Genomic DNA, 70621 nt, shown 5'->3' with positions numbered 1-70621 from the left:
AAACCCGCCCTCACCCCTTCGTTCGCCGGTACCTAAAGCTTCTTGACCCTATTGACGAATCCATCTCCGGCGGCCCTCTTCTTCCTCGCCGCCACTCGCTGGCTGGAGCACGGCTGATGACTCGCCGATATCCTCCTCCCCACTTCCATTGTCAACTCTCAGATTTCATACAAAGGGAAAGAAAAAAAAAAAAAAAAAAAACTCTTTTCAGATCAGAACAAGGCCCCCAAAATTCAGATTGTGAGATGATCCAACTCTGACTTTGGGGTTGAAATTGTAAGAGAGGAGGAGAGATAATGTCTCTTGGGAGCCAGCAAAGGGGAGAGAGGGGTTGGGTCTGTGGGAGAGAGAGGGAAAGAGCCAGAGTCAGAGTGTCGAGATCGAGATCGAGAGAGAGAGAGAGAGAGGAAACTGTAAAAATACCATATTACCCTTCTACAAAAGAATAATTACTAAAAGTTAACGATATTGTTGACGGCATACACTAAAATTGGGCCGAGATTTAAAAGTCATGTACCGTTTTGATTTTAACAAAACTTGATTCACGAAAGGTTAGAACAGGCGATACTTCATGTACTGTTCTTGAAATTTTCCCAATTGAACACGATCTGCTAGTTTCTAATCTTAGTAGTAAACAAGTAGGAAGTACTAAACTGCATGGTGCCTAAATTGAATGCATCTTACACATGTAGTGATACTAATTTGGGCTTGAATAGATAGAAAATTTTATTGAAGTCATTAGTGAGATTGATATGCCATTGTCTATATTTTGCAGTGTTAATGAATTGATGCCTCTTGATTCGAGTTTACAACTGGAAGTCTATGACTAACCTCATGACTGAAAGGAAGGAAACCTTAGGTAAAGAGCTTGTTATCTTCAGGAATTCATTGCCACCTTTGCACGTTGTTGATTTTTGTCACAACATTGAATCCATACCAAACTAGACTGGATTTCTTTTAGCTTATGTCTTTCTTATGAGCAGTGAATTTTAAATGTTCTATTGGCTTTGAAAACTAAAGGGTTTTTTTCTCTCCTAGTTTCAACAAGACAATGAAGATCAGTCTCTGCTTTCTGGGATTTCCTGTCTGATTTCTATGCATGCTTAATTTGCAGTTGGTTGCTTTTGACTACATGTTTGTTGGTGTTTTGGGCATTCTTTGTCAAGAAAGGCAAGAAGGGTGCCAGGTATGATTCCTTTAATTCCACCTCCATCAATGCTGAGCACTGTTACCATCTTTCTTTTTTCCAAGCTAGTCGGCATTATGTTAGTTCAGTTTGTGATATATAGATCCTAAATCAAGACTATGATGTTTGGTGAGTGCAACCTTTGCAAATGTGAGTTTTGAATATGAAAACCCACATCACTTGTGATGTTTATAATTTACTCGATCAATTGATAGTCGAAAACATGCTTGAAACTATGTCAATTTTGGTCAACAATTGCATGCTTTGGGAAGCCTTTGCTTGAGATATTTGACTTCTTTTTTCTTGCCATTATTGCTGGAATGTGCAAGTTCTGATTTTTAGGATGAATTTGATCCCCCAATAATAGAGGCCATAGTCTTTTCACGATGGAAATGTAGTATGCCTGGGAATTCTGGTTTATTTCTGGTCTAATACTTCTTAGACTTTTGGTCCCCTTGCTATGTTAGGTGCTTTAGGTGTTTCTTTCTTGTTCATTTTTTTTTTTAAGTAGCTAACTTGTTAAGTCATTTTGATAGCATTTTATTGGTGTCATAAGCTGCAACAATATCTTTTCTTAACCCTTTTTTTGTCCGATTTCAAACAATATCATGCAATTTCCTACTTGATAAAGTCACCAGATTTTGATTAATTTCTACATCATTGGGGCCTTGGACTGCCTATCACTAGAATAGCTATGCAATATTTTTTTTACAATCTGGTCTGTCATTTTAAGTTGGTCACACTCACAGGCCATTTAGTGATGATGTATAGATGGTGATTTGAATTCTGCAAGCTATATGGCATGATGCTTGAGCCTTATTTGCTGAAGATTTATCTGCAAGCAGGACTCTCTGCTTTGAAAACACCGTATCCATTTATTGATATTTATCTGATTTCTATACTGTCGTCCTCATATACATTTAATCAGAGGGATAGAATGCCTGCAGGATTATCCAATTAGAATGGTGAAACAGCAAATGCACTCTGAGCATTATCTGATTAGCAGGAGATTTTTTGCTCTCTCGAGCTTGTCTTGCACTTGCCTCTCTAAGAAACACAGAGATATATATATGCATTTATTATTATTAGTATATATTCTAAAATGAGAATGTCATATGAGGATATCTTACATGACTGGTATGAGTATTCGATTTGGTTGTGTCTAGACTTTAGATGTCTGATTTGTCTTATATATGCGATAGGGACATTTACACATTTTCCCATGCGCAGCAGCTATGCCTGACATCTGCCGAGGGAAGACACAACGCTAATAACAAAAAAAATTTCGACTGTTTCTATGTCATACAAGAAACAACACATTTTCTTTTCCAGTTAAATGCTGATAAAAGCCCTTTTCTTTATTGATTGTTTTCAGGGCAACCAAGGAATTGAAGATGGAGCATGAGAATTTAGATTTTCATGAGATGGAATTAGGGGGACGAAACACTTATTATTATTATTGTTGTTATATTTTTTTTAGAATATAAGATGAAACACTTCGGATTTATACAATTGAGGATATTTTTTTTGAAAGGAAAGACGACAAACTTTATTAGATATAAGCAACTAGAGCATACAATGTGAGGTTACAAAACCCCTAATATCTGTAGGAATACAACCATACCAAGAGATATTAACTTGACTAAAAAGAGCTAATCTAGCTAGCTTATTAGCAGCAGAATTGGTCTCTCGGAAAACATGGGAGAAAGAAGCACCCGGTAACTGACCCAAGAAGGAGACATAATCATCAATCAAACGACCCCAAGGAGACGTGTCCTCTTCCCCAACATTAATGGCTTGAATAACCTGCAAGCAGTCCCCTTCAAAACTGATCGGTGCAAGGTGAAATTGAGACTCCAAATCACAAGCTGCTCTGGCAGCGAAAGCTTTAATCTCAACAGGAGAAGAGATAGAAGCGACAAACTTGCAGACACCTCCAACTACCTCTCCATTAGAGTCTCTCACAATCACACCAATACTACCCTTTCCCAAAGTCCCATTGTAGGCTCCATCAAAGTTGTCTTTCAGCCAACCAGGTGAAGGAGGTTGCCAAGGAACCACAACTCTTCGTGACCTCAAAGAAGAAACAACAGCTCTAGATGCATGTTGAAAAAGACGAAGGTGATGAAAGGCTTGAAAGGCCAACTGATGCAGCCACACAGCCTTACCATTCCAAACCCTCCTATTCCGTTCCTTCCAGAACATCCATAATGAGAATAGAAGAAAAGCAAAGTCTTCTTTGACCAGACGCTCAGAGCAAATCATGAGCCAATCCGTTAGAGAATCTGGAGTAGAAATCAAATGCATAACCGGAGAAAAAACTTGGAAAGAACGCTACACCGATTGTACAAAATGACAATCCCTTTGCACATGTGTGATAGATTCCTCATCATCATTACAAAATATGTAGCCATCTTGCAGAAAGACCCGTCGAGAAAAAAGTTGAGAAACCGTAGGTAGAATTCCAGAACACGCTTTCCAAATGTGCACTTTAACTTTGCCTGGTATCTTGGCAAACCATATCTTCTTCCAAAAAGAAACATTAAGATCTGAGGTAGTAGTACCCAAAGTTAGGTCATGCACTGACTCATAGGCGATTTTGTACGCAATCTTGGTAGTAAACCTACCTTTTGCATCATAATGCCATATCAGCCTATCTTGCACTTGTCTGTTACTAAGTGGAATTGAGAGTATGAGTGCAGCATCATCAGGATCAAACTGAGCCACAATGAGATCTCTATCCCATGTGCCAGATGGTAGGATGAGCTTGTGTACCCATTCAGGAGCAGAAGGGTAGCGAAAAAAAGGTCGGAAGGAACAAGGTCGTGGTAACCAAGGAGTATCCCAAACATGAATCAACCTCCCATCACCAACCTGCCAGCGGAATCCCTTTTTCAAAATCTTTAAAGCCTCAAAAACCCCCCTCCAACATGCAGAAGGTGTGGAGGTCAATTCAGCGTCCCATAATACCTTATTAGGTACTTTGCTGTAAACAAACGAGCAATAAGAGAATTAGGTTTACGTAACAATCTCCACCCTTGTTGTGCCAACAAAGCTAGATTATGAGCATGCAAGTCGCGGAAACCCATCCCTCTATTCTCTTTAGGTTGGCAGAGCTTATCCCACGAAAGCCAATGTATCTTTCTCTGATCACCTTTACTACCCCACCAAAACTTATCACACTTTTGATGAAGAGTATCATAGAAAGTTTTAGGCAATAAAAAGCAACTCATAGCATATGAAGGTAATGCCTGGGCAACAACTCGAATTAGCAGATGCATCCCTGCACCACTAAGGAGTTTCCCCTGCCAACCTTCAAGCTTCTTACTGAGCCTTTTAGTGATGTATGCAAAAGTTTCTGTTTTCTGTCTTCCCACATAAGTCGAAAGCCCCAAGTACTTATCATGCTTAGCAACAACTTGAACACCCAAGAATTCTGCTAACACGGCCTAACTAGTTTCACCCACATTCTTACTAAACACGATACTACTCTTACATCGATTAGTTTTCTAACCGGAAGCACCTTCATAATCACTTAAAACATATTGAAGTTGAATACACTCTTCCAGAGAAGCATTCCCAAACAATAGACTATTGTCAGCAAAAAGTAAGTGATGAATACGAGGGGCACAAGAGCAAATAGAAATACCAGATAACTGACCTTGCTGAAACTTCCTATCCAGCAATGCTGAGAAGCCCTCAGGGCATAGAACAAATAAGTAAGGGGAGAGAGGGTCTCCCTGACGGAGTCCCCTAGTCGGTGTGACATAACCCCGGGGCTGCCCATTAACCAAGAAGGAATAACGAACTGTAGTAATGCACTGCATGATCATCTGCACCTAAGATTCCTCAAAACCCAACCTCAAAAGCACCTCTTTCAAAAAGCACCACTCCATTCAATCATAAGCGTTGCTTATATCCAACTTAAGGGACATGACTCCTTCCCCAGACTGGTGGTTATGGATGAAATGTGAAACTTCACTAGCCACTAAAGTGTTATCCGAGATCAGACGACCTGGAATAAAAGCACTCTGATAGGGCGATATTATCTCAGCCATAATACGCTTCAGCCTGTTTGTAATCACCTTAGCACCAATCTTATAGATCACATTGCAAAGAGCAATAGGCCTCATATCAACCACTTTATCAGGAGTTTTAACCTTAGGAATCAGACACATATGCATAAAATTTATCTCACCCAACATCTGACCTGACTCAAGGAAATTCTGCAGTGCTCTAACCAAATCAGCGCCAATAGTGTTCCAGTACTTCTGGAAAAAAAGCGGGGGCATTCCATCTGGCCCAGGAGCCTTAGTAGGATACATTTGGAACAAAGCCGAACAAATTTCATCAGCAGTGTAGGGGGCATTTAGTTCCAGATTCATATAAGATGTCACCCGGGGTTGAATGCAATCAACAACAGACAACATATGAGCATAATTCACATCACCAGAGGAAAACATATCTGTGAAATAGTCCACCACCACCTTCTCCATACCCGAGTCTGAAGTTTGCCAGACTCCATCCTCATCAAATAACCCCACCAGTCTGTTCTTAGCACGTCTATGTGAGGCCTTACGATGGAAGAATTTAGTATTCCGGTCACCTTGTGTGAAAGCCATAAAACCTTGGATCGTTGTTGCAGTAGCTATAATTCTCATTCAAAAGAACCTCTAACCTGTTAGACAACTGGACACTTTCCTGTTGTAAATCAGGAGTTAGAGGAAGCATTTGCAGTTCCTGCAGCCTACCACGTAGCATATCCATCTCTCTACCTCTATTTCCAAACGTAACCCTATGCCAATTAATAAAAGAGAGACAGGTATTACGAATCTTTTGCACAACTTAGAACATAGGTCTACTAGACGTAGCAAAGTTCCAACCATCACCAACAACACCCTCATAGGCCTCATGAGACACCCAAAAGCTTTCGAAACGAAACCTCGGACGCCTACGAGAGACAACAGGAGAAGAACAATTCACTTCCAACAAAATTGGAAGATGATCACCATGAATGGGTGCAAGATTGAAAACCCTAGAAGCGGGGAAAATATCAGACCAAGAGGTAGTAGCAGAGGCCCTATCTAGTCTACTCCTTACACCACAGCCCTTCCAGGTAAATAGAGAACCCAAAAACCCTAAATCGACCAATTCCAAGGACGACACCGCATCCCGAAACAGCTGCATCTACAACTCCCTCCGAGTTTCACCCCCAATTTCTCGCCGACATGTAACAACTCGTTGAAATCACCCAATACCACCCATGGCAGTGACGACTTAGCCCCTAACCGACAGGGGGGGTGTTAGAACGACTACATCTTCTCCTAAACTTCAGCCATCTGATTCTCCTACATTAACTACGGAGCAACAACCAAGTGATGTGTCGCAGAGCAGTGGTCGGATGCGCATAAAAACCAATAAGCCGCCAGTCCACCCTTGAACCATCAGTTGAACGAATCTCCACGTCAACATGATGCACTGACTTAGATCGAAAACGAACGTCCAAACCATCCTCCCAAAACAACGCAAGCCCCCCGGATTGTCCAGAGCTGAAAACCGCCTCACAATTGAGGTATCCAATCTGCAAACGTAGATCGCTCATATACTCCTTATCAGACACCTTCGTCTCAGAGAGAAAGATGAATGAAGGACGATGCTTCTGGATAAGCTTCCAAAGTGCCTGTACTGTGGTATTGTTGCAGATCCCGCGACAATTCCAAGCCAAAACTTTCATGATCGAATGCCAGAAGGGGTGCAGAGAACAAACCCTAGCAGAGCTTTCTCCCTTTTTTTATATTTTGGTATAAAAAAATATGTCATACAATTGAGGGTATGAGAAGGAATTATACAGATGAAACACATATTATTATATATATTTTATTGTTATTATTATTTTTTGAGAATATGAGTTGAAACACTTTGGATTTATATTGCTTTTGGAATTATGGAGCATGACAATTACCTCCATAGAAATTAAATGCTAAAAAAAATCTTCCTGCATTAGATTAACATATTCATAAGTAGCTTTGAATTCTTAAATTCAAATCCTCATGATTCAATCGTTACCCAAACGGATGAATTTGAAATCTTAATTAGGATTTCAGTTACTTAGATTTGAAATACATAAGATTTGAAATCAAAATCAAAATCCAAATTTCATTTCCAAACAGGACCTAAGTGATTATAGCGCTATTAGAAGTGGGAGACCTAATTCTTGTTTTTGCGTCTTCTAGGATCTATTAGTTGTGTCCAATAACACATTAGTGAAGCAGGACTTCGTTTACAAGGCAATATTGGTTTTGCCTTCTGGAGTTGAAAGTATGATGGAATGGAAAATTTGCCTCAAAGTCGTGAACTTTGAAAAGGCAACCTTCAAATCTCTTGTGAAAACAAATTCACATCCTACGTCCAAATATTTGACATCAACCTTCTAGCCTCAAAGACAATGGATACTGCTGCCATAGAAGGATAGAGAGTACTTTGTTTTTTCAATCATTATACCTACCCTCTCCATCCCATCCCACATATCTCATGATATTAGTGAGATTTCATCCCTTGATATTCACGGTATAGGTTATCTCTATAAAGAGAGACGTAGTCTTTAGTGTCAAAGACTTCATCAATTTTTGAAGTATCAAAACTCAGAACTATCCTCCCACACAAATAAAGTGAAACAGTAAAAATATTATGGTCAGGGTTATTATTGTAATTTGTTAATTTTGGGAAATATCATGAGTTGACGTCAAGATCAGATAAAAATGAAAATTGAAATTTTCTTTCAAGTAATACACATGTGAGTGTATGATTGGATAGAAGGAAACATGGTGAATATGCAGGTTCACTCAAGAGTTATCTTTTTTTTTTTCATTCACAGCTAGTCCTTCTTTTTCGTATATATTTATTGATTCTCAATGAAACACTTTACTTTACTGACTCCCGACAAACACTTAACTATTTTCTAAACAATTTAAATCTTTAATTGAGAAATTCAAAAATTCTCTAAATTTATTGAAATTTTTTTCTCGAAAACTGTACTTATTAAAATGGGAAGTTCTATTCATACTTCCTAAAATGGTATTTGGACCTCCAACAATTTTTAGAAGTTTTTAAATCCAACTTTGCCCTTCTAAAAAATGAACAAAAATTCCTTTCAAAAAAAAAAAAAATGAACAAAATGAAAGATAAAAAATAAAAAATAAAACCTGCACCTTCTCTTCTCTCCCTTTCCCCCTCCCTCATTCTCTTACAGTCATACATGAAGATTATTGGGCAACTTTGATTAAGGTAGAATGTTAAAGATTGCAAAATGGAATAAAGGACAAAAAATATAGAGAAGAACAATCGAGAAAATAATGATCGAAAGGCAATTTCTATTTCCTATTCTTTTTGTTTCTTTCTAGTTTGGCTTAATTGCTTCACTTCATGGAGTTGATCGTTAATTGTTATCTTGGTCTCTTTTTATGGTTTTTTTTTTTTTTTTTTTTTTTTTGCTAGAGTAGACTATGTTGCTAGCCTGATTTGGGTTTAGAAAATTGATTTTGATAATAGTTCTCCTGTGGTATTGTAAATTGCACGTTTTATTAAGAAATAGAAGGAGGTTCATAAGAGTATCCAAGCTTACAAGGTGAATGGTGTTAACTGTTAAGTCATAGCTATGAACTGAGTTTTAAGTGATGAAAAAAAAGATATTACTAGTAAATTTGTATTGGAAAAAATTGTGTGGATAAAAAAAAGGGCAAGATTGGAAGTTTTGTCTAAATTTGAGAAGGGGAGGTCTAAATACCAATTTAGGAGGTATGAATAGAAAGCTCCTTATTAAAAATTTCCTTTTACTAATATTGACATATCATCTAAAGAAAGAATTATAGTAAACTGTATAAAAACCTTAGACAACCTTCTGAAAGACTGAAATACTAAGAAGAGTATATTTAGCAACGCTAGCTATTTTTTAGTCAAATTTTAGCTAAAGTAGCTAAAAAGTTATATTAATTAGTTAGCAACTTTTAAAATATATCTGCATCAGAGCATCTTTAGCATTGCTATTCATTTTTTAGTCAAAATTTAGCCAAAATAGCTAAAAAGTCATTTTGGCTAGCCACTTTAGAAATATGTCTGCATCAGTGCTCTCTATTTTAGCTAGTTTTGAATTTATATTATTTTTTAAATGAAGATTAAATAGTTTAAATATATTTATAAATTACATAAAATAACTTAAAATTAATGTTTTAAACTATAGAGAGCTTCATCTCGCTTCTATGTTTCGGAGCTAGATAGCTAAAAGTTATAATAGAGAGTCACTTAGAAGTCTGGTGCAGCTGCTAAAATATATATAAAGCTAAATATGCTCTCCAAAATAGCTAATGAGCCAAAATAGAGAGTCTGCTAAAGATGTTCTCAATTCTCTCTATTTTAGCTAGTTATGAATTTATATTATTTTCTCAGTGAAGATTACATAGTTTTAATGTATTTATAAATTATATAAATAACTCAAAATGAATGTTTAAATTATAGAGAGTCTAGTCGATGAGTCGTGGCATGTTGGTTAGCTAGTCTAACTAACATTGTGGAGGTCATGGGTTCAAATCTCACTGACATCAGGGGTGGAGTGGAGAGTTACATTGTCGTCCAGAATCACAAAAAAAAAAAAAAAAAATTATAGAGAGTCTCATCTCATTCTCTATATTTAATAATGAGATAACTAAAATTTATAATGGAAAGCTAGTCCTAAGTCTGGTGCAACTGCTAAAATAGATAAAAAAAAATAACAATTATTTTCTAAAATACTTGTAATTGGTGAAAGCATTGCTACAATGCTCTAACTCTCCCTCAAAAATTATAGTCGGTGAAACCTTAACAAAACTTCTTAAAAGCCATAGCCTAAGTTCAATTCTGATGTGGATAATAACGACTATGGTTTTATAGTTTCACCGTTGTGGAATTTAGTTCCATTTTTTTACATTAGTCAAAGGAAAATCAAATCATTAATCCGTGAGTGGGTTCCCCATGGGTGCCGTGATGAAGAAACCCACCCCTTATTGCTCTGCACTAGTGTGATACAACTCCTGTTACAAGATGTTTTATGTCTCATTCCGTGACAGCATTCATCAGAAACCTGTGTTCATGATGCGACGGGTGTTTCTAATTTCTAGCGTACGAAAAAGAAAAAAAAGTTGGTAAAAGTCAGATTTGAGATAACGAAGGTATGTTAAGTAATATTGATGAATGCATGCGGTGAGTAGTGCGTGTTTTCTTCTTTACATATTGTATCCAATGAAAAGGATAGGTATCAGTGGAATATGTAATTAGTAGGTAGATTCAACGTTACCTAACTTATATGAAAAATTGAGAAAATCCAGAAGAATTAACCAACTTGATTGAATTATTAGCCAAGAACAGATTCATGAGCAGGCTCTCTTATAAATATCTTCACCCAAGTTTATATTACTATATAACGGAACAATTCCTGCAGGACAACATTTGTCTTAACCAAATGATGCAATCATCATAAAATATTATCAAGCAAGCACTTGAAAACAACCCACATCTCCATGTGTAGCAACTCAAACACAAAAGGATAAAAGAGCAAAACAAACTAGATATATAGGAAACAAATAAACAATGATTCCGATCCCAAGATGCAAGCCAGCTCAAAAGATTTCACACACTACTTGAAAGCCACAAAATAAATACTAAAAGAAAACACATTTCGCTTTCTGTTAATTAAACATCAATTGGCGACGATTTGCCATATCATGTGAGTAATTAACGATGGAAAAGTGATCCCTCTAAAGGATTGTGCGCTCGAATGATTCTAAATCTTATTATGAAAACCTCATAAATACGTAATTATATATGTCACACAAAACAATTGGAGCTTGGCCGGAGAGTAGCATTAGCAGCAACTGCTCTTGTATCGGCACTCAGAATCCGACTACTGTTGGGTGACTCGTATCTGCTGTTGCTGCTGCAACATCGGCAGGTTTACAAGAGAACATGCCCGAGCCACCTCGCCGGCTATCGGAATCACCGGGAGGTTGTCACAGTCGCATATTTCGATCATGAAGCCGTCCGGGTCATGGAAGAACAACTGATCGACGTGGATACCGCCTTCCTCCACCATCGACCGTTTATAGTTCAGCTCCATCTCCTTCAGCTTCTTCTCCACTGCTCCCATGCTCTCACACTGGCCATGCCACATGAAAATGAAGAAACATAATCATTAGCAACCAATTTGGATTTCTCATGTAATTTTGGTAATTTTCATGCATAAGGGTCATTTAGCATTACGTGTCAAAATTACTAACATTACGTGTTAGAGTAGAGAGCCTTATTGTCCTTATCTATCTCATTTAGTTGCCTTTTTTTTTTTTGAAATAACATTTAGTTGCCTTTTTAATACTGATTATATTCAGGAGAAAAGAGATTTACAATAAAAACGGACTTGGAGCAATGAATGCATAAGCTACAATAGATCTCGATCTCCACTCAAGAAAACCAATTGAAGTATCCAACAAATTACCAGAAGTTCAGTCCAAGAAGAATGACCATATATATTTACCTACCTGAAAAGAAATGTGATTATCTTTGGGATTAATCTCAGTCTTCTTGGGCATCTTTTCCGGCTCCTCAGATTGCAAAAGATGGATTCCGATTCCATACCCGAATAACCTAGAAGACAAAGAGGATTTAAACAGAGAAACAAAGAAGAGAAAATCCCCACTAATCTATGAATATTCAAAGTTTTTTTAGAAAATTCTATTACCATGCCCCATCAAAATCAAATGATCCAGGCCTTCTAATTGGGATAAACCCAAGAATATTTTGGTAAAAATCAATGGATTCTTCAACTGATCTGCAGATAAGTGAGATGTGGTTCAGAGATTTTAGATGAAGAGGGTTTCCCACAATTTCCTTCATTATGAGCAGAGAGAGAGAGAGAGAGAGAGAGAGAGAGGAGAGGGGGTGAGGGGAGGGGGAAAGGCAGACAAGCAAGAGATTCAGAAGGGGACGGAAATGTAGAGAAGAAATTAAACCAACTCTGGTTGAAGAATACTGAGCGCAAGCGAGGCTCTCTATATAGAGGGAATGATAGAGCTTCATGGCTGCCACGTGTCCCTTTGCATGCAACGTGTCAGATACTGGATTACTCTTACACGTAGATTCCACGTAGCTGATGACTTGGACTACTCTTACTGGAAAAAGCTGAGAGTACACGAATTCAGGAGGTCCTCCGTTCTAGTGCCTTCACTTCACTTTTATTTATTTATTTATTTTTTTGGTCTGAACCTTCACTTCACTTTGGAAATGAATTGTGAAACAGAAGAAGAACATGTCAAAATTGATCTTACTGGATCGATTGGTCTGCCACTACTGTGTTGCTTTTCAGTCTTCACTTAATGCCTTTTGCGGTTGTTGGATATGTTTAAATAAGAGTGTCGTTATGTAACCAAAAAAAAAAAAAAAAGTGTCGTTATGCTCATCACTACTCACGGATCACAACTAGGGCTATCACTCGGTCGGTTCGAATCAGTTACTGGTATTACCAACTTCAAAATCAAAGTTTTCGGTTTCAAACTTGAGTTACCAATTACCAACCAAAATTTTCGGTTTTTAATCATATCTACCAAATTCGGTATTTCGGTTTTCGGTATTACCAACTTTAGAACAAGTAATTTTTTGTAATATAAATTAGAATGAACAATACTAGATTTTTCAATTTTATAGTCGTAAACTCTGTATTCATCTAGTTATTATAGCTTTTCTTTTGTACATATGACATCAAGTTTTAAACATTTTTAATAAAACTAGGTTATTTAACCATTTTTGACCAAATCACTAAAAATACATGTACTATTAATGTAGCATATGTAGTAATGTTCATAAGTTTATGAAAATTTTTATGTTTATTTCTCAATATACATGTATGTGTATTGAAATCTATAGTATATAAAGCTAATATTTAGATAATCGGTAGATTGGTATTTACCAAAACCAAACTAACTTTTTCGGTAAGTCTCGATTTCGGTCTTATCAGTCTCGATTACCAAAAAGTCGGTTTATCAAACATAAAACATCGGTTGGTATTCAATCAGTTTGCTAATTATCAAACCAAGTGGCAGCCCTAGTCACAACCATTTACCAAGTTTGAAGAGAAAATTCAGAACTGGAAACTCAACCATACCTTGCGAGGGAACCTCAGTACTGATTAGAGGCCGGACTGCCACGAATAGTGGTGACCCATAATATTGTTATATGATCTTATACATGTTCATTGATGGAAATTCTTTTATGTTAGTTTTTTAATTATATGATGAGACCTATATTTCTCAAATCTGTTATTTATTGGATTTGGATAATGTGTTTTCGTTTTTAAGAAAATAGATAAATTCAATGATTATGCTTGATTACGATCATTAAGAATTGCCAACTCCACATCCGGAGGAATAAATTCAGATAATTTATTTCTCTTATTGTTTGTATTAAACACAATATCTCCCCTAAATCACCACAGGTGGTGGAGTTTGTAAGAGCTTTTAGGTGTGGAACCCCCACACCCGAGTTCGAATTCTATCGATGTTGATTGGAGTTAAATCTTAATTTGTTTTTTGTGGCCAAGGAAATGAAACGTTATAACATAATCCCCCTGCACGGATTAGTCTCTGAGCCTAGGAAGTTATTAAAAAACTGTGTGATCTGGATAAAAAAAACTAATAAAAAAAAACATTGTTTTAAATTCTTACTTAATGATGATATAATAAAGAAAACTTAGGTGCCCTAGGAAATTTGTACATTAAACTTTTGGAAACTTGAACCCTACCACTAAATTATTACGGGAATAATGATCATGTTTATGCATTGATCACTAGCCCCCACCTTGTTTACATTCGATTTCGATCAAAACCTAATTCCAATGTTCTTGAGATGCCTATAGGGTTAATGAATATTTTTTTATTATATTTTTTTTTGAAACGGAGGGTTCATGATTATGGACTACTTAAATCAAATATAATTTAAGTTTTTACTTTGCTTTAACATTTTAACCCATGTCCTTTAAATAAGAAAAAAAAAAAAATAAATAAAAAACATGAAGCACGTTGTTGAGCTAACTCTACCTATCACTCTTAACACGTATGTTCCACGTTGCTGATGACTTTTCCTTAGGTAGCATACAACAATCCGGGTCCCCAAACGCCGCAAGCTGCAGATTGTTCTTCTATTTTTACTCTGGTTTTTTGTGGAAATATTAACTTGCTGAGTTAATTACTTAATTTACTTTCCAGAACCCTAAACAGGACAAGCCTAGCTTAGAGGTCCTACTTGTTAAAGTTTCTAGGGCCTTCCCTTAATTGGGAATGAATGTGAAAGAAAGTTGAGACGAATTAGAGAAGGAAGAGGAAGAACGTACATGTCGAAATCGAGCTTACTGGGTCGATTGGTTTGTGTTGCTTTTTCACTTACTGGTAAGATATGATTAAATAAGAGTGACGTTATTGTTATTAATCACACTAGATTTTAAGATAAAGTCCTGTACCAGAAGTTTTGTCGTGATCTTTAGTCGGAACTGAGATTGTGCTGATCAGAGCTAGGCTGGAGCTCGTGGTGCCCATAGAGACTGGACCGCCGTGGTGGGTGCCAATTCTGTTATATGATGTGATCCACGTTGGTCGTATGAGGAGCATCACTTGTTTTTCTTGCGTTTTCTAAAGATTTTTTTTCTTCTTATTCTAATGACTTGAGACAACGGTTTCGGTACCTCTAGCCTCTTAAATTGTAATGGTTATATTGTTATAGCCTTACGGGTTTCGTTTACGATATCGATACATAAAGTAGATTAGTTCGGTTCAAGGGTCAACTACTTTCATAGATTGATGATTGATAGACTAATTTTAGATTTTATATTTCTGTATTGAACTAAATCTACTTATTAATGTATTGGTACCTTGATATGCTGTAGCATTTCAAAATAAAAAATATGAACAATAAATTCAGTATTTATTGGATACCTCCTGAAGTTTTTCTCTATAAGAAGGCAGAGACATTGGATACCATCAGGAAATCTGTGCGAAAATTATAGGAAAGTTTGGCACTAATTAACCAGCAGTTAATTTGTTTATCTGAACAATAATCGTGTTCATGCACAATTAGACGAATTCAATTGGTCTTTACTCATTTTAGTGCATAATTTCGATGACTACCCCCACCTTGTTCCCATTAGCTGCATGTAAAGGCCAAACGCTGTTGATGATTTATGCACCACTAATGTCATATAATTAACTTTTATTTAGAAATTATTTTATGCGTGCAAATGACCCAACAGTTATAAGATGATATCAACCTTTGATATTTATAATTGATATTTTTATTAATAACTTAAGAGTATATTTAATATAATCTAACCATCCATTTATGTCGGTGCAAGTACACATCGGTGTACTAAATCCTCCCGAACTTTTATTTTGCTTTAACATGCATCTTTAACCATGTCCTTCATAGCAAACAACAATGGGATATTGACTGTGGGAGTGGTCAACTTTTGCTGGGCTCGCAATTAAGGCGATTAACTCCGTAGTTAATATGGAGTTGAATTTCAGTCATGAATGCGGCGATTATTACGGCAATAAACACGCAATGATTACGATTATAAGTGCGCAATGAATGACAGTCGTAAATGGGCAATGAATGACCGTCGTAAGTACACAATGATTAACCGTTATTAGTGCAGCAATAATTGTCTGGAAATTATTCTATACACCGACGGTGCAAATGACCCAACACTTATAAGATAATTTCAACCCTTAATATTTATAATTAATATTTTTAATAATAACCTAAGAGTGTATTTAATATAATCTAACCATTCATTTATGTCGGTGCACTGAATCCTCCCCCATAATTGTCATCATAAGTGCATAAATAAATGCAGCCATAAAAGCAGAAATAATGGCGGCTTGTCCTCCAAGTAAGTCATCGTCTATATATATAAAGGTGGCCCAACGTCAAGGTAAACCATCTCATTCCAACTCTTTTTACTCCACTACTAAGAAACGTATTGACTTAGGCATCAGAGGGTTTTCTGCAAGTACCCCCCCTCCTCCTCGAGCCGACAGTCAAATTTTGGGTCAACGCTCAAAGGAAGCTTCTCGATTGTTCCCGGCCAGCTCCCGCTCCAGTCCGCATTCATTGGTGAGTCAAAATCCTCTACGGAATTTTTCGTCACCAACAAGTGGTGCCGTCTGTGGGAACCACTTTTCCCTAAAAAGTGATGGCGGGAGCTGCACCTCAAGAAATTTCATTTCTGTCACTAAGGACTGGGAGTGATGGAATATAAGCCCCAAAGAGACAAAGAGTCCGGATAACGTTGTCTACCATTCTTTCCTTTAGTAATCATTTTTCTAATTTTCGCTTCTTTTTGCATTCAAAGTATATTTGTGGTCGGTGTTATGGAAATGTATGTGTAAGGTTGGTGGCCAAAGTAAATAACCAAGGTCAGTGACCAAAAAGAATAAAACGTTGTTTATTAGATTCAAAGGTAAATGGGGGCAATTCCATGTCTCATGCTGAAAATGAATCTTCACCTCGAGGAAAGAATCGAGGCGGCCAGGGCCCGAGGAAAGATTTGGGGCAGCCAGGACAGCTAGGGCCCAAGGAAAGAATAGGGGCGACCATGGCTTGAGGAAATAATCGGGGCGGCCAGGGCCTGAGGAAATCATCGGGGCGGCCAGGGCCTGAGGAAATAATCGGGGCGGCCAGGGCTCGAGGAGAGATTCGGGATTGCCATGGCTCGAGGAAATATTCGAGGTAAGATTCTAAACAGCCAGAGAATGGAAATTTCCTCTTAGGACGAGTGTCCAAAGAGAAAATTTGGGGGCATTGTGGGAGTGGTCAACTTTTGTTGGGCCCGCAATTAAGGCGATTAACTCCGTAGTTAATATGGCGTTGAATTTCAGTCATGAATGCGGCGATTATTACGGCAATAAACACGCAATGATTACGATTATAAGTGCGCAATGAATGACAGTCGTAAATGCGCAATGAATGACCATCGTAAGTAGGCAATGATTAACCGTTATTAGTGCAGCAATGATTGTCATCATAAGTGCATAAATAAATGCAGCCATAAAAGCATAAATAATGGCGGCTTGTCCTCCAAGTAAGTCATCGCCTATATAAAGGCGGCCCAACGTCAAGGTAAACCATCTCATTCCAACTCTTTCTACTCCACTACTAAGAAACGTATTGACTTAGGTATCAGAGGGTTTTTTGCAGGTACCCCCCCCTCCTCCTCGACATTTCCATCTAAATTTTCATTTTTTGAACTATCGATATTTTAGTCCTTGGGTAGGATTCTGATCGGGTATGGACGACGAGGCGGGAGTTGTTGGTGGTGTCGGCGTCGAACCAGAGGACGGGGACTTGTGGCGGAGGTCGAGGAGGGCGATGCGGCCCTGGCAGTCGCCGGCGACTAGGAGGAGGTGGCAGTTGGAAGGTGTTAATGTCTAAGATTTAGCGGTAGCTAAACCTTGGTTAACACTGATCCAATGGGCGGACCGCTACTTGTGATGTAATCGATACCTCTGCTACCTGTCAAGTGGAATACAAAGGGCGTCAGAGGGAGACCGCGTTGGGCGGTCTTCTCTTCTCCGATGCCTAAGTTAGTCAATGTATTTGTGTTGACAGAATAACAATAGGTAAGTAGTAAATGCGTAATTAATGAGGAGAGAGGTTAGAACCTTTTATAGGTGGGGAAGAGGCTGACCTCTTCCATGTTTTCGATGTGGGACTGATGTGCTTCAGTTCCCAGCTTCTAGAGCTTCTGATGCTATCTTGGCGCGGCGTATGGCGGCGCGTCAGCGGTGATCTGGGGGTGAGCCGGGGCTCAGGCGGTAGCCTGCTTGGTTGTGTTTCCGTAGGTCACTCCGTTGGTGGGAGTTGGTACCGCTAGCCGTAGCATGAGCGTGGCTCATTATAGCTAATTATGCTTGGCAAATGCTCATGTAAGTACAGAAGGATTGGTAGAGAGGAAGTCTCGGCGGGGGGGGGTGGAAGGCTTTCATGGTTTGCTCCAATTTGGTGCCCAGAGCATTTCTCTGGGTGGCCAATTTTTTTTTTTGGTAAACTGTGAGCTCGAAGAATGGGGAAGGAAAAAAAAAAAAAGTGAACATATAAATTGATCAATTGTGCTTGTAGACTGTAGTGTATTCATTTTGGTTTTGGGAGTTTATGCATTTCACTGGAGGGCAATAATATGATTATTGGAGGGTAATAATATGATTATTGGGGGCAATAATATGATTATTATGAGGCAATAATATGATTATTGGGAGGCAATAAAAAGAGTATTGAGGGGCAATAATATGTTTATTGGAGGGCAATAATATGATTATTGGGTATTACTAGGGGGCAATAAAATCGGACGCCAGAATCCGGCCATCGGTCTGATGGCCGGATTCCAGTCACCAGTTGCCGGATTCCTGTCACAGGGGTCCGCGGCCGGCCGCCGGTCACCGGAGTCCGCGGCTAGCCGCTGGTCACAGGAGTCCGGCAAGGTCTCCGATGACTTCTCTCTCTAAGTGACAAAGAAGGAGAGGGCAAAATTGTCCTAAAAATAAATAAAAAGTAATAAAAAAAAATACTTAATTGGGTATTAGGGCAAAATATATATAAAATATTGTGTAAGTGGGCAATCTCTTAGAGTGTTTGGGTAAGTGCGGTTAATTAACCCCATAATTGGGTAAATGATCATTTTTCCAACAAATAATTGACATGAAAATGATGAAATACGTTATTGAGCGGTCATGATTGCCTACTGTCACCATCTCAGTACTGGAGCACATCATAGTCTTACTCATTAAATAGTATAAATACATTATTTGGATGATCTCTACTTTTTTTTTTTTGACTAAAAGAGGTCAGCCCATTATATATATTCAGCAAGCAGTACAAAAACGAAACACCCCTATGGGGTCGACAGAAAGAATCGTTCCTTAGGGAACCCTAAACCTATTCTGGAACAAGAATAAGACCCAGGAAACCCCTAATACACCCACCTTTTAGGAAATCCACGCACCATTATTTCAAACAAAAACCTAGAAACTCCGAAGCGAGTAAATTAAAATGATCCTCAGAGCAACTGGTTTTTGCGACCTAAAAAAATTTAAACAGCACTTTGGGCTATAGAGATCCAACCCATCCAACCCAACCCCCTAGCAAAGAGGTAGTCCAAGCCTTGCATAACCCCAGACCAAGCCCAAGGATGAGGTTCACCATCTAGTTTGAGGCCCAATTGGCCCAAATACTCCAAACCATCGACCGAGTAGGAAGCCTGAGAATCCCTAGCATCCCTGCAGTCCTCTGCGCCGCCGACCACCATGCCACCGTTACGAGCACAACCTCCGGTGTCGCCCCACGGAAGACGCCCTCAGCCAGCCCATTGTAGCTAGTCACACCTCTGCCAGCATCGCAACCAAGTGTCATATGAGATCCAAAATATCCACCAACACTTAAAGAAGAAAATTTGCTCCGACCACCGTCAAACCAGTCCGCCCAAAGTCGAGGCTTTACGAGCTCCTCCGACAGAGATCTAGCACCGCCCGCTATTGTACCCCCTTTCAATCCCCGTACCGAATCCGCCTCAAAAACCCGAGAAAGGGTCCAGTCGGCATCCCAAAAACCAAAACCACCAGTAGCCACCACCACTGGATCGGAGCCCATAGCCATAGCAGATCCGCATATCAACATAACCAGGAACAGAAGACTAAACCAGAGTTCGACAGGTTCAGAAGCACGTTGACGAAGAGGAACTCCGCCTCCATCCTTCCCAGGCTAACCGGAGAGAGCTGAGAAGCCATCTACCCAGGCCAGAAACTTGGCGCCGCCACAAGCAAGCCCTAGCGAACCCATCTGAATGTTCACTACGGCAATTATAATTATTATGTGATTGATGGATGATCTCCACTTTAGTTAACTTTAAATTTACATATTATATCAAGTTAAAAAATAAATAAAAAACTTGGGTCTCGTTTAGTTCATAGAATTAGAACCTTAATTGATAAATAAAACTTAATCTGTTCTTGTATTTGGAATACAAAACAAAAACAAAAAACAAAAAAATTCCTGATGTAAGGAAAAATATGAGGAATAGTGGTTCCTTCCTTACCTTTATGGAATTCATTTTTTCTCTTATTTCTTTGTATTTATTACTCATTTTTTATTATTTTATTGTATTAACTATAATTTTTGTAACAATTTTTTTGATAACTTTATTTATGTTATCAAATTCTGAAAATGAAAGTTCATGGAAATTTTCTCATCCTATGAGAAAGACAAAATAATTACTTTGTTTTCCGTTTTCCGCAAATCAAATTTATTTTCCGTTTTCCGCAAATCAAATGAAACCTTATTATAATTCACGATTATTAATGCAACTAAACACAAAAACTAAAAGAAACTATTGGAGTTGCTAATGTAAGCACGTACGTTTTTTGCCCGAGCATATGTTGATCGTCAACATCAACTTTGGACTTGTGCCAAATGCTTTCTACTAAAATTTAGAGTCAAAGCCAAAACTTTCACCCTCAAAGAAATTGAAGGGTTGTATTAGATCGATAGGAAGGCAAACCAAAACTCCTGCTGACTTGTAAACAACTCACGTTGGTTCTTAGATGTGACTGAAGTCGCGGACTGAACCACTCATTTAGATTCAAAAGTAAAGAATGAACACGAACCTAACTTTACTGCCCCTAACATGCGTAGCCGAGCATGTTTGTCAGTTTGACTAACAAAGTAGCTAGATGCTATTATGCTAAGAACCAACAATGCATGCATCCTATAAACCCAGCTGACAATAATTGACAGAGGATTCATGCATAACCATATTTGTCCAAAATAAAAGTAAGAATAATTAGTACGAATACATACACGTTAACATACATATACACGTACGTACTGATGTACATATATCTATTGTAGATATTTTCATCTGATGCATTATATACAATCGATGACCGGATCAGCGAGTATTTTTGTTTTAACACCTCATGTCATTTATCAACCCAACCTATTTAATATGTTAAACACCTTATGTTATATTATGCTTTAGTGTTTGAGAGAAGAAGCATTCATCGATCGCACACAGTTGTTTCAATTGAAACACACGGAAAACAAGAGGACTGAATGGCATGGTGGGGACTCGATGAAAATGATATATAAGAAGGACAATACTTGCACTACTAGAAATCTGTTCATAGACATCGCATGTTTTAAATCGGTCAGACTTGCACACGATGTAAAAACGTAATCTAACATCGTTTTACGAAAATACCGATTTAAATGTATATCATTAACATCGAGTCTTAAAATGACCGATGTTAAAAGTTTTGTTTGAAAATTTGCGGGAACCTATTTTTGCAAAAAGCGCTAAGTTTTTAAGTGAAATGAAGAAGCGGGGAAAACTTTCACACTTAGAAAAAAATTGCGCCCGACCCAAAAACTGAAACAGATCAAAAACCCTAATGTTACTCTCGCTCGACTCCTTCATTCTGAACTCACCCCAAACAGATCTCCTCCCAAACTCGACCTCCTCCTCCATTCTCTAGCTCAGACCCGGACCCAGCCTCCTCCGCCTTTCTCCGCATCCGCATCCGCCTCCGCCTCCGCCTCCGACCCCAACCCTAACCCCCTCCTCCTTTCTCCTTCTTCGTCTCAGAAACAATGAACGCGAAGAACACCCCCACAGAGACCACCGGCGAGTCTCGATTCCTGGGAACCATCTCCGCCTCATCGATTCGAAACCTCCACCCCAGATCTATCTCAACCAAGCACGGAAAATCCTTCTTCAGCCCCAAAATTGCCGCACCAAACGCCGAAAAAGCCCCTTTCACCTAACCCTTACATCCAAGCTGACCACGATTCAGCTTTCGCTACCAAGCCGCTACCAGTACCGTTCGATTTGCCCAAATCTATGACCTCTGCCGCTCAGAACATTCCGGTGAAGGTACTTAAGAAATGGAGTAGTTATTTACTACTTTATGTTCTGTAATTTGAAATTGGAGCGTGAATTTGGAAAGTTGAGTCTCGAAATTGTTTGATTTGCATAGTTTAACAGGTTGCATGAACTGATTTTTGAAATTTGATACAAATAGGTAGACCTGAGATTTTACTTAGGTGGTAGCCCTCAGTTGAGCTTATAGCTACTAATGTTTTTTTTTTCCTCAAATATGGTACTAATTTGTTTAGATGTTCTGATATTAATACCACTGGAATTGGAAATAGACCCGAGTATAAATCAGAGTTTGAACTTATTTGAATGAATTCCAATTGTGTTTTTGTTTTTGTGATTTAGGTTTGTTCCGTACTTCATTCAGCCTGGATGTTGATGTTGCATGATGAAGACTTGAAAGGATTACTAATTCAAAGAACACAGGTCTGCAATCCAGCTATTAGATTTCAATTGATGGGCAATTGTAGTTTCCGTTTAAAATTTGATTTGGGTATTGCTTAGCTTCATCTGGGATTGCTCGGTTTGCGATCGGAAGTGGTGTGGTGTTCTCCTGCAGTTTGTATTGTCTTGCATGTATGATTTGCTCATTGTTTTTTTCATTTTCTGCAGTCATAGGTTGTGGACTGTTTGGTACAGTTTTTCATGATTGATCTCTGTCGAGTTGTTGGGTTGTGCGAGTTGTTTGAAGGTAAATATTTTCCTTTCCTGTGATGGATTTTGGATGTGGGATCTCTGTCAATGCTTGAGTTTTTTCTGCTGATAAAGTGAATGTCTACTTGTGGGGGGTTTCAGGTACTTATGCATGCCCAGGTGGAAAGTTCTATTGTCGAAATGTGGGTCACGCTCCTCTCCAGCTATTTTCATCCAGAGTCAATGATGGTATTTGTGGTAAGTCTATGCTTTGAGCACCATCACAGACATGCTGCAATTTTGCATTTCATTTTGATTTTCCATTTTGCAAGGCGAGTAGGCAACCTTTAGTAGGTTTTCCTTGAGGCAGTTAATACTTGCAATGCCTGTTTCCAATTTAATGGGAAAGAGATGTGCATAGAGAAGGCGTCATGCATCTTCATTCATTGAATCTCAGAAAATGAGTTTTCAATTCCTTAGTATCTGAATATCATTATTCTGTAGTGAAATCCTTTATTCTTCCTGACCTGGTTAATTGATTTCCTCTGATATGCATGTTTACCTGTTTACAATATGCAGACTGCTGTGATGGGAGTGATGAATATGATGGTAAAGTAAATTGCCCAAATACATGTTGGGAGGCTGGGAAAGTGGCTAGAGATAAGCTGAAAAAGAAGATTGCTACTTACCAAGAGGGAGTTGCAATACGAAAACAGGAAGTTGAACAAGCAAAAGTAGCTATGGCTAAAGACGAGGCAGAACTATCAAAGCTGCAAAGTGACCAGAAAACACTAAAGCGACTTGTTGAACAGCTCAGAGGTATATTTCTTGTGGCTCTTATATATGACATCATTTCCCCACATTTCTAGGATTGTAGCTGATGTATTTGGGTGATCTGTTTCCTTAAATGTTTCTTGATTTGTTTACGTACCTAAAGTCAGCAGTATATTTTCATCATGATTATATGTTTCTGTTGAGGGAATCTAAGAGTTTGACAATATAGCAAGCATATGATAATGGATTTATACCCATTTGATTTTACGAGTTTTCTTTTTCCCTTCCCTCTCTACACATTCACCAAGTAACTTTACTGTCTTTCTGGTGCTGAGGTACATAAACATAGATAATTCAACATCTTTATAATTATCTGCTAATATTGTTAAACATCATAACTGTTCTTTTGGCTTGCCTGTTGTGTAGAGCGTAAAGAACAAATAGAAAAGGCTGAGGAGAGGGAACGGTTACAGAAAGAAAAAGAAGAGCAGGAGAAAAAAGAAGCAGAAGAGAAAGCTAAGCAGGAGAACAGTGGTGGTGAAGACCAGGAGAAAACTAAAGCTGAAGAGGAAGCTAAGAAGGAAAAGGGTGAGGATGTGGAGGATGGCAGTGCTGAAGACAAACCTATAGAAAGTCAACATGATGATAATGTTGGGAATTTGGACGATTCTCATTCATACCAGGTTGAACTAATTACTCAGATTACATATTTGTTTCTCTTCTCTTCTATTTGTTTAGCACCATTAAATTGTGCAAATAAATACGTACACTTTTGACTTCTTACATTTAAGGTGTACAGTTTTCCTTTGGCCACATTAAAATGTATTTATGCTGATTGAAGTCATGATATGCTGGTGTGTATGAGTTTTTTGTATTTGCTGAATCTAGTGGATGCAACTGGAAACAAGCATATATACAAGTTACTACACTATAATAGATGTTCTGTTACTTGAAATTAGTTTTTGACTTTAATCAATGTTTAATGACAATGCAAATAGTGGATTTTCTTCTAGTCTCACGTTGACGGCCTTGTCATAGGATACAGCAGAGAAACATGATGACTTAGGTACTAAAGATGGTAGTATTGATACTCCTGAACATATAGGGTCTCTGGTTGATGGTGTACAACAGGTAAACCAAGACTTTGAACTTGATATTTTGAGATAGAAAAATCTACTCTTTGGAGCTTTTACTGCTTATGTTACTTGTTAGATTACAACATGTCATCTTGACATAATTACTACCTTATTGTAGGAAGCTGTAAAGCAGAAGAAAGAGTCTGTTGCTACATCTGAACCTGACTTTGATGGCGGAAGCAAGGTGCCTCATGATGAGGTAATGACTATCAGATCACTTTATTTATAGATTCGGCCGCTGAAAGGTATAGCGTGATGGTCTGTAAGAACATTTTTTATAAGTACATACTGTGTAAGAAAACATTACCAGGATATGGCTAGAAAGAAAAATTTGGTCCAATTTTTAATTTCACCTCTTTTACATGAAGCTCTCTTTGGAAATATTGTTATTCTAGAGTAGGATTCTTTTGTTTAGCCAAAGTTCCTTATGGATATTTAGGGTGCTCCATCAGGTCCTAGACTGTTGAGGCTACAATACAAGTTGTGGCACGTATGAAGTGTAAGCATGTACTATCAGTGCTTAAATATTTAGGGTGTTCAGATGCTCATCAATAATATCTACATGTGTAGGATTTTGATGTATGCTGCAGATAAGTGACACATGACCTTGTTTCTGCAATTTGTATGCAGAACGTTAGAGTCAACTAGCTGTCAGTCTGCTGATCAGGTGGAAGCAACATTAGTTAACAAAGGAGCCAGAGTAATATCCGAAGAATCAACCTGTTGGTGTTGTGCTTATGCGGGCGGGGCTGGCCAGAGATAGCCAATACATGGGAACCCTTGGAGAATCTCCAATCTGTCTCTGATGTTATAGAAGCATTTGAAAAAAGGTATTATTTTGTTTCTGTTTCTGTTTTACGTTCCAGTTACTTCCAAGTCTTTATATTGCTAGTGTTGGCCTCTATAGATAGTCCATAGGGTTTCCACACTAATTATCTTCATTAGCTTGTTTACCCAATCACTGTGCCTTGTGTGTTGTTTATATATTTCTAGTGGGCGGTAAAGACGCGGAAATCATATAGCCAAAATCAAATTGACGAGGTGTGCATTGAAGTGGCTGATTATATACAGAGTTTGATGTAGGACTGTGACTGCCAAGATGTTTTTTGAGTAAGGCTAGCTAGTTTTGGCTTTGAAGCAAATCTTGGTGTGGAACTTTTGTACATTGTTGCTCATATGTTTCCAAGCTAGCTTTTGTAAGTTTAAGGGTTTATTTTCTGAATTATGTTGAATCATGAATTTGGAAAGAAAATTAATGGAAAGCCCCTAATTTTGGATGATGAGAAATGCAATTTTTTTCCCAGCAATAGCTAAATGCAAACTTTTCACATCATGCTTGTCAAAATGAAGTGAAGTATATTAAAGCATAATAAAACAGTAATGCCAAGGAAAACGAAGTTAGTTGAGAGATTAGAAATCAGTATCAAAAATGAAATCGATGTCCTATGATTATCAATATATCGAATTGTAACTCAAAACCGATGTAATCAAAACTACTGCACATCGATTTCTAATCACCAAACCGTAATCTATTATGAACATACAAATCACCTACCATGGAGCAAACCGATGTGTGGTCAAAAGGTGAACATCGGTTTTACGAACAAACAATACTCATGGGAACTGATGTCTACAAGTGTACTGGACATCGCTTCTGGAATAGAAATCGATGCAAATGTTCAAGTAGGTATTGTTCGACATATACTTTTTTAAGCATAAAATGTGAAAATATGAAGAATTAGACATACCTAACATACAAAAATATGATGATTATAACGATTATACATCGATTTGTTTTTTAGAATCGATGTTGGTTGTTGTCTGGGACATCGGTTGAAAACGCGCTTATACTGATGTCTATACTTTTCTCTACACCCACTAAGACATCGGTCGAAAATTAGTTTAACATCGGTCCAGAACCGATGTCTATGAACAAAATTCTAGTAGTGTTGGCTGACCAGCCATGGGCAGCCCGTCCTGACCAACGCCACTCAGGGTCCAACACGTGTTTTTTTTGGGCCCCTCTCTTTCTGTTCTCCTTCTTCCTCTCCTGTTCTCCTTCTCTCTTCTCCATTCCCTATCGGCTGCTCACCCCGACCAAGCTGACCATCCCCAAACCTCATTCCTCCTCCTCCTTAATCTTCAACCCCTTCTCCACTCCCCATCGCCGGTTTCCAGTCACCACCATCGCACCCACCCTCTCAATCAAAGTCTACACCGCGGATCGAGATATCTCCTTACTTGTCTCCGGTAACGGCACGTCTCCGGCAACGGCACGTCTCCGGTAACGGCAAGTCCTCCTCCGGGGTACTACCCTGCTTCGCAGCAGTACTATGCTTGCTTCCTCCACCTCCATTCCCGTCATGAAGCACAGCGCCACCGACGGGATCGAGCGCATGTAGAAGGCTTAATTGGCTTAGGGAGACACGTGTCTCCCACTTAGTGGTTAGGGTCAGCCAAAGCTGACCAGGTATGGTCAGCGAAGTATCTTCCATATAAGAACCAATTAGGTGAAACTGTTCCAATTATCTAACAAACTGGGTCACTTTCTCTTAAGATATATAAAATAAATTTGTTTTACAAAATGTCTCCAATACTCAATTTTCTCACTTCTTTCACCATTCTCCAACTACTTGTATGAAATTTTATTTATACAATAATTACATAGGAGATAAGTAAGAAAGAGTCAAAATCCAAGACCTAGTATAAGACTCTATAATTACAAAACTCTATAATTAATTCCAAAATGAATCTCTGGGTAAAGGATCTTCGTTAATCATAATATATATTCTGCAATTTTCTGATAGACAACCAACCCGTCCAACCGCCCTCGATCACTTTGGCCTTTGCTCTTCATATTTAACGTGCATATTCATGTGGCCTACTGGATATATATATATATATATATATATATAATCTTGCTCAGGTGCGGATATCCGCACCTAAGCAAAAACGTACGGATTTTGTGTTTTTCCCCACTTTCGATCACACATTCACATCTTAACCGTTCAGTTTTTAGGTCCTAATGTATAGATCACCTCTGCAAAATTTCAGCCAATTTGGTGATCGTTAAGACATTCAAAACTGCAATTTACACGAACGAACCAGAACCGTTCGTATATATTGTTGTAATTTGCAGTTTTGAATGCCTTAATGATCACCAAATTTTCTGAAATTTTGCAGAGGTGATCTATACATTAGGACCTAAAAACTGAACGGTTAAGATGTGAAAATGTGATCGAAAAGTGGATCAAAACTGGAAATCCGTACGGATTGAAAAACTACGGACGTCCGCAGTGGAGAACCGCTGTATATATATATATATATATATATATATATATATATATATATATATATATATATACGGAGGCGTTCCAAAGAGGACGTCCGCACTTTCGTTAAAGTGCGGACAGCGCTGCTGCAGCTCAGCTCGAGGCGCGACGGAGTGGCGGGGGTTGCCGGAAGGACGCCAGGGGTCGGGCGGAGAGGTCTGCAGTTGGTGGAGTCGCCGGCGACGTCGTTGCAGCGCTGCCTAGAAAACCTGCAGTTGCAGGTCGGGTTGCTGCCCAGAACCTGCAACTCGGACCTCCTCCGACCTCGAACGCTGCCCAGACCCGTCTGCCAAGCCTCCGGCCTCCGTCCGCCAAGCCCCGAGCCGCCGTCGCCGCCTGGAAAGCCTCCGCTGAGTCGCCGTCCGCACTTTAGCAAAGTGCGGACGTCCGCTTTGGAACGGGCCTGATATACGGAGGCGTTCCAAAGAGGACGTCCGCACTGTGTGTGTGTATATATATATATATATATATATATACTTCTCTTAAATACAGATAATATGAGCAATAGTATGCCACATTATTGTGTTGACACATATATTAACATGTGACCCAGATTGTCTAATTAATTAAACCTGAACTAAATTTTCTGAAGATCGACATCAAGATTATTCTATGTGTAGTTGATCATCAATTTCTTTATTCATGTTTTAATATTTGAGGCCTGGGTCCTTGCAATGACAATGTGGAGTTTAATATAATCTTTGGGTACGTAGAGATATATAACCATATCTATATATATGTAAAGTATGTTGAGTTTATCTACTCCACGCACATAAAGGGCGATCGAATTCCATGTCACTAGAAACTACTAGGGGACGGGGATGGATGTATGATGTAGAGTAATTAAAACAAGAAAAAACAACTATAATGTTTTAGTAATTGATCGAAGGTACTCATCTGAACTAAAAAAGATAATGACAAGTATTTTCTTCACTAAATCCCAAATAGCTTCAGCATGTTTTGGCATTATTCACAAAGAAAGTTGGGTTATATTTATAATGCGACTCATAGTATGCACTCACACAAACCAATGTGCAAACCAAAGTTAAACTAAAATAAGTAAGTTTCAATCTCTCTCATCAACAATGAATATTCCGTTGGAGATAAAAAATCTCACATTAGAAAAGTAAAAGGAAATAATATAACTTATAAGTGAGTGACTCACAGCCAATTGTACTGAAGTATTTTATGACTAAAATCCAACATCTAACTGGTAGTTAATTAAGTTGGAACAATATTGATATAATGGTGATCCATGGGCTACATTTGTCGTTGTTTAGGGTTCATCTCCAATAATGTTTCCAATACCGTGACAGTTTTTTAACATAGTATCAAATGTCTCCAACATAAACACTTAATGGGTGGTTAAGTTAGGACGGTATCGGTACAATAATGAGTTACGGGCCACGCTCGTCATTGTTTATTACATTCCTGATTGAACTAGGATTTTAGAGTATAATAACTCTCACCACCTAGGTTGCTTAAATTAGCAAGTAAAATGATAAGTCGTTGTGCTTAAAGTACATAACATAGCTGTTGAGTTCGAGATCGATCATAGCTCGGCAGAATATATCTCACCAGATCCAAGATTTATTAATTGTGCAACCACCTCGCCATTCACGTTTGGTATTTCGAATTAAAAGTATTAAATCACTATGACCACCAGTACTAATTAATACTGGACCCATGAATATTAATTTAGCTGCAGATCCAAAAGTACTCCAGTGCAGCTGGTGTGATATGTCGAACATAAGCCAACATTTATGGCCAGGCTGTGGTTTTCATTAATCAAGTCATCCAATCGTGCTCACAGCCGATCCACTTTCCGAGGTTATGGTCCATTACTTTTCAAGTTCCACCGATCATAGGTCGTTCATCTCGGAGGCATATATGATGCAGTTATGAGAACCACCGGGTGCAAATGACACTCAGTTCTCCGAATGTTCAAGGATTGTCGGTGTCTCACCAGGCACCATATGACGTGCGGTGCTCTTCCAATCACTGGACTCCATCTCTTCCTCGCCGTTATTTTGATGACTCATTTCGATCTAGCGAGTTTAGTTTCACTCGATCTGAAAAGTTAACAAAAATCTTTTTTTGCTTTTTCTTTGAAGTGACTGCTCAATGTACGTGGCCTAATATTTTCCTTTCTAATCCTTGTCAACCTGCACCGAACACTCGATCTGAACCAGATAGTAGTGATTTGATCGAGGATCAGATTAATCTACAATATATATAAGCATGCATGCGCATGCCGGTATAATTGCAAAAACATATATATGCTTCTTCTTTCTTTGGCTACTTTTCTAAAGTTGGAAAGCAGCTGCGACACATGGGGGTTCAAAATAGATAGAAAGAAAAAGAACGTACCAACGAAGAGGTATTATCCCGAGATGGTTGACAGTCTGGTTTTCACTATGAAAAAGTAGTAAAAGGCCTGTTCTTCTTTATAAGCAGGTTAAAAACATGCATGCATGCGTATTGTAACTGGGCAGGCCAAAGCCAAATTATACAAAAAGCTTCCAGTGCGTGCACGAGAACGAAGATCGATTGGGGGCCCTTGATCATAGCAACTTGAATTATATTATTATTGGAGATAAATTGTCCTACTAGGCGGACCAACTTCGAAAGAACTGGGACGTACGTCCATTTTTGTTAGTGGCATGAGAAAAAGCCGTATGCATTATGCACGATATCCTACTAAAGACTTTTTGTGGAGATAGGTATGTATAATTGGCTAGCTCCATGACTCCATCCTCTTTTTTCTTTTAGAAATTTGTGGCAGAAAAGGTTGTAGAAGCATGCATGGTTGTTCCTTCTAAAGCTCTCTATGATGCTTACGGTGAGTGATGAGAAGTGAAAAAACAAATTTTTAGTGGGGCTTCATCAACTCACAAAGTATATACACCGTCACCGATAATTACTGGATAACAAACACTCGCGTAGAAGCATGCCGAATTTGAGGTTTCTGGGCCTAAGAAAAACCTACTAAAATTTAAAGATCAAAGTATATGCCCCTTAACATCGAGAGCCAACCTCCTCTCTTCTGGGCTAACCTAAAGGACTTTCGGAACATACTATTTACTGTTTTGTCATTATTATATTAAAGTTCATGTGTTGATTAATTCAGTTTAGGATGAGCAAATCTTAAATTTTGCAATATATAAAACCTAATTTTTTTTCATACTCTTTATGGGAGGTTGTAGAGATGACCTTCTTAAACTTGAAATTTGAGGATGTTTATAATTTTAGCATGCATGTACTTTAATAATCTAAATTACTCATTCTTTAGTTACATGTATACATATGAATCATACAAAAAATTAGCCAAATCGGAAAATGTTCAACATTTGATTAGCACCATGTTTATTTTAATTTTATATCTAACATGTTATATTTGTTTGTGTTTAAGAAAAACAAAAGGATTAAATACTCATTACTCCTCATACTTTTCCCTTAAAAACAGTTTAGTCCCTCGCCTTTCAAATTAAACTGGATAGTCCTTATTCTTTCTAATTCTCACACAACAGGTCCAAAACAGGTCTAAAATGACTATTCTACCCCCAAGATCCTTTTTTTATTTTTTTCTCTCTTTTTCTAATTTTTTTCTCTATTTTTTTTATACTCTCTCTCCCCCCCACTCTCTCTCTCTATATATATATATATATATATATCTCTCTCTCTCTCTCTCTCTCTCTCTCTACCCCAAGCGGAGGCAATCCAATCCCTCTCCGCCATCCTCCTCTCCCTCATCTACGACCTCTGCCGCCGCTCGATCGACGCCGCCGTTTGCATCCCCGAGATCTTCCGATCTGAGCTGGCGCTCGCCCAGACGGAATTGGCTCCGGTACTGTTCGAGGAGCTCTTCCTCATCACCCTTTGTGAACCTTCCAGAAGAGATCAGAAATTCACCCCACACCACTTCGAAGGACCTCTTGATCACCTGACGTCGACTACCCAGGAACTGCCGGCAATCTTTCCCCCGACTCGCGTTCTGCTTCTGCGTTCAGACCGCCAGACCCTCCAGACCTACACCGCCGCACCGTACAAACCCTGACATCACCATCATCTTAGACCATGTCGGCAGCAACCCAGAGTGGATCATCATCAGAACTCGAAATCTGACCCAGATCGAGCTTAGAAAAACCTCGATTGCCTCGTCTCCCAACATTGACGACGACGTCACGACCAGAGCCGCCGGCTTCCATCTCAGCATTCGACGACGATGCTATCGCTCCACCTCGACCACAATTAGGATTCGATCTCAAGCCAGACGACCTGGTGTTCCGACCTTCTTCCACAGCCGGAACAAGGATTAGACGTTTCGATCAACGACACGTCGGTGGCTTTTCCGGCGGGGTTGAATTCGTTGTTGAAGATGAGTGGGAACCAGACGGCGGGGCTGAAGGAGATGGAGAGCAACTACGAGAGGGTTTTGGATGAGAATTGTAGGGTTTTCAGTGAGTATTTCAGGGAGATTTTGGAGAATAAAGATGGAGGAAGAGTGATTGATCCACCGGCCGTGGTGTAGGAATTGAGTGAAGGAAGTGATGAGTTCCGGTTTGATGATCGGAGCACCGGAGAAGATGAAGGGTGAGGAGAAGTGGCGCTGGAGCTTGCGGTGTACGTGTGGGGACCGGGATCGACGTATGGTCGTGATTGGCTCAGGTTTCGGTCTGGATTCGAATGGTGATGGTGGTGCTGTGAGATGGTGGCCGGAAGTGGTGGTCTTCGATGATGGCAGAGGAATAGAAGAAGAAGAGAGGTTGAGGGAGAGAGAGAGAAAAGCAGAAAAAAAAAAAGAGAGAAAAATTAGAAAAAGAGAGAAAAAAATAAAAAAAAGGATCTTGGGGGTAGAATAGTCATTTTAGACCTGTTTTGGACCTGTTGTGTGAGAATTAGAAAGAATAAGGACTATCCAGTTTAATTTGAAAGACGAGGGACTAAACTGTTTTTCAAGGAAAAGTTTGAGGAGTAACAAGTATTTAATCCAAAACAAAAATTGCAAGAGAATTGAGTCGTGCTTTCATTGATAATAGGGGTCTCTTTATATAGAGGATTACAAGACATAGAATCAGAGTTGTACAAGGAAATATAATCGTACAATTAATCGGATATCTATGAATATCTCCGACAATATCTCTAATTCGAAACCCTATTACAACTAGGTCAAGTAACCTAGAGTTTGGGCGAGACACATATTTTGGATTTACTTGAACACTCCCCCTTGTGTCGCCCAAACGTGGTGCTTCTCTCGTTGCCTCGGTAAAAACCTTACCGAGTAACAAAAACCATGTGGGACAAAAATAACCTCGGTCGAAGGGAAAAAAGAGCACAACACACCCTTCACGTTTTGAGACCATACATGTAGACATCTCCCCTTAATGTATACATCTCCGCTTAATGTATGCATCTCCCCCTGATGACAACGGTCATGGGAGTTCGGATAACTTCTGCAAATGATGCTACCGACATGGCGACATGTTTCTCGAAAGTGGAATTTAGGCAATGAATTAGTGAGCAAGTCTGTCACACTGTCCTCAGATCGAATCTAGTCCACTTTGATCTTGAGGAGAGTCTGTTGTTGCTGATTATGCTAGGTGTTGTCACTTTTGATGTAGCTTTAATTTGCTTCATGTGTTCAAAACAAGCAGCATTATCCTAAATGCTCGTAGGCTCATTTATGGTAGACTTCAAACCACAATTGTTCGAATATGCGTAATTATAGATCCAATCCATATACATTCACGAACCAGTTCGTGAAGAGCAATAATATCTGCATTGTTCGAAGATATAGCGACTAGGGTCTATTTTGTAGACCTCCAAGATATTGCGGTGTTACCCATGGTGAACACTTAACCAGTTTGGGAATGACCTTTGTGTGGGTCAGAGAGATACCCAACATCAGCAAAACCTTCCAAAACACTTATCGTTTTGGGATGATGATAGAGTATGCAGGCCAGTGTTGGCAGCATTCCCGGTGTGTGATGGGTCCGAATCCATTGTCTCTCTGTAGGGATAGAACAAGCCTATATCAATCATACATCTCAAGTACCGAAAGGGAGAAAGATATCTTTTACACCAATCCAATGGCGTCGCGTTGGCGCAAAGCCATATCTAGCTAACAAGTTCACTGCAAATGAGATGTCCGGTCTTGCGCATTGAGTTAAGTAAAATAATACGCCTATTGTACTCAAGTAATGCACTTCTACCTCTAGCACATCTTTGTCATCATCCTTCAGACGAAAAGGATCCTTTTCAGGATCAAGACTATGGACAATCATGGGAGTGCTTGAAGATTTGACCTTGTCAAAATGCCTAAGCATCTATCAACACGATGCTCAAGTTCCAAACTGAGACATAATCATGTTCTCCCAAAATCGTTCATCTCCAAAATCAGACTTCAAGTGTTCAGCGGTTTTCCTTAACTCTTTAAGGGCTTCCAATGAAGATCATGTCCAACATAAACAACGATAGAATCTGAAACTTGTTATGGAAACGCATGGGCATATCCTTTCCCAATCAAGTGGTCACTTTAGTGAGCGTTTTAACCTTATTATAAACGCGCTCTGTGGTCTAGACTACCAAGCGGATATAAGGAGATTGATGCACATTACCAATGTCCTGACTACCATCGTAGTAGTTTCCGTGAGACCATTTGGGTGTGTACATGAGAATATGATGTCCAACATTTGTCTCATTGCAATAACCATCGAAAGTCTTTGATGTAAACTCTCTAGCATTGTCAAGTCCAATTGACTTAATAGGATGATCAAGGGGAGTGAGCCCGTTGTCATATGATATGTGCTAGGAGTGTAGTATAAGCAGCATTTACAAGTGGATAATGGCACAACACGTGACCAGCGTGTTTGCTTGTCAACCAACATCATGAGATATTTAAACGTCCGCAAGTTGGTTGAATTAGTCCACAGAATCCCCACGAATTCTATGTAAGAACATAATGAGTATGTTAATTTCTTTTACATAGGACGGTCTCAGTCCAAATTTCCCTAAGGAACGGGCTTTGTAAATTGAGCGATAGGCCTTAGAAGCAACCAATGAGGATTGTGGTTGGGCCTAAGCGTCTGAAATACTATTTGAAGCAAAGTTGGTTATTGCAGCATCACCTGGGGCGCCATCACCATAATGGACGCCATCTATAGCTTCATGAATAGGGACTATGCAAGCCCTAGGCTGGTGGTGGACGGCGGCGGCGCCAGAGGCAGCAGTGGCGGTCACACTTAGTCCAGGAATCAACTTTTGATTCATGCTTCGTTTCGCTCGAAAGAATGAATGTCCGTGTGAAGTCTTTAGTAGACGGATCATCATGACTAGGATGACCTATCCTGTCGTGACAAAGCCATTATGTGTCTAAATCCAAGAGATCTTCTCTTATAACTTTATTGGATTTAATAGCTCGAATAGTGACATAGAGTTCACTAGAGAGACATATAAACTTCTCTAAGATGCGCCTTTGTTTTCAATCATTAGAGGTATTGCAAAGGAACTTATTTCTGTTCTCTACATGCGTTTTCGCATGGTATCCGTTGGCTATTCATAGGGTGCGATTTTCCCTAGAAGCGTAGAGAGTTTCTGTGACACTAATCAAGGTGCTATTTGGCAAGGGAAACTTAGGGTATTCCATGTCCTTGAATTAATACTGATGGCCCAACCATCGTCGTCACAAAGTAATATGCTCAGAATCAAAATGGAGTCATAATGAAAAGAACTCGAAATTTTATTCATAAGCCAACGGAGTACATCATTGTCTCTTAACCATTAGGAGAATCTAATCCAAATGTAAGTTAATGCAAAACAAAGGTAGTCGTTTGACTTCTTTCGGTAACTCCAAAATAAATATGACCAGGTGAGTAGAGAGATGTCTGTGGAGCAAAGCTCGCTTAAGTACCACTTATCTCAAAACCTTCCTAGACATCATACTCATTTTGGATGAGTCTATGTGAAGAAAAACTAAACCAATGACATTTGCTACAAAGTATATGGCAATTGCCTATTACATCTCTTGAAAAAATAAAGACTTAAACAGAATTGACGATCTATTGATCCCAACCAGATTTGTAGTCTTCAACCCTTCACTCTAGATCATCTTCTTGATCTTCTTGTTCCACATAGTAAGTTTCTCTTGCTTCACAATATGCTTTGTAGGCGGTGACAATTTCTTCACGAGCTTTACAAATGTGTGCCCAATGACCGGATACTTCACATCGAGAACATACATCTCTTTGCTTAGACTCCATTAATTGAGGCGCTTTGAAAGCGTCATTTAGATGACTCTTAGTGTTGGTGGCGCCACCAACATGGCCAGAGGCGTTGCCTCCCTCTCTCTTTTCACGTTGACCTCTTCGGTTTTGTGTGTGCCTATTTTAGCGGTTACCTTCTCAAGTAAAGCGATTATATGGACCAGAACGTTCAGAAGTATCCCTAAGATTACGGTTTCGCTCTTGGAGCCCTCTCTTAGGGGCGCGACTATAATTGGATTACGGAATATGCTCTGTTTCCACGGATCTCGAATTATAGTTCTTCACAAGGATGTTGTGATGCTTTTCGGCAACATTCATAGCTCCAATGAGCTCATGAAACCTTGTGATCCGTTCTGCAGTAGCATTGATTCGATAGTTCTTAGCAACAATTAATGCAGAGACGGGGAAGGTAGAGAGAGTCTTCTCAATCAACATCGCATCTGTGATCTCTTTACCACAGAATTCCATTAAGGATTTAATGCGAAGTGGTTCCGAGTTGTAGTTAAGAACTGACTTGAAATCACAGAAGCGAAGGCTATGCCATCTCACTTCTAAGTCAAGAAGCAGGGAGTCACGGACGTTGCCAAATCTTTCTTCGAGTGAGACCCATAGCCCTCTGGGGTCTTCTTCATTCATACACTTGTACTGGAGTGAATCATCCATATGACGAGTCATTAGGATAATGGCTTTCGCCTTATTTGCCTCTGAGGCTGCTTTATTTGCTTCCAAAGCTTGAGCTTACTCAACAGTTAGCATGTCCTGGCTAGGCTCGAGAATCGTATCCAGGATTCCATCGGCCTTGAGATGCTGGCGGACATCACGAACCCACCTGTGATATCCAGAGCCAGTTGTTCCCAATAGAGCAAAGTCCAATTTTTTCAGGTTACTCATCCTGAAAGAGAACAAGAAAAAAAGTTAGTTTCGGAGCGGAAAAAGCTACCACGAAAACATATAAAATTTATGAGTTTAATCGCTTCCAAGAAATTAGGAATTTCTGAGTGTAATCGCTTCCAAGAAATTCAATTCCAAGAGGTATTGGATTAGATCGAAACAATGACGTAATTGGTTGATCATGAATTCTCTACAAACTCTAAGTTTGGAGATCTCAACAAGCTCCAAGCTTGGAGTGAGCACGAACCTTCACAGTTCGGCTTAATTAGGTCTCTCCTATGATGAAGAAAGGGGGGTAGAAGAAGAGAGTTTGCAAGTCCCCGAGAAAAAGAAGAGAAAAACAATAAAAAACTTCAAAAAACGGGAACTAATAAAACCTTTAAAACATACCTTAAAAAGTGTAGAAAATTGCCAGAAAAATCGTCGGAATTTGGTTGCCAGAAGTCGTCGCCAGAGGTGGCCGAAGCTTGGTGGTGCTTGGCCGGAATTTTTTTGGCAGTGGGCTGCCCTTCTCCTCTCTTTTCCTCCTTTTTTTTTTCTTTTTCTTTTGCTTTGGCCCAGGCCTGTATTCCTTTTTTTTTTTCTTTTCTTGCTTCGGCCCAGGCCCATTAGGCTGCTCCCTTCCCTTTTTTTTTTTTCTCTTCTGCTGACTGGACCGTGGGGTCCTTCCTTCCTTTTGTTTTTTTTTTTCTTCTTCTTCTGCCCAGCATGTGGGCTGCTTCCTTTTTTTTTTTTTTTTTTTTTTTCTGGGCCCACTCTCTTTTCCTTCTCTTTCTTTCTTCTTCTGGGCCCGCTCCCTTTCTTTTCTTTTCATTCTCTTTTTTTCTGCTTCTGGGCCCGCTCCCTTTCTTTTCTTTTCCTTCTCTTTCTTTCTTCTTCTGGGCCCGCTCCCTTTCTTTTCTTTTCCTTCCCTTTTTTTCTGCTTCTGGGCCACGCCTTCTTTCTCTGGGCTGTTTTTTTTTTTCCTTTTCTTCTTTGGTTTTTTTTTCTTTCCCTAGCAGAGATGCTGCCGGTCCCGTCACGTTTTGGCCGGTTTCTGGAGATCTGGTCCCGGTTCCTGGAGCTTGGGGTCAAGTTAGCTATGGCGGCAAAGTCTGACCGTGAAAAGATGTCTGGAAGCTTGTGAACCGGGCAGGGATCTTCTTCTATGCTTGGAGGGCCGGTTCGGTACTTTTTCGTTCGGTTTTGGGGGTGGTGCCGCCGGTTCTGGGGTCTTGGGATTGAGGGCTTCAATATATGCGGCGGTGGTTGCTAGAGTTTGAAGGCTACGAAATTAGGGTTTCATGGTTAGAACTTCATGCTGATAACGTGTTTAAGGAAAACTAAAAATTGGGAGAGAATTGAGTTGTGCTTTCATTGATAATAGGGGTCTCTTTATATAAAGGATTACAAGACATAGAATCAAAGTTGTACAAGGAAAGATAATCGTACAATTAATCGGATATCTATGAATATCTCTGAGAATATCTCTAATTCGAAACCCTATTACAACTAGGTCAAGTAACCTAGAGTTTGGGCCAGACACATATCTTGGATTTACTTGAACAATTTGCACATTTTCAGTAGCTGAGTGATTAATTTGGTTGATTTTTTGTATACATAATTCTTGTATATGAATCTAAAAGATCAACGGTTGAAATCATTGAATTAGATCGCACACTATTAAAAAGTAGTAAAAATATTTAAAATTTTAAAAGTAAGAAGGTCTTCTCTAAAATGAGTCTCTGTGTGAGTGTGTGTGTGTGTGTATCTATACTATTATTAAGGGAAGAGGCTTTCTTAGTCAAAACAAAAAAAAATGTACCAGAATGACCCTGAATTATTAAAAAACTTTAAAACTCATAAAATAGATAGGGGTAAAATAGTCAATTTATAAAATAAATAGAAAATAGAAAATAGAAAAAAGACAAAAATTGGTGAAAGTGGGAAGCAGATAAGTACGTGAAAAACAAACTACAAACTTCCACGAAAAACTACCCATTCTCTGTTTTTTTTTTTTTAAATATCAATTTTCACACACATAGTGTGTGAGGCCCGTCTAGTATATATAAAACTAAGTTATAAAAGAGTATAAGAAAAGGGTATAGCAATTGGTTAGATGCCTAATAGTACTATATTTGATGGTGCAATCATCATTGGCTCCTTGCATATAACGAGGTTATTGGCTAGAAAGAATATTTACTAATTTGTTATAGGCCTATCATTCTTCATTTAAACATAAAGCCCGTCTTTCATTGGCCCATCTTATATAGGTGAAAAATCTGAGCCCATGTTTGATGCTATAAATTGAAGATGGTACATGCGAACTAATTGTGACGATTGACTAAAACACTGTTTTTTATTTTTATTTTTTGGGCCAGTGACATATAACATCATTTTTACTAACTTTATTATTCTCTAGGCCATTAAATTGAAGATAGTATATGTGTGAAGTGCGAATTAATCGAAACTGTTGGACAAAATATTATTTTTTATTTTTATCTTTTTTATTCTAAAATAATTGTTTATTGATAACACTACACCACAAAGTGAATCATACGGCACTTATCAAACTAAACATAACGTTTTGGAGTTGTCTGAGTTAGTCAGACGACAGTTTCTTTAAATTGATTGTATCCTTTTTTCTCAACTAACACATAGTAGTTGGATGAAATTTACAAAAATCCGGAAGACAGTTGCAATATATTTTGTTTTGTTCAAGTAAACCCTAATTTGTGTTTAGCCCAAACTCTAGGTTACTTGACCTAGTGGTAATAGGGTTACATTAGAAGGATCTAGATTCCTATTCAATGTACGATTACTTTCCTTGTATGATTTAGATTCTATACATCGTAATCCTCTATATAAAGAGGCCCCTATTATCAATGAGAATACACAGCGATTTCCTCTCAATTTCAGTTTCTCTACAACACGTTATCAGCACGAAGCCCTAACCCTAAAACAAATAGCCAAACCCTGATTCAAGAAGCTAAAAACCTTGAATCCGAATACAAAACCTTGAAGCCTTTTCTGCCTGCACCCCACACCTTGAAGAACTCGATTCCAGGAATCCAGTACCGGCGGCGGCACCCCAAGAACCGGCCGGAAACCTACCGAACCGGCCATCGGAAGTTCTATACAACTCGCAGCAAATATTCCACCAGTTCACCATCTTCCGGACCTCCAATTTCCACCAAATTTTGATAGCAGAAGCCCACTGATCTGAAGTTTCAGGAACCGGAAGAAAACGTTCAAAAACCGGCCTACAAATATGTGAACCGGCCATCTGAGCATCTACGTCTTGAACCGGCAGAAAAGAAGAAGAGAAGAAAAGAAAGAAAGAAAAAAGAAGCCCAAAAGCCCAAAAGCCCAAGAAGCCCAAGACCAAGCCCAAGGCAGAGGCCCACTGACGCAAGGCCCACCGCCACGTCAGCTTCCAGGACCCACTGCCATGTCAGCTTCCAGGACCCACTGGCATGTCAGCTTCAGACCCCACTGCCACGTCAGCACCCAGGGACCCACTGCCGCGTCAGCATCAGGACCCCACTGCAACGTCATCACGGACCCCACTGCCACGTCAGCTCGGTCAGCAGTCAACCGTCAACAGTCAACGACCGCCGACCAGATTTTCGGCAACTTTTCCGGCCACTTTCCGACGACTTTTTCCGACCACTTTCCGGTCAAATTTTCCGGCAACCTATTTCGAGGTATTTTTTACTAAACGTTCCCGTTTTTTTAATTCAATTTCTCTTCTTTTTCGCGGACTTGTAACCTCCCTTCTTCTACCCCCCTTTTCTTCTTCATAGGGGAGACCTAATTAAGCCGAACTGTGGGGGTTCGTGCTCACTCCAAGCTTGGAGCTTGTTGAGATCTCCAAACTTAGAGTTTGTAGAGAATTTATGATCGACCACTTGCATCATTGTTTCGATCTAATCCAATCCCTCTTGGAACGAATTTCTTGGAAGCGACTACGCTCGGAAATTCCTAATTTCTTGGAAGCGACTACGCTCAGAAATTTTATATGTTTTCGTGGTAGCTTTTTCCGCTCCGAAACTAACCCTTTTCTTGTTCTCTTTCAGGATGAGTAACCTGAACAAATTGGACTTTTCTCCATTGGGAACAACTGGCTCTGAATATCACATGTGGGTTCTTGATATCCGCCAGCATCTCAAGGCCGATGGAATCTTGAATATGATTCTCAAGCCTAGCCAGGACGTGTTAACTGTTGAGCAAGCTCAAGCTTTGGAAGCAAATAGAGCAGCCTTAGAGGCAAATAAGGCGAAAGCCATCATCCTAATGACTCGTCATATGGATGATTCGCTCCAGTACGAGTGTATGAATGAAGAAGACCCCAGAAGGCTGTGAGTTTCACTCGAAGAAAGATTTGGCAACGTCCGTGACTCCCTACTTCCTGACCTAGAAGTGAGATGGCATAGCCTCCGCTTCTGTGATTTCAAGTCAGTTCTTGACTACAACTTGGAAGCACTTCGCATTAAATCCTTAATGGAATTTTGTGGTAAAGAGATCAGAGATGCGATGTTGATTGAGAAGACTCTCTCTACCTTCCTCGTCTCTGCATTGATGGTTGCTAAGAACTATCGAATCGATGTTACTGCAGGACGGATCACAAGGTTTCATGAGCTCATTGGAGCTATGAATGTCGCTGAAAAGCATGACAACATCCTTGTGAAGAACTATAATTCGAGATCCGTGGAAATAGAGCATATTCCAGAATCCAATTATAGTCGCGCCCCTAAGAGAAGGCGCCAAGAGCGAAACCCTAACCTTAGGGATACTTCTGGACGTTCTGGTCCATATAATCGCTCTACTTGGGAAGGTAACCGCCAATATAGGCGAATACGGAACCGAAGAGGTTAACCTGGAAAGAGAGAGGGAGGCAACGCCTGTGGCCATGTTGGTGGCGCCACCAACACTAAGAGCCATCTAAATGACGCTTTCAAAACGCATCAATCAATGGAGTTTGAGCAAAGAGATGTATGTTCTCGATGTGGAGTGTCTGATCATTGGGCACACATTTGTAGAGCTCGTGAAGAAATTGTCACCGCCTACAAAGCATATTGTGAAGCAAGAGAAGCTCACTATGTGGAACAAGAAGATCAAAAAGATGATCTAGAGTGAAGGGTTCAAGACTACAAATCTGGCTGGGATCAATAGATCGCCAATTCTATTTAAGTCTTTATTTTCCAAGAGATGTAGGCAATTGCCATATCATTTTTGTAGTAGATGCCAATGCTTTTGTCTTTCTTCAAAGTAGGCGTACTCAACGTAAATGTGATGTCTAGGAAGGTTTTAAGATTAGTGGTACTTAAGCGAGCCTTGCTCCACCGACATCTCTCTACTCACCTGGTCACATTTATTTTGGAATTACCGAAATAAGTTAGACGATTACCATTGTTTTGCATTAGCTAGCATTTGGATTAGATTCTCCTAATGATTAAGAGACAATGATGTACTCCGTTGGCTTATGAATAAAATTTTGAGTTCTTTTCATTATGACTCCATTTTGATTCATGAGAATGTTACTTTGTGACTACGATGGCTGGGCCATCAAGAATAAATTCAAGGACATGGAATAGCCCAAGTTCCCCTTGCCAAATAGCACCTTGATTACTTTCACGGATACTCTCTATGCTCCTAGGGCAAATCGTACCTATGAATAGCCAACGGATTCCATGCAGAAACGCATGTAGAGAACGGAAATGAGTTCATTTGCAATACCTCTAATGATTGCGAACAACGGCGCATCTTAGAGAAGTTTATGTGTCTCTCTAGTGGACTCTATGTCACTATTCGAGCTATTAATCCAATAAAAGTTATGAGAGAATATCTCTTGGATTTAGACACATATTGGCTTTGTCATGACAGGATAGGTCATCCTAGTCATGATATGATGATCCGTCTATTAAACACTTCGTACGGATATCCATTCTTTAGAGTGAGAAGAAGCTAGAATCGAAAATTGATTCCAGGACTAAATTAGACAGCAGCCACCGCAACATCTGGTGCTGCAGCTGTCTTGGGACGCTATAGGGCCGCCCAAGTCCCTCGTGATGACGCCATAAGTGGCGCCAACCATGGGCATGACGCCATGGTTGTTCCTCCCAGTGGCCATGACGCCATACATGCTATTTCCATGGCCCCAACGCCATGATGGGAGATGTAGTCACATATTTTGCTTCTAATAGCGTTACAGACGCTTAGGCCCGACCAAAATCCTCATTGGTTGATTCTAAGGCCTCTCGCTCATTTTACAAAGCCTGTTCCTTAGGGAAATTAGGACTGAGACCGTCCTATGTAAAGGATATGACAATACTCATTATGTTCTTACATAGAATCCGTAGGGATTCTCTGGACTGATTCACCCAACTTGCGGACGTTTAAATTTCTCATGATGTTGGTTGACATGCAAACACGCTGGTCACGTGTTGTGCCATTGTCCACTTGTAATGCTGCTTATGAAACACTCCTAGCACACATCATATGACAACGGGCTCACTCCCCAAATCATCCTATTCAGTTAATTGGATTTGACTATACTAGTGAGTTTACATCGAAGACTTTCGATAGTTATTGCATTTGGGACTGATGTTGGACATCATATTCCCATGAGCACACCCAAATGGTCTCGCGGAAACGACTATGATGGTAGTCCGGACATTGGTAATGCGCACCAACCTCCTTATATCCGCTTGGGGTGATGCAATATCGCATGCAGCTATGCTAATTTGTCTACGACCCACTGCCACTCAATCTACGTCTGCGTTACAGCTAGTGACTGGGTACAAATATCGTACTACGCATATTTGAGTGTGCCATTTATGTGCCAATTGCGCCGCCACAGCGCTCTATAATGGGTCCTTACAGACGAATAAGCAACTCAGTTGGATTTGAGACTCTAACAATCGTCCGCCACTTAATGCCCTTGCATGGCGATCTCCTTACCGCTAGATTTGCGGATGTCACTTTGATGAGACAGTCTTCCCGTCGTTAGGGGGAGATAAGAACACAGATGTTCAGCAGGAACGACAGGAATTGTCGTGGCATGTCCCCACTATGTCTCATCTCGATCCCTACTAAAGTGACGAGATCAAACAAATATGCTGCAAACATGCCTGTAAGGATGGACGTCCCTACGAGAGGACGTAGTGCCACCCTACACAGAGGTAGGCATGGCGCCAATGCCAAATAGAGTGGCACTCTGGCGTTATAGGCCATGGCCCCAGCTAGAATGCGTGGGAGGCCCGTGAGTTCGAAGGATACTTTGGCACATTCCAATCCTTTGATCATCGACACTCAAAATCCGTCTCATGAGAATCTTCCGGGTTATGGTTATCGTTGGGGGACGCCTCAACGTTAGAACCCTATTCCTGAGAATATAGAGCTCTATGAAAGTTACACTAGTGTACATGAGACCTGGGATAGAAACTCCATCATAATTGATGATGTAGTTGCGCATTTCGTTGACATGAGTTTGTTGAGTCAGATGATATCGAACCACGCTCCGTTGATGAATGAATGCCAACGTAGAGAGATTTGGCCTAAATGGAAAGACGCGATCCAGGTTAAGTTGGATTCTCTAACGAAGAGGAAGGTTTTCGAGCCAGTAATGCAAACACCTCCTAACATAAAACCTATTGACTAATGGGTCTTCGTTAGAAAGCGTGATGAGAAAAAGAGATAGCAATCTCGACTTATGGCGCAAGGCTTCTCACAAAACGCTCTGGAATCGACTACGATGAGACATATTCTTTCGTAATGGATGTCATTGCACTCCACTACCCTGTCAGTTTGGTAGTTTCCAAATAACTGAACATGCAGCTCAATGCATGAAGGTTCATGGTGAACTTCATTATTATTGAACTTCAATTTCTAGATATGGAATATACATGAAGGTTCATGGTGAACTTCATTTACCAAAGTCAAGTGGCTCTAGACCTCGGAGCGCGTTTACAATGAGGTTGAAACGCTCGCTAAAGTGACTACTTGATTGGGAAGGGATATGCCCACGCGTTTCCATAACAAGTTTCCGATTTTATCGCGGTTCATGTTGGACATGATCTTCATTAGAAGCCCTTAAAGAGTTAAGGAAAACCGCTGAACACTAGAAATCCGAGTTTGAGATGAAGGATTTTGGGAGAACACGATTATGTCTCGGTTTGGAACTTGAGCATCGTGTTGATAGATGCTTAGGCATTTGACAAGGTCAAACCTTCAAGCACCCCCATGATCGTCCGTAGTCTTGATCCTGAAAAGGATCCTCTTCGTCTGAAGGATGATGACGAATATGTGCTAGAGGCGGAAGTGCCCTACATAAGTACAATAGGCACATTATTGTACTTAGCTCAATGCACAAGACCGGACATCTCATTTGCAGTGAGCTTGTTAGCTAAGGTATAGCTTTGCGCCAACGCGACGCCATTGGATTGGTGTAAAAGATATCTTTTGGTACTTGAGATGTACGATTGATATGGGCTTGTTCTATCCCTACAGAGAGATGATGGATTCAGACCCATCACACACCAGGATCGCCGCCAACATTGGCCTGCGTCCACTATCCCCATCCCAAAACGACATGTGTTTTGGAATGTTTTGCTGATATTGGGTATCTCTCTGACCCACACAAAGGTTATTCCCAAAATGGTTAAGTGTTCACCATGGGTAAAGACCGTGATATCTTGGAGGTCTATAGAACAGACCTTAGTCGCTATATCTTCGAACAATGCAGAGATCATTGCTCTTCACGAAGTAGTTCGTGAATGTATATGGATTGGATCCATAATTACGCATGTTCGAACAATTGTGGTTTGAAGTCTACCATAGATGAGCTTACGAGCATTTAGGATAATGCTGCTTGCTTTGAACAAATAAAGCAAAGGCTACATCAAAAGCGACAACGCCAAGCATAATCAGCAACAACAGACTCTCCTCAAGATCAAAGTGAACTAGGTTTAATCTGAGGACAGTGTGGCAGGCTTGCTCACTAAGTCATTGCCTAAATTCCACTTTCGAGAAACATGCATCGTTTGCTGAAATTATCTGAACTCCCATGATCGTAGTCATCAGGGGGAGATGCAGACATCAGGGGGAGATGTCTACATGTTCATCTCGAAACGTGAAGGGTGTGTTGTGCTCTTTTTCCCTTTCGACCGAGGTTATTTTTGTCCCACTGGGTTTTTGTTACTCAGCAAGGTTTTTAACGAGACAACGAGAGAAGCACCGCGTTTGGGCAACACAAGGGGGAGTGTTCAAGTAAACCCTAATTTGTGTTTAGCCCAAACTCTAGGTTACTTGACCTAGTGGTAATAGAGTTACATTAGAAGGATCTAGATTCCTATTTAATGTACGATTACTTTCTTTGTATGATTTGGATTCTATACATCGTAATCCTCTATATAAAGAGGTCCCTATTATCAATGAGAATACACAGCGATTTCCTCTCAATTTCAGTTTCTATACAACATGTTTGTTGTTGTCTAAAAAATAGACAAGCCCAAAAAAATAAATTTATATTACACAATTAGTGAATCCTGCTTTAGGGCTAAATAATAATAATAATAATTAGTTGTATCTTGTATGCGTATGCTTTGAGCAATTGTCCCTTGCCACTTTTGTACCCTTATCTTTTCGGGCCCAGCACGTTTAACAGTTTAAGCCCATATATATATCCGAAATCAATTTGAGAAATAAGAGAAGAGCAGCAGAAACAGTAAGTAGCAAAAAAGGGGATTTAGGGTTAGGGTTTTGAAGCTAAGCATTGATTCACTGCAATGGAGGCTGTGGGAGAGATTACCGAGGCTATGAACAACGTCACCATCAACAACTCAGATTCACACAAGAAGAACCGAATTCAGGTCTCGAACACCAAAAAGCCCCTCTTCTTCTACGTCAATCTTGCCAAGGTAAAAACCTCAATCTCAACCCTTTTCTTTCTTCTCTGCCTGTGGCTATGCTTTGTGGGTTGATTTGCTTCTGGGTTTTCTCTTATTTTTCTCTTTATCGCTTTGTTTCTGCTGAGTTTCGAGTTCACTAATTTGGGGATAATTGAGCTTTACCTGGATTTAAGGGGAAATTTTTGGTTGACATAAATGAAGTTGTAACTTTTGTTTCTTTAATTGTTTTGGAGTGATAGTTCATTGTTCTCAATCGATTGTTTCATTAATCATGTTTTTGTGAATCAACTGTTCGCAGAGGTATATGCAGCAGTACAATGAGGTGGAGCTATCTGCCTTAGGAATGGGTATTACATCACTCACTTGTTTCCATTTCATTAAGTTCTACCACTAATAACTGTGTTTGTAGATCTCTGTGTGGATTTGATTTAAGTTCTACTATTATTGATGTCTGTAAAATCGATGAGTTGGTGATGTGCTTATTTAGGTGTTGATAGGGTTCATCCTATGTTATTAGACAAGTTTAGCTTTGGGGGAACTTTACAAGTGTTCACAACTTAGTATTTGCTATCTATCGGTCATAGTTTGCTTAAGCTGGAATGTATAATTGTTGATGATAGTACATTTGGCAACCTTTGGAAGGAAGATTGATCATTTTTTGAGCCATTGTATTGTAACGACCTTCTAATTAGTAGTGGGTTATCTGAAAAAGAACGCTTTGGTCAGTCCTTCCAGTTTAGTGATTGCTTTAGCTGCCTAACTTATGTTCCACATTAAGCTGGAATCTACAATTGTTGATAATACATTTGGCAACCTTTGGAAGGAAGATTGATAATATGTTGAGCCAATGTATTTTAATGACCTTCTAACTAGTAGTGGGTTATCTGAAAAAGAACACTTTTGTCAGTCCTTCCAGTTTGGCGATTGCTTTAGCTGCCTTACTTATGTTCCACATGATGATTATTAAAACTTTAATGAAGGAAGTTAATGTACTCCACCTTAGGGGATCGCATGCTTTCTTAGTATGGCTGCGGTTACTTACTCAACTACTATAGGGATATACTATAGGGAGAGAGAGTTTAGACAACCTACTATTGTGAAATATACTCATAGAAAGATTACTGATGTTCAGCTGGAAAGCTAGATAAGGATTCTAGTAAAATCTTCTTTGTTGGAAGGGTTGAACAGACCAAGTGCTTAGGAGGGATAATCTGAAGTAAATTAATGAAAGTTAAACTAGAAGGGATACTTCAAGGTAGTATTTTTTGTGTGAGGAGATGCTAGGCATTCCATACATCCCCATGCCAGTGGTTGTTTGAAGCACATGAAATATAGCATTCTCATTCCAGTAGGAGACGTTGGATGGAGATTATTAAGACAGCAAAGAAAATTTTATATATTTAGAAGCATAAACATAAGTGTATTTTCTTATGCATTTATTATTATTAGGTATACATAAAACCCAGCAAGGGGGTTTTGGATATCCATAGGAATCCCCCTCTTTATTGCACTTTACAAACTTGGCAAAAGAATTTCATGCCTATAACGAAGTGTGAATTCCACATGATTCGAACAATACCTAAGAATATTGAAATAAGTCAATTATTTAGTTGTAGGCAGAATCGATGCAGTGAATATTTTCTTGATCATAGTTTATATTCCTTTGGTATCAATGCTCTATGCATGGATTAATTTCTTATTGTGCTGCTGCAGCTATTGCCACAGTTGTCACAATTGCAGAAATTCTCAAGAACAATGGGCTGGCTGTTGAGAAAAGTAAAGACTTCTACTTTTTTTTAATCTTTCAGCAAAACAATTAGCAAATTGTCAAACATATTTATTCTTTTGAATATTATGCAGAAATCATGACATCAACTGTTGACATAAAGGATGATTCTAGAGGGAGACCAGTCCAAAAAGCCAAGGTATGTGAATATGATATTCTATTAGGAAATTCCCTGTTAACTTGGAACTGAGATTGCGTTTATTTTGTCCTGTTGGTCTTGTTCAAAATTAAGTCACTCTATATGAAAACTATGGTGTTTTGAGTGGAAGAATCTTTTTGCATTGATCATTGACTTTTTGGGTTGGTCTTATCTGTCAACATAGTTTTACATTATGATATTGTTCGGACTTGAACGAACAAACTCTGTTTCATTCTTGCTCCATGCAAACCGCATGTATTTATGTTTCAGTGTACTCAGCGATTTGAGCTGTAAGGTTAGTCCATTTGGATGAACCTTCTTGACCTTCTAGTTAAAATAGGGTCTTTTCAAGTTTTATGTTGGAATCACCCTTGTCATGGTTTTACGCAGCTTTGGAATAGTAAATTGGAGCATCTCAACAGTTGAAGTCATATTGGAAGCTATTCTAACTCAAAAACTCTCAAAAAGTGATTTAGCTAGCCAACTTTATTAAGTGTCATCTAACAAACAAGCTGCTCGTTATTTGTTATAGCTTATTTATTGTTTAATAGTCTTTAGAAGCTGGACTAGGCCCGCCTATCAAGCTAAACTTTTGATTTATTTAGCTTTGAAGTATAACTCTTGCTTGAACCTCTATATATATCTGACTGGCTACTGTTCACAAAGCTATTTTAGCTTTTCATTTAGCTAGTCTGTTGGAGTAACCTTTATGATGTTTCAGTTAAAATCGCAAAGGAACCTAGAGTCTAAGGTTGCCCACTACAGCACATTACCCTCTCACATCCATGACCAGACTAGTTTCAATAGTACCTTTTGGAAATTTGAGTCTTATTCTGCCTGTATCTTGAATAAAAATAGAACCGTTAATTTCCATTTTGTTATTTATTGATTATTATTGTTTTTGGGTTGTAGATTGAGATCTTGCTTGGGAAGACAGCAAATTTCGATGACTTGATGGCTGCAGCTGCTGAGGAGAGGGAACTTGCAGCAGCAGCAGAGGCTGAGGAGCAAAGCTGAAAGAAGTTCCTTGTTTGAGGCTTCTTTTAAACCCTGTTTGGCTTGAATTATGTACTCTAACATTGGTTATTGAAATAAATTTTGCTCTAGTATATTTTTGAATTGTAGAATATGTATGAAGAAAGGCATTTGTTGTATGCATGTAACTTCTTTTTGCTCCATATTTGTGCTGCACCTAGTATGAGATTAAAGATGTGAACTGACTGTTCTTTCTCTTTTATATGGTTGGAGAGATGGGAGTCGTAGCAAATGGAATCCCTAATTGACCATAAAAGTTTTGGCCAAAATTTTTTTACCATAAAAGTGGCAGTAATTTGTTTGAGAGATGGACTCATTTATTTGAGGTTCAATCAGGCTAATCTGTTGTATTTGTGCCTTACACAAAAGGAATTAGGTTGTTTTAGCAAACAGAATTCAACTATCCCCAATCATTTTACATGTTCCCGCAAAGAAGTTTATTGGACCCATCAATAGATAGAAGCAAATGAAAATTGCAACCACACTCGGAACATTCAGAGAGGAAAAGAAGAAAGAACACAAGTCTAGACTAATAAAACAAAATTAGAAACGATCTAAACAATTTACAAGTGCTTGTAATAATTGGATGAATACAGACTTGTCTATGCTTGTTCTTTTAAGCAATGCAACAATTCATATTCACATACAGTTTGTAATGTTTGTCATATTGTTTATTAAGAAGCTAGCTATGCTACATTCAACATGGTATACTGGCTGTTTTTAGACTCACATAGAGGTAACTACCCTAATTGAATCCGTCTAGTTTATTTCTTTCTTTAACAATTAGTGAAATGGGTAGCTGATTTAATTCAATTGTTTTTTCTTTAACAACTCTCCTCGCTCATATAGCATAGCCTCCTACTTCTGGAAACTATTTAAAAAGATAATGTCTATTGGGTGTAATAGATCAAATATCTTATTGAATACGAACTTTAATCATGAAATAATTCTAATCAGTTGAGCCATTTCATTACAGTAAAAATGAGTTTTCTTAATTTTTGTATTTGTACTTGCTTCATCTTTTGGCATACTCCACTGTCCCGAAATTTTTGAAACTATTTGATTGAAAATATAAATTTCAAAATATAAGCCAAATCACAACAAACTTTCAAGAATCTAATAGTTTAATAAGCTCAATTAAAGGAATCCAAAAATATAAACCAAAATTTACTAACCAAATCTGTATCGTGAGAGCTTATAGAACAACCCAAAATTATTTCAACTTTCGACCACATCTAAAATCCGATCATCTGTTCTTTAAATTGATCGATAGTAGATACAGAGTATATGATAGAAAGAGCTAGATTTCATTTTGATTGAGCCTCACAGAGTCTATATTGTTAATGAAATAAGATCATCCTATATAGACTCTCTTCCTCACAAACTATTTACCCATCAACAGCACGTGATACCAAGATCACACAATGCAGACATGCAATCTTCATAATAATCATGAATTCATGATTATGTTGTTTTGTTAAGTTGCTTGCATGTTTTGTGATCTCTGTTTTCACTTGTTCATCTTCTGGTCTTGTCACCCAGTGACCCAGTCACTGTAAATATAATGGGACGTAAACGTAATGGTAACTCTTGAATCAGTTGAATGTACAAGCTGGGTCACTCTATATATTTGTGCATTTCTCGTTTTCTCTCGAACGTTTTAATCTTCTCAAAATGTCACTTAGATCTGTCACCCCTAAACCCAAAACCCTTCACTCTTTCTTCAACTCTCTTCTCCGACCCACCAAACCCAACACTCCCTTCCACCCTTTCTCATCTCTCACCCACCAAAACCCACCATCTCCACAATTACCTCACCTGGTTAACGAAATCTCACGCATTCTCAGCGACCACAGAAACCCTCACCACGACTTGGAGCTTTCCCTCAACTCTTGGTCCACCCAAATATCTCCAAACTTGGTTGAACAGGTTCTGAAACGCTGCAAAAATCTTGGGTTCTCAGCCCACAGATTCTTTCTCTGGGCAAAAACAATTCCGGGTTTTCAACACAGTGATGAAAGCCATCACATTTTGGTTGATATCTTGGGGAGTAGTGGTCAATTTGCTCTGTTGTGGGATTTTCTCATTGAAATGAGAGAGTCCAAGTGTTGTGAGATTAGCCCAGATTTATTCTGGGTTATTTTTAGAGTTTACAGTAGAGCTAATTTGCCTCGTGATGCAATTCGAGCTTTTAATAGAATGGTTGAGTTTGGAGTCAAGCCTAGTGTGCATGATCTTGATCAGCTTCTCTATACATTATGTAAAAGAAAGCATGTCAAGCATGCCCAGGAGTTTTTTGATAAAGTCAAGAGTGGGTTTGAGTTGGGTGCTAAAACTTATAGCATTTTGATGAGGGGTTGGGGAGACATTTGTGATTCGGATAATGCACGCAAGCTGTTCGATGAAATGACTGAGAGAGGGTGTTTGGTTGATGTGCCTGCATATAATAGTTATTTGGAGGCTTTGTGTAAAGGTGGGAATGTGGATGAGGCTTATAAGATATTTCGGGCGATGGGTTCAAAAGGAGTTGAGCCAGATGCTGGTACATACTCGATTTTCATTCGGGCATATTGCGAAGCGAATGATATTCATTCAGTTTTTAGTGTGCTTGATAGGATGAAGAGATATAATCTTTTGCCTAATGTGTATTCTTACAATTGTATCATCAAGAAGCTGTGTAAGAATGAAAAGGTGGAAGAGGCGTATGAACTTTTGGATGAAATGATTGAAATGGGAGTTAAGCCGGATGAATGGAGTTACAATGCAATCCAAGCTTATCATTGTGATCATTGTGAAGTTAATCAGGCTCTTAGGTTGTTATCTAGAATGGAAAAGGATAACTGCATGCCAGATCGACATACTTACAATATGGTACTAAAGTTGCTGATCAGGATCGGAAGATTTGATAGGGCAACTGAAGTGTGGGAGAGTATGGGGAAGAGAGGCTTTTATCCTTCTGTTTCAACATATTCTGTCATGATTCATGGTTTGTGCAAAAAGAAACACAAACTAGAGGAGGCATGTAAATACTTTGAGATAATGATTGATGAAGGTATACCACCATACTCTTCTACTGTGGAGATGTTGAGAAACCGGCTTTTGGGTTTGGGGCTACTTGATGACATTGAAATACTTGCTAGTAAGATGGAGCAAAGCACTTCTTGCTCAATACAAGAGTTCGCAAAAGTTCTGAGAGGGAACAAAGCTTCTGTAAGATCGAGAAGTGAGTACACTGACATTGAAAGTGACTGACAGGGTGCAACAATCCAAGACTGGCGGGTCTGCTTGAAGCAGTTAATTGAGTCTGAAGAGAGCTGTCTCGATCACAATATAGATATATTTCTCTTGCTTTTTATTGTAGACATGCTCAATGTACATTTTCATATAGACCATCGTATATACCTTTGTTATTGAGGATTTTATTCTGGAATTCATAATCAGGTGGTGTGAAACCAGCACTTGAAGAAGCAAATTATGGGTACAGATACCTCTGTTCGTAAGTAATTAGTTACCATTACTAGTTGTCTGCTGTGGGCAGTGCTGCTGTCAGTTTATAGCTTATGATGGTTTTTTGATTCCATCACAAAGGCATCGATTGTTATTGCTTATCCATGATATTTAGCTGCGTGGTTTTCCATCTGTAATTGTGTGTGATTCTAATTCCCTTGGACGGTGCTAAAATTAGATACTAGTGTTTTTATTTTTGTTGTTGAACCACATTACATACTTTGCACGATTACATGGCTCAGGTCACTGCACTAAGACGCTGGAAAGTTCTGTCATTAGCTTCCCGTTTCTGTTAGGTGTATCAGAAGGTGTTAGTAACTTGCTCCTATATTGTGTGAATTGAATTTTTGGAGTTTTTACTTGTGGAATAAGTTGTGGGAAAAGCTGATTTCTATTTACTATGTTCAGACTGAATACTTGCAGTATCATCTTGTCTATTGCCGACGTAAAGGATGAATTGGGAGGGATGCTAAACATGAATCTTGAGATTGCCACTTAGAATGTTATAGGCAATTTTGAAGGAGCACTGGTTGCTCAATTTGTCTCTGAACTAATGTAACACTTCATGTGGAATGGAATTGATGATGATAAGAAAAATTTTCACGATCCATGCTTCACCAAGTACACGGTTGTGGACACACTCCAGGAAATTTCCAACTTCTGATTCTCTGGCATTGAATTCTCTGATATAAGATTTCCATTTCGAAACTTGTACTTGGAAGTGTTTTCACAATTGTAGCTGTTAGTTGCTTGTGCAGCAGCAGTTGAGTTACCCGATAAAAAGTTTTCTATGTTGTTTACTGTTATATAGTCTTAGACATTCATTCTTGTCTGTAGTTTAGGTTAACTTGATTAACCCATGTGGTCAAGAATTGCTCTCGATTGGATTACTGTACATAATTTTTTCTTCCTTTTTTTTTTTTCTTAGGCGTGTTTGCCGAAATTTCACCATATGACAATGTCACGTGATAATTTGAGATTATAGAATAATCACAATCGTATACACAAAATTATTATATGCAGATAATACATAATGAAAAATTATTGTGTGGCCTTCAAAGAGTAATTTGTTTTCTATATCAAGGGAGAGAGATGTCTAACTAAAATTTTGTTGAAAAAAAAAATGTCATACTACAAAATCAAATGTTAGAGTAATTTAGCCGCACGAAAACAAAAATAATGCACCATCTAAAAAAGAACTTTTTACATAGATTTTGTGGAGAATCCCGGTTTTAATCTAGGATGTTCTCTCTATGCTTATTGTATTTTGGGGTTTAGGTCTCATATCCCCCCATGTATTCTGAGGTTTCATTAATGGTCAAGGCTTGAGGGCAGCCGTACTGACCCTATTTCAAAAAAAAAGAACTTTTTACAACTAGTATAAAGACTATGAGAGTCGAACTTGGGATCTTATAAAAGAGAAACTTATACTGTTGAACATTTAAACCAATTAATGGTGGGTATAATTAATTAGTTTTTTTTTCTTTTTCAGAAAATAAACGACTTAAACCGGAACTTTTAATTTATAAAAAAAAAAACCGGTCTGCAATGGGTCCGGTCCACGTTCCAGATCACCGTCTCTGCCTGCCTCGTATAGTTTAATATCCTGGATCTTAAAGATCCAACAGGGCGTTTCTTTCTTCTCCGCTCAAATTTGCGAGGCCGCTTAAACAAGATTGAGATCGAGATCGAGATCGAGATCGAGAGATGAAATGGCGGTGATTTCAGTGAAGCCCGTGTTCACCGTAGTGGTGGTCACTCTCTCTCTCATCCTCGCCGTCCTTGTCTTCTCCCCGACTTCGCCTTTCTACCAATCCCCTCTCTCTCTTGCTTCACCCCAGTATGGATTTCCAACCTCTTCTTCCTCTTTCCTTTTATTTCTTCAATTTTTTTTCAATTAGTTTCAGCAGCAAAGGAGTTAGATTCAAAACTGAGTAAAAGCACAGGTTTCTGATCTGATTGTGTTTATGAATGCAGAAGAAAATTGGATATATGGAGTGTTGGGAGGATCGTAGAGTGGAGACCTTGCAAGTGGTGGCTACAAGGACATCTCACCGGTAATTTCCAACTTACTTTGTTTTCATTCATGCTTTCCTTCGCCATAGGTTTATGTAAAAAAATGTCGAGAATGATTTTGTTGAGTTGACACAATAGGAAATAGAGTAAGCAATGCAATATCTATCTGCATGATGCAATTTGAAGGTTATCCCAGAACGATTTGTGGTTTCCGGAACTACTTAATTTAATTAAATGCATTTTAAATTTGTTTGTTATGTGAAAATGTGAATGCAAAGCAAAGGTTAAAACTGGAATAATTTTTGATATTCTGAGTCGAACTTAATTGACAATCATTGCAGACACTTGCGTTGGTTTTTTGTTGAAATGCTGCAGCTCTGCCATCAAAGAGTAATGGATTCATTCGAGTGGATTGCTATGGTGGCCTTAATCAGATGAGAAGAGATGTATCTCTCTGTTCTTCTTCTTCCTTTATTTTTAATTTTATAAAATTGCTTTGTTTTAAGTTGGCACTTTGCTAAGCATGTCAAATGAATTATGTGGAGTGCAGTTGTGTGATGGGGTCGGTATTGCCCGTCTTTTAAATGCAACCCTTGTTCTGCCAAAGTTTGAGGTGGCTGCTTATTGGAATGAATCAAGGTACTAGTTGTTTATATATCGTCTTGCCATTTGATTTCTGGAATCTCACCTTTCGTGATTCTTAAAACCTTGATTAACTAGGGTGTCTCTTTAAACGGTTTGATGAAAAGAAAATTTAGTACATTATCTGTCAAACATAGAGTTTCTTGCTATTCCTGAACATTCCCTTGATGGATCTGGTTTATATGACCTCATATGGAGACCAATAACTACACCACTCATTTGGACGAATGACAGTTTTTCTTTTTGTGTTCGTTCAAGCAATATCCTTCTGTAACACTTTGTTTTGACTTCAGTGGTTTTGCAGACGTCTTTGATGTTGACTACTTCATTCAACAATTGAATGGCTTTATCAGAGTTGTCAAAGAGTTACCACATGAGTTTGCATCAAAAGAACCCTTCCGTGTAGATTGCAGCAAACGTAAAGGCCAATTTGATTATATTGAAAATGTTCTTCCGTCTTTATTAGAACATCATTATATATCCATCACACCAGCAATGAGCCAAAGAAGGGATAGGTATTTCACGTACATTGTTTCCTTTTCTTCTTTCTGGTTGTTTTATGGAGGTCAATTATTGTGGCCATAGCTTCATCAACTTAAAAGTCAGATACAAATTATAGGTTAGTTTGTTAACTTAGGAAAGTTAGTTTTTGTTGTTTGATCTGTCATGTGGAGGATGCTTGCGGAGTTGAGATTGGATTTGAAAGTTATTCATTATGTGTTTCTTTTTGTATCAATACTTCTTTCTTTTTCTTTATTTTATTTTTATTTTATATAATTTTTTTTTGCATCACTCACCGTGTACAAATAAGGCTTTGAACTTCTGATAACAGACTGAGCTTTCTCATCTTACAATAGCAATCTCGTACTTATACCTTTTGGTCTTCTGCATTATATAGGTATCCTCAGTTTGCAAAAGCTGCCCTTTGTCAAGCATGTTACAGTGCATTACGCCTCACGAAAGCCCTGGAGAAGAAGGCTTCTGAGCTTCTTGAAGCCATACCTAAACCTTTTCTGTCACTTCACCTTCGTTTTGAGCCTGATATGGTAGCCTACAGTCAATGTGAATACCCATACCTTTCTCCTGCCTCCATTGAAGCTGTTAAGGCAGCACAAGGTGATAGAAAACCTTGGACTGGGGAGCTTGCCCAAATTTGGAGGAAACGAGGGAAATGTCCTCTTACACCTAATGAGACAGCATTCATACTCCAAGTGCTTTCCATCCCAACCAACACAAACATTTATCTTGCAGCTGGGGATGGCCTGATGGAAATTGAAGGATTAACATCTGTTTACACAAATGTAGTTACCAAGTCTAGCCTACTTAGTGGGGAGGATTTCAAAAGCATGCATGGGAACACCAAAGCTGCTTTGGATTATTATGTGTCTATTAACAGTGATTCATATATAGCAACATATTTTGGAAATATGGATAAGATGGTTGCAGCAATGCGAGCTTATAATGGCTTGTACAAGACTCTTTTCTTAAGCAGAAGAGCTTTTGCAGAGTACACGTCTCAAGGTTTGATAGGGAAGGAATTGATGCAAGCCCTATGGAAGACTCATAGAGATGATTTTGTCATGGGAAGAGGATCTGCTTTGCCTGATTGCTTCTGTGAGTTCAAATTGTGATTTCAGGTGTCAATTTGATACTTTTTTCCCCTTTCTGTTGTATTTTTATTTCAAATGCTTTTGGTGTAACTGCTGGTACTAATTTACCATCCAAGAAGTTCAATTCATCTGTCTTAGCATCTGTCTATACTCCCTAGGAATTTGGTAGGACTTGAATGTTCAATTAAGTACATTGTGTTACTGAGTTATCCCCTCGTGCTGACGTTATACATTTTTTTTTACCCTTTCTGTCCCTCTAAGTCAGCAAGTGGGCATTGAAATCATTATATCTGAAACCATTCTGTTTTGCAATCGTTTGGTTTTTATATATGTAGTTTAAATCAATTACTATTCTGTATACATAGCTTAGAAGATTGAAATTCAGAAAATCCTCCTTCAAACATAGAATGTAGAAAGGAAACTCATTGTTACACATCAAAGAAAGAGAAACCCCTTCCATCATGTGTAGGAAGGTACTTTATCATTACAGAACTAAGAAAGAAAAATAATAAAAGGCCCCTTTCATCATAGACGTAGGACTGTAGGAGTTGGTAGGTACTTTATCATTACACAACTATGAAAGAAAAATAATAAAATTCTACGCCCCTTCATGATAGATGTAGGAGTGATGCTTATTTGATTTTTTTTTCTATTTTTTTTTTGATGGCTGGAACCCAGTAGGAGGCTAGGCCATCACGCCTTTGCACTCTAAATAAAAATAAAAGACACTTATTATCCTTATAAACAAGATAAATCCCTCATCAAACAAATTAAAGGAAAAAATGGAAAGTAAATGTAAGCAGTTGTTTCCTTCCCGTCTCCCCTTTCAACCTCTTTTTGCTCTTTCACCATCATGCAGGATGCCATACATACTCGAGCCCTCCGTCCAGCTTCACTTTCCTGCAAGTCAATTATAGCCCTTTTAAAAAACCTCTAAGACTCATGGTTGAATGTGATATTACTTGAGGGGAGCAATGTTTTTTTTTTCTTTCCCAAGAATCTGACGAAAAGCCATCCTAAGCCATGGGCGAATACAAGAACCACGTAATTGAAAATGAACCAAATTGCTGTAACAACCTGTCTTGCAATTCCAGAAGCTCGGCAGCACTCCATCTTAAGAACTGTGTCCTGCAAATTCAGACAAGACTCTTAAGAAGATTCAAAATTGCAAAATATTAGAATTGTGGACATGGTACTGGCATCAAATTCCACTTCTTGCTTTTCCTCTTTTTTCTTGGAATGCGATATTTTAAAGTCTTTTAATACTCGGTTAAGTGCTTGTGGAGAAGTTAATGATTTGATAAAGGCTAATATTATATAAATAACAGATGGATTGAAATCCGTGTGATTGAAGTGACTTAAAGACATTAGACTTTTTGTTTTTTTTTTTGGAAGTGAAATATAGGGAGAGGCTCTGGTGAGGACTTAATGAGGAACTTTAAATTAATGGTTGGATCAGTGGTTTCAATTTTAGTTGAAATCTTAATTCTATAACACATATGTCATCCAACCGTTAATTTCAATGTCCTCATGAAGTCCTCAATCCTCATTTTAAACAACTGATTAGAGCCTCACCTGTGAAATATATGTGCATGGAATCATTTGCAAACCATATTGTGTTTTCTGGTGTCGTTTTCTTCTAGCTACTTCAAATCACTTCTCCCAACAAGGCATTCCAAAGAAAGTTAGTTTGCATGCATGGTTTTTCACCACATGGTTTGTTCACGGTATATCATCTATTGAACTACCAACTCGAACAACATAAATAAAAGGGAAAATTTCGCAAACAGTTCACCCAGTAAAGGCCACTAATAATTCTTATACATAAAGTTCCAAACCAAACATTTCGGTACACGAAATCTGAAACTCGACCCACTATCAGTACACGACGTCAATTTTTTACACCAAAATGTCTATTATGCCCTCAGTTCTTTTTTTTCAATAAATTTTTTTTCTGTTATTTTTTTTTCCTTCGTTTTTTCTGTTATTTTTTTTTGTTATTTATTTTCCTTCGTTTTTTCTGTTTTTTTTTTCCTTCGTTTTTATCTCTTTCTTCTTCCTTCTTCCGGGCTCACTCCCTCGCTTCCAACGCCGCCCTTGCCCTCCAATGGTCCTACAGCTTATATTTGTAACTCAGCCAATATTTAGTCATGTGAAAAGAAAGAAAGAGATAAAAACGAAGGAAAAAAAAAACGAAGGAAGAAAAAAAAATAACAGAAAAAACGAAGGAAAAAAAAATAACAGAAAAAACAAAATTTATTAAAAAAAAGAAAAAAAAGAAATGAGGGCATAATGGACATTTTAGTGTCAAAAATTGACGTCGTGTACTGATAAAGTACCTACCTACTCCTACAGTCCTACGTCATGTGTAGGAAGGTACTTTATCATTACATCATGTGTAGGAAGGTACTTTATCATTACATTACCGGGCTGAAAAGCTTATCCTGTTTGACTGAAGGGTTCTTAGGTGCCCTTTGCACCTTGTTTCCATGACCACTAGGGCCAACACCACCATCTCTGCTCCATACATTGGGAGGGCCTCCACGGCCCATACCACGACCCCCATGTCCCTTGCCACTTGGTGCGTTGTTGCCACGTGGGTAGAGATCAGCACGTCTAAACCCCTTTACATTGGAGTTCTTTCCACCTTTCATTTTTCCATAATTAGCCTCGGGAATTTTCTTTGTCTCAATGGGCCTGGTATTGTTGTTCAAGAGAACCTCATTATGCCTCTCAGCCACTTGCAGTAGGCTGATCAACTTATTGAAGGTTGTGATTCTTTTGTTGTCATACTCCAGCCTATACTGGTTCGCTAGTATAAGCGCTGAAGTAGGAAAGGTGGAAAGAGACTTGTAGATCATATCATCTTCTGTGATTTCCCTTCCACAGAAATGGAGACGTGCCTTTAAGCGCAACATGTCATTGTTGAAGTCATTGACCTTTTTATAGTCAAGAATGCGGATTCCATTCCACTGAACAGCCAGTTCTGGGAGCAAAGTGTCATGAATGTTCCTAAAACGTCCCTTAAGGGCATCCCACAGTTTTTTGGGTGTCTTCAACTGAAGGTACTCCCAGTGTACGCTAGGATCAATATGTCGCCTCAGAAACATTAAAGCATTTGCTTTCACCTTATTAGATAGTTCATCATCTTTGGCATCGGTAATGGTGGCAGTGTAGTCTTTTGCCACAAAAGCAATTTCTACATCGGAAACCCAACGATGGTACTGTCACGCCCCGAATTTTGAATAAGTAAATTCAAATCCGAAACGCGAGAACAAACACAAGAAAACACACATAGAAATTTTTTCATTTAAACTAAGCAACAAACAAACTAAACTCACAATGTCAATACCGACTCGTTCTTTAGAGTCACATATTACATTACAATAGTTTACAAATTAAACTGAATATCAATTCAACATGTAACCACTCTCACAAACTCACTACACGGCGGAAGACTACAAGTAAAAGCGCCATTCTGCACCACGTGACGGAAAGTCCACCTCAACTTCGATAACGATCACCCGATATTCTAACCTGCACAAGAAACCCTACACCATAGAATAGTGCACCGGGAATGTAAACAACAAACCCGGTAAGCTTTTCAGCCCGTATGAGTAATCACTCATGCTTATAATTTCTCAATTCGTGAGATAATTAAAGCAACAATACTTAATTCAACAAAACACAACCAAACATCAAGTTCATATCATATCATATCATCACAACGACAAATCACACTCACTTCCCTTCAACATAAAACATTTGTCAAAACGATGACCTCACAACTCATTTCCCAATCACTACAGATCACAACACACAACTGTACCCACAATAAGAATTAAGCAAAATCAGTAATCCCTGCATAGAAACTTAGTTCAGGAGATCACATGAAAACAAACAAAAGAAATCATATAAATCCCTGCATAGAGTTTAGTTCAGGAATTTACATTAAAACAAACAATACAAAAAGCGGTAATCCCTGCATATAACTTAGTTCAGGAGATTACATTAAAACAAACAATTCAAAAGACAGTAATCCCTGCATATAACTTAGTTCAGGAGATTACATAAAAACAAACAATACAAAAAGCGGTAATCCCTGCATATAACTTAGTTCAGGAGATTACATTTAAAGAAAACAATTGAATTCATAGAAATCCCAATCTCACGTAAACACAAACGAAAAACCCCAAAAACCTTCTCTGAACTACGACAGACTCAAGCTCAACTGAATCGTAACCTGTGACCTCTGCCGAGGTTCAACCTTACGACCAAACTTCAGACCCTTCGGTCCTCAGAATAGAAATCCAGGTTACCACTGTAACCTTCAAACTTCAGACCCACCGGTCCTCAGAATAGAAATCCAGGTTACCACTATAACCTTCAAACTTCAGACCTTTCGCTCCTCAGAATAGAAATCCAGGTTACCACTGTAACCTTCAAACTTCGGACCACTTGGCCCTCAGAATAGAAATCCAGGTTACCACTGTAACCTTCAAACTTTGGACCTTTTGGTCCTCAGAATAAACCCAGGTTTACCACTGAAACCTTCTGACTCACAATTGTCACATCACAACTCCAAATAACTCTTTCAACAATATAATCATCAAACATATACATATCCCAACTCCACACCATCCATATATATATTCCACGTAAATATATATATACGTAGTCATTCACGCAGGAATGACCACTAATACCAACTATAGTTTTATAAATTAACCACTCGAAAATCATTTTATATCAAAACCTCATTTTACTTACCTATGAACCGTTGACGATCAAGTTCATATAATTTTAAAACAAATATTTATTTCTGAAAACGATTTCACAACTAATGATTAAACCGAATAATAATGTAACTCGGTTCGTAAATGAACCATGTGAGATTTACTCACCTCTAATCCAGCTGCGTCTTCTATACAGCTCAAAATCACAATCACAACCGTCCGCCCAAACAAAACCGTCAATCACCTAAACAAATACGATTCTAACTTAGCAATTGATTCATAACACACTTAAACGATGATCCAACGGTCAGATCATCGCCCATGACCACACAAAGTCATTGGGACAGTCATACGATCAATAAATCAAACTACAAGTCGATCGGACGGCCAACTCCTCACGGATCAAAAACCAAAACGAATCGAAAACCCTAAAACTCTAACATGCATCAACTTTCTCCAAAATAACCTTATAATATATCAAAACGATCGTATCGATGCGTAGATGCATAAACTGAAAACAGAACACAAAAATAAGGCCAGACGCGCCACCACGCGCCGCCACAAGCGGTGGTTCAGATTGTGGTCAACCACGGCGGTCAACGCCGGATCAACCACCTCCGATGCCAAAGTCATCAACTACAGACTTGTTCAAAATGAAGGGAGAGCCACTTTCATACCTGGAGCTAAGTGAGATTCGGTCTAGATCGTCCTAGATCAAGCCTGGAAGTTAGATCACTCTCGTGCGTCTGATCAGATCCTAGATCGAATTAGGGACGTCGAAAACTTCAAACCTTGATCTACCACTCTACACTCAAAATCGTCCTACAAGGTAGGTATGAGGATGATCAGGAGGAAGAGACGATTCCAAAAATGTCAACCAATCGTTGAGGGGATGCCGGAAAAAAGGTTTTCCGGCCGGGTCCGATCGGCTCAACAGTGGTCTTCGATCTCAGTCTGGGGGCGACGGCGGGGCGAGCTGACACCGCAGAGAGGACAATCAGGCTGAGCCGAGTCGGTCTGGTCCGGGTCCGCGGCTGGAGGACGCGCGACGGAGCCGGAAAACATGGGTCGAGTCGATGGAGACCCGACGGTTCTGAGGAGGCGCGGAGGAGAGAAAAGAGAGAAAAGCCGGGGGCCAAAACGCAAAAACTGTAAATTTTGGGATTTTATGAAAAATCCGGAATTTTATGAAAAATCCGGAATTTTCGCTATTTATAGAAATTTCCCAAATTTCAATCGCTCATAACTTTCTCATACGAACTCCGATTCTCGCGTTCCACATGTCCACGAACTCGTATTGACGCGCTCTACAACTTTCGTGAAGGAAGTTTCCGCAGAAACCTAACTTATAAAAAGTCAACCTTTGTGAACCCCCTAAAACGTGCACTTCGAATAATTATTCGTCCGAAAATAATTCCACTCCACACTTGAACCACGAAATCGTACAAACGAACAACTTATTAATCCCAGGAAACATTTAGGATTAATAACAAATTTCCGAGGTCATACAGGTACTCAAGTCCTTCTGAGTCCAAGATGTCAAATTCAGGTCAAGTTGGATCAACCATCTACATAAACAAGAGGGAATATATAAATTACGCAGTTATAAAGACATCCACATGAATTATTTTCCAAACATATGAATTAGATTTCAAGACCAAGATTCGTAATGGTCACATTTTTTTCGATGCTATGTGAAAATGTTTTATCACGGTAAGTGTGTGTGTATAATGCGCATGAATTTTCATTATCATGGCAAAGCGGATTGTATATGTTGCATTCTAAAAATAACCATAGCACATTTAAACATAGCATATATAAAAATAAACTACATGACATGCTCAAATTTCACAAATATACAACAAATTATATACTACACATAATAATAACAATAATATATCATACATAAAATAAAATGTAAACAATAGCATAGTACAAAGCATGCGTAGGCATAATCTATATAAGCGTAAATAAAAACATGCTCAAAATTTCATAACATAAACAATAAAATATATATCACATAAATGAAATTCACATGTTTTAGATTCCACGAATATATATCACATATATAATAAGCAATAATATAGCATGCTCAAAAAATTTTAATTATAAACAATTAAATATACCATAGTATGAAATTAAATAAATAAAAGAGAACATACTTGGTTTGGAGAAAATAAAGCAATCCTAGCGCAACCGCGTGTTGATGCAGGCGTGTATAGCGATGTTTTTTAGCTTGAAAAAAAAAACTGGGCTGCTTTCTCTTGCAGGGGCCACAAAACCTTTGCTTTTTTTTTTCTGTTCTGGGCCGCAGAGGCCTTTTTTTGTTTGGGCAGCAGAGGCCTGCTTTTTTTTATTTTGGGCCGGGTCTTTACTTTGGCCCGGGTCACGTTTTTTTTTTTTCTTGACTGTTTTTTTTTTCGTCTTCCTCCTTCTGCTCTCTTCTTTCTGATTTTCAGATGAGTGGCTGCAGAAAGAAGAGATTCTTGGCTGTGTGTTGCAGGCTGCAGAAGGAAGAGGCCAGGAAGGGAGGTAAGGCCGGTCCGGGATGGGTTGCTGCTGCAAGGTGAGGCCGACGCGGCTGTGCTGCAGGCGTGGACGAGGCCGGTCTGGACTGTGCAGGGGTGGAGGCCGATCTGGACTAGAATTTAATTAATTAAATTTTTTTTTTTGGTTGGTGGCGGCAGGAAAGAAGAAGAAAAAAAATTCTTCTCAGGGTTTTGATTTTTTTTTCGACGGAAAGAAATTAGAAAACTAGAGTTTTTTTTTCTTGACTATTGGCTCTGAGCGTGCTGATAACGTGTAAAAGTAAAATGACAAATTGGAATTGGTTTACTCATTTCATTTCATAGTCCCTTTATATAGGGATAGAATTACAACGGAAATATCAATTACTTTAAATACTGATTGATCCGTAATCCTTGCTGATTGATGGTAATATATTGTTGATTCCTTGATTCCCTCTCCGTCAGTCGCTTTGACGAAGGCACATAATATGTTTTTCCTTTAACAAAATTCATATTTAAGCGGAGAAGATGAAAATTAATGTTATCCAATGAGAATTTAAATGGCCTTTGTATTTAATTAATTAGTTATGTATTTAGTGTACTTATTAGTCATTTCGCACTTGGATAATATAGTCTTTCAATAATTCAAATGTTCAGAGGCTAAACTAAGAAAATGGTAGGGTGACACTAGCCACACCCTTGTTTGATTTTAGGAAGTATTTTTAAGCACTTTATACTTTACCAAGCAAGGTTTTAATGTTACAAATTTGTGGGTAGAAAAATCGAACTAAAGTTAGAGCTACCTTGTGAGTGAGTACTTTAATAGGCATTACCTCAAGATTTCTCACTTGATTTTTTTTTTTTTTAGCGTAAAGGTTATCAATTATATAGTTCAACAAGCAGTACAGTAATTACACATCCCTTGGGGTCGACAGTAAAAATCGTTACTTAGAGTGCACTACACAAAAGAGCAAACTACCTAGCACACCGACCTTTTAAGATTAAACCCAGAATAAAGAAAATTAGAGCCCTGAAAAAAATTCCAAGGTCTCTTTTCTTTGCGATATTTTCTACTCAAGCAAACGAATAAGAAAAGGGAAAATGCTTGAGACCCCAAAAAAGTATACAAAAAAAAACTATACCAAATGATGTGGCACATCATTAGCTTAATCCTAATATATACCACAAAAGAAAGTGCAATTTCTCTGTGTTTGTTTGTATATTTGGAAGTTGGAGAAATAAGCGAGTTTTTTTTTTTTAATCAAATAAATAACTCAAATGCTACAACTAGTATTTAGTGAGTCAAACTCACAACCTCCCACTTACAAAGGAGAGACTATGCCACTAGACCAAATGGTACTGGGCAAATAAACGAGTCTTTTGATCAATCTTTTCATTTTCATTTTAATTAATCCAATTATTTTTTTTTTTATCTGAAATTCTCCGTTCTCTTTCTTTGCCTTATAAGAAAGAGAAATTTTATTCCATCGATCTCTTACTTAATACATACACAATCTATTAACTTTTTTATTTTAATATTTTACTAGAAACACAATCCCGAACTTCCTAAACTATCCTCATTCACAATACACAATATCTTTTCATTAAATACATATCCTTTTGTTTTTTTTTTTGCTGAAATAAATTGAGATAAATATCTGATAAGAGACTACCTTTTTTTTTTTTTTTTCTTATACAAGAGAGACTACCTATTGCATTGCTGCAGTTGAAAAAAAAAAACGAGACCCAAAGAATGACATATTACACTAGAAGACTTAGCATCAATTCCTCAATGGCTCAATGTGAGAGTTTCGGTAAATCACATGGTCATCACTAAAGTTAATACAATGGCATCCAAAGAATGTTTTAATTGCTTTTCACTTGTTGGGTTGAACATACTGAAATGCCAATGGGGAATTGCTTGTCATTGAGGACTTGACCAAGACAATATTCATATGCCAATTGTTGAGATTTGTGAACTACTGATGATGAAATTGGAGCGAAACAAAACAACACATCACAAGAGTTCTTGAGGAATTTTTCAATGGTTTTCACTTGCTCTTGTTTGTCCATATCATTTGGACAATTAATACATTTTTGAAACTAGATTGATAAGAAGACTCGATTCCATGCATGCTAAATTATTGAGAATCAAATTCATGATATCCATCTGCGGTAGACTTGGAAAAAAAAAACTACATATATTTCTTAATTCCAACTATGTTTCTTTATTGTTAATATAAATATCTTTTTTGGTAATTTAACTTACCCATAAAATGTGATGTTAGGTGTGTAAAAAAAGGGATGTGTATTTAGTATTTAGAGGTGTGTGAATAAAATTTTAGAAAATTACACAGTAGCACCAGACCAAAGATGTAAAAACAGAAAACCCACCTTCAAATAGATTTATACAAATAAGGACAGGAGCCCAGGCCCAAAAACCAAATGAAGCAGGTCTGACTCCAAATTTTAATGCAAAATGACCAAAATGCTCAATTTGATAAAAAATTTACGCACATGCCACTGAGTGAATCAAATACCCAATACCCGGGCCGGTTATCAAATCAGAAACCCCAAAACAGTAGCAGAGAGTATCGTTCCCAAATCTGAAACCCTACAATTTCGAAATGGTATCAAATCAGTAGCAGAAGTCAAATTCGACGAAGAACTAACCCAAGAAATCAAGTCAACATACTCTCCGTCTTGATTTCCAGCAAAACAATCGGTAAGTTTGGTTAGATTTTGAATCTCGTTCATGGTTTTTGCTTCGATTTCATGAAAAATCAGTAGCGACATTTAAAACGGTCTCGAAAATGCAGGTTTTCATCTTTGAATCATAGTGAATTCGAAGGTGGGTCGGAGGTGGGTTCTGCGGCGGCCGGAGAACCAGCCGAGGAGGTGGGAGGAGGGGTGTAGAAGGAGAGGGAGGAGAAACGATTCATAATTCTTACTCCGATTTCGATCTGAATCTATCGCTGTTAGATAGCTCTGTATCAATGCCGGAATACGAAGAAGTCAAAATCTTCCTGCTTATTTTATTAATTCCTTGTTGCTATCTGCTACCGATTTGTCTGTTTCGCCGATTTCTGGTTTTGTTTTGTTATTTTAATTAGAGCAGAGGTCAGGGTTTTTGTCACCATTTATTTTTGATGGGTAATAGTCGTCATCATCATTTGTTTATTGTTTATATGATAGGAGCTTAAATGAGTGGGGCAGGTGATGTCTGAAATTATTAGTAATTTTTTTTTATGCTGAAGCCACCCCACGTTCTTTTTAATATTCAAATCTTAAACTATCAATTTTGATGTATTGTCTAGTGTGCATTGAATCGAGTTCTTAATGTTGAAGATATGTAAAATGGTTTGGATTCTAACTTTTTGTCGTTTAATCTGATGTTTTGTACTCAGGTTTGATGAATATGCCTTCTAAATTTTAGATGCATGGATGATCATGTAGAATATTTATAATGAAAGGTTATTATGGGTTTTGCTATTGTTGATGGAATAGATGGGTGACTAGTTGTTGTTTTCTTGGATCTGCTACTATTATTGATCTGCTACTATTCAAATTGAATTGATATGCTACTATATAGTTTATGTCAATGATATGTTTTTCAGTTGCTGGATCTGCCACTATTATTGATTTGTTACTACTCAAATTGAATTGATATGCTACTATATGGTTTATAGTTTATGTCAATGATATGATCTGCTACTGTTCAGTGATATGATATGTTATTTGGTTCAATGATATGATCGGACTGCTTTCAAAGATATGATCTGCTACTGTTCAAATTGAATTGATCTGCTACTTTATAGTTTATGGTTTATGTTAATGATATGATATTCATTGTTTATGGTTCAAATTGGCTACTGCTCCTGCTACCACTATTGCAAATGAAGCTGCTATTGAACCAAAGACACGTTCAACAATAAAGAAGAAAAAGAATCCTGCTCCTGCTACTACTACTGCTACTGCTCCTAATACTGGTCCTGCTACTGTCAATGATATGTCAAATTCTTACCCAGGGATTATCATTCAGAGTTTCTCGTAATTGGAAGAGAGTAGTAAAACTAATATATTAACCTGTAATCTAATGAACTCAATTGCAACTAACGAGGAAAACCTTGACATTTACGTTGATCCAATCATTTTATATTTCACCCAAGCATAATCTTTGAAGTTTTAGATGAGTTAAGGAGAAAAGAAACAAATGTAGTAGCAGAACTGAACGAGTATGAGTGTAGCGAGTGCAGTAGCAGGATTGGACGAGTGCAGTAGAAGAACACGAGTACAAGTGTAGTAGCAGAACTGGACGAGTATGAGTGCAGTAGCAGGATTGGACGAGTGCAGTAGCAGGATCAGGCGATGACGAGTGCAGTAGCAGAAAACGAGTAGCAGAACTGGACGAGTATGAGTGCAGTAGCAGGATTGGACGAGTGCAGTAGCAGGATTAGATGATGACGAGTGCAGTAGCAGAACTGGACGAGTATGAGTACAGTAGCAGGATTGGACGAGTGCAGTAGCAGGATTAGGCGATTACGAGTGCAGTAGCAGAACTGGACGAGTATGAGTGCAGTAGCAGGATTGGACGAGTGCAGTAGCAGGATTAGGCGATCACGAGTGCAGTAGCAGAACACGAGTAGCAGAACTGGACGAGTATGAGTGCAGCGAGTGCAGTAGCAGGATTGGACGAGTGCAGTAGCATGATTAGGCGATCACGAGTGCAGTAGTAGCAGAACTGGACGAGAATGAATGCAGCGAGTGCAGTAGCAGGATTAGGCGATCACGAGTGCAGTAGCAGGATTAGGCGATCACGAGTGCAGTAGCAGAACTGGACGAGTATGAGTGCAGTAACAGGATTAGGCGATGAGATAAGAGTAGTAGGAGAGTGAGGTTTTGTGAAGTAACATAAAGGGATTATTCTCAAGAAAAAAAAAGAGTAAAATAAACGGATTGTTCTCAGAAGAAAAAAATTTAACATAAATGGATTATTCTCAAAAAAAAAAAAGAGTAACATAAACGGATTGTTCTTAAAAAAAGAAAAAGTAACATAAACAAATTGTTCTCAGAAAAAAAAAAGTAACATAAATGAATTATTCTCAGAAAAAAATAAATAACATAAATTGATTATTCTAAAAAAAAAAAAAGTAATATAAAGGGATTAAAAGTAAAAAAAAAATAGTTAAAGATAAGAAAATAAATTAAATCATGACATGTGGCAAGTGGAGAGTAGATTGTCCTTATTTGTAAAATTTAATCCTTGTAAAGAGATTAGAAGTCAAAAGAAGTAGTTAAGGATAAAAAAGTAAATTAACTCATGACATGTGGCAAGTGGAGAGCACATTGTCCTTATTTGTAAGATTTAGTCCTTATATGTTTAATTCAATCTTTAGTGGATGTATTTGTTAAGTCATCTTTTGTCAATAACTTATATGTAATTTGTTAATAAAATTTCTCTATAAGAAAAGGATAAGAATCAAGGAAAAAAAAAAATAGAAAATTACATATAAGTAACAGACCAAAGATTGAAAAACAGAAAACC

General features: G+C 38.6%; 6 protein-coding genes across 13 annotated transcripts; 4 read left to right on the top strand and 2 right to left on the bottom strand.

Moving 5' to 3' along the window:
• Window positions 1-2752: 2752 nt before the first annotated feature.
• On the bottom strand, window positions 2753-5013 carry LOC133729168 (uncharacterized). The gene is made up of 4 exons (XM_062156652.1): window positions 4710-5013; window positions 4238-4622; window positions 3638-4172; window positions 2753-3379 (listed from the first exon to the last, which is right to left on the bottom strand). The coding sequence occupies exons 1-4, from the start codon at window positions 5011-5013 to the stop codon at window positions 2753-2755; spliced, it is 1851 nt and encodes a 616-aa protein (XP_062012636.1).
• Window positions 5014-10761: 5748 nt separating this feature from the next.
• Window positions 10762-12184, bottom strand: LOC133725127 (glyoxylase I 4). Its single transcript, XM_062152257.1, has 3 exons — window positions 11949-12184; window positions 11749-11854; window positions 10762-11369 (listed from the first exon to the last, which is right to left on the bottom strand). The coding sequence occupies exons 1-3, from the start codon at window positions 12101-12103 to the stop codon at window positions 11118-11120; spliced, it is 513 nt and encodes a 170-aa protein (XP_062008241.1). The 5' UTR covers window positions 12104-12184; the 3' UTR covers window positions 10762-11117.
• Window positions 12185-21667: 9483 nt separating this feature from the next.
• LOC133738933 (glucosidase 2 subunit beta-like) lies at window positions 21668-26018 on the top strand. Of its 7 annotated transcripts, none has more exons than XM_062166639.1 (10): window positions 21668-22178; window positions 22527-22607; window positions 22794-22872; window positions 22977-23072; window positions 23394-23633; window positions 24015-24271; window positions 24627-24719; window positions 24843-25223; window positions 25355-25554; window positions 25718-26017. In XM_062166639.1, exons 3-8 carry the CDS (start codon window positions 22827-22829, stop codon window positions 24951-24953), a joined length of 843 nt encoding a protein of 280 aa, XP_062022623.1. In that variant the 5' UTR covers window positions 21668-22178; window positions 22527-22607; window positions 22794-22826; the 3' UTR covers window positions 24954-25223; window positions 25355-25554; window positions 25718-26017. The 7 variants fall into 7 exon arrangements, with proteins under 7 accessions (XP_062022623.1, XP_062022638.1, XP_062022615.1 ...); XM_062166654.1 differs by having other exon boundaries at window positions 24843-24923; window positions 25718-26015; XM_062166631.1 differs by having other exon boundaries at window positions 24843-24969; window positions 25718-26015.
• A 20860-nt stretch (window positions 26019-46878) lies between these two features.
• On the top strand, window positions 46879-50201 carry LOC133725126 (uncharacterized protein At2g34160-like). Its single transcript, XM_062152256.1, has 5 exons — window positions 46879-47107; window positions 47397-47445; window positions 48812-48874; window positions 48959-49023; window positions 49936-50201. Exons 1-5 carry the CDS (start codon window positions 46976-46978, stop codon window positions 50038-50040), a joined length of 414 nt encoding a protein of 137 aa, XP_062008240.1. The 5' UTR covers window positions 46879-46975; the 3' UTR covers window positions 50041-50201.
• Window positions 50202-51673: 1472 nt separating this feature from the next.
• Window positions 51674-54168, top strand: LOC133738926 (pentatricopeptide repeat-containing protein At1g52640, mitochondrial). Its single transcript, XM_062166610.1, has one exon. It carries the CDS (start codon window positions 51733-51735, stop codon window positions 53308-53310), a length of 1578 nt encoding a protein of 525 aa, XP_062022594.1. The 5' UTR covers window positions 51674-51732; the 3' UTR covers window positions 53311-54168.
• A 1017-nt stretch (window positions 54169-55185) lies between these two features.
• On the top strand, window positions 55186-58147 carry LOC133738910 (O-fucosyltransferase 13). Of its 2 annotated transcripts, none has more exons than XM_062166592.1 (6): window positions 55186-55405; window positions 55543-55622; window positions 55957-56027; window positions 56132-56220; window positions 56517-56738; window positions 57122-58147. In XM_062166592.1, exons 1-6 carry the CDS (start codon window positions 55278-55280, stop codon window positions 57852-57854), a joined length of 1323 nt encoding a protein of 440 aa, XP_062022576.1. In that variant the 5' UTR covers window positions 55186-55277; the 3' UTR covers window positions 57855-58147. The 2 variants fall into 2 exon arrangements, with proteins under 2 accessions (XP_062022576.1, XP_062022582.1); XM_062166598.1 differs by having other exon boundaries at window positions 55344-55405; window positions 55923-56027.
• Window positions 58148-70621: the final 12474 nt, after the last annotated feature.

Source organism: Rosa rugosa, chromosome 1 (genome assembly GCF_958449725.1).
Source record: "Rosa rugosa chromosome 1, drRosRugo1.1, whole genome shotgun sequence".
In the NCBI taxonomy this organism is placed as follows: Eukaryota; Viridiplantae; Streptophyta; class Magnoliopsida; order Rosales; family Rosaceae; genus Rosa; species Rosa rugosa.
The sequence above is the reverse complement of the archived record's forward strand: the minus strand, read 5'-3'. Positions and strand labels throughout refer to the sequence as shown.

What these genes read in the sequence shown, in the direction of transcription:
- LOC133729168 (XM_062156652.1), bottom strand. Translation starts at nt 5,013, where the DNA reads ATGCAGTGCATTACTACAGTTCGTTATTCCTTCTTGGTTAATGGGCAG. An exon ending in CATGCTCATAATCTAGCTTT is followed by an intron (nt 4,173 to 4,237) that starts GTTGGCACAACA and finishes GTTTGTTTACAG; the next exon opens with CAAAGTACCTAATAAGGTAT. An exon ending in GTTCTGGAATTCTACCTACG is followed by an intron (nt 3,380 to 3,637) that starts GTTTCTCAACTT and finishes ATGTTCTGGAAG; the next exon opens with GAACGGAATAGGAGGGTTTG.
- LOC133725127 (XM_062152257.1), bottom strand. Translation starts at nt 12,103, where the DNA reads ATGAAGGAAATTGTGGGAAACCCTCTTCATCTAAAATCTCTGAACCAC. An exon ending in TTTGATTTTGATGGGGCATG is followed by an intron (nt 11,855 to 11,948) that starts GTAATAGAATTT and finishes TTTGTCTTCTAG; the next exon opens with GTTATTCGGGTATGGAATCG. An exon ending in ATAATCACATTTCTTTTCAG is followed by an intron (nt 11,370 to 11,748) that starts GTAGGTAAATAT and finishes TGGCATGGCCAG; the next exon opens with TGTGAGAGCATGGGAGCAGT.
- LOC133738933 (XM_062166639.1), top strand. Translation starts at nt 22,827, where the DNA reads ATGATTGATCTCTGTCGAGTTGTTGGGTTGTGCGAGTTGTTTGAAG. An exon ending in AGTCAATGATGGTATTTGTG is followed by an intron (nt 23,073 to 23,393) that starts GTAAGTCTATGC and finishes TACAATATGCAG; the next exon opens with ACTGCTGTGATGGGAGTGAT. An exon ending in ACTTGTTGAACAGCTCAGAG is followed by an intron (nt 23,634 to 24,014) that starts GTATATTTCTTG and finishes CCTGTTGTGTAG; the next exon opens with AGCGTAAAGAACAAATAGAA.
- LOC133725126 (XM_062152256.1), top strand. Translation starts at nt 46,976, where the DNA reads ATGGAGGCTGTGGGAGAGATTACCGAGGCTATGAACAACGTCACCATC. An exon ending in TCTACGTCAATCTTGCCAAG is followed by an intron (nt 47,108 to 47,396) that starts GTAAAAACCTCA and finishes AACTGTTCGCAG; the next exon opens with AGGTATATGCAGCAGTACAA. An exon ending in GCTATCTGCCTTAGGAATGG is followed by an intron (nt 47,446 to 48,811) that starts GTATTACATCAC and finishes GTGCTGCTGCAG; the next exon opens with CTATTGCCACAGTTGTCACA.
- LOC133738926 (XM_062166610.1), top strand. Translation starts at nt 51,733, where the DNA reads ATGTCACTTAGATCTGTCACCCCTAAACCCAAAACCCTTCACTCTTTC.
- LOC133738910 (XM_062166592.1), top strand. Translation starts at nt 55,278, where the DNA reads ATGGCGGTGATTTCAGTGAAGCCCGTGTTCACCGTAGTGGTGGTCACT. An exon ending in CTCTCTCTTGCTTCACCCCA is followed by an intron (nt 55,406 to 55,542) that starts GTATGGATTTCC and finishes TTATGAATGCAG; the next exon opens with AAGAAAATTGGATATATGGA. An exon ending in GCTTATTGGAATGAATCAAG is followed by an intron (nt 56,221 to 56,516) that starts GTACTAGTTGTT and finishes TTTTGACTTCAG; the next exon opens with TGGTTTTGCAGACGTCTTTG.